This window comes from Beta vulgaris, chromosome 4, assembly GCF_026745355.1.
Source record: "Beta vulgaris subsp. vulgaris cultivar EL10 chromosome 4, EL10.2, whole genome shotgun sequence".
NCBI lineage: Eukaryota > Viridiplantae > Streptophyta > Magnoliopsida > Caryophyllales > Amaranthaceae > Beta > Beta vulgaris.
Genome location: NC_079205.1, coordinates 64,745,757 through 64,796,922, shown reverse-complemented (window position 1 = coordinate 64,796,922; position 51,166 = coordinate 64,745,757). Strand labels below are relative to the sequence as shown.

At 34.5% G+C, this 51,166-nt stretch overlaps 1 protein-coding gene and 1 long non-coding RNA gene across 8 annotated transcripts; one reads left to right on the top strand and one right to left on the bottom strand.

The window, feature by feature from the left end:
• Window positions 1-8,392: 8,392 nt before the first annotated feature.
• On the bottom strand, window positions 8,393-12,807 carry LOC104889947 (hypothetical protein). The gene is made up of 6 exons (XM_010675290.4): window positions 11,917-12,807; window positions 10,635-10,847; window positions 10,274-10,417; window positions 9,836-9,955; window positions 9,670-9,756; window positions 8,393-9,050 (listed from the first exon to the last, which is right to left on the bottom strand). Exons 1-6 carry the CDS (start codon window positions 12,292-12,294, stop codon window positions 8,598-8,600), a joined length of 1,395 nt encoding a protein of 464 aa, XP_010673592.2. The 5' UTR covers window positions 12,295-12,807; the 3' UTR covers window positions 8,393-8,597.
• Window positions 12,808-14,456: 1,649 nt separating this feature from the next.
• On the top strand, window positions 14,457-49,954 carry LOC104889948 (uncharacterized). 7 transcript variants are annotated; one of them, XR_007273760.2, is made up of 10 exons: window positions 14,457-14,503; window positions 14,607-14,725; window positions 16,496-16,554; window positions 16,800-16,885; window positions 17,767-17,820; window positions 23,509-26,622; window positions 26,751-26,821; window positions 28,287-28,337; window positions 31,691-31,764; window positions 41,431-41,780. It is a non-coding gene; the product is annotated as an uncharacterized LOC104889948 (long non-coding RNA). The 7 variants fall into 7 exon arrangements; XR_007273762.2 differs by adding an exon at window positions 49,702-49,954 and having other exon boundaries at window positions 14,490-14,725; window positions 41,431-41,497; XR_008969212.1 differs by adding an exon at window positions 48,041-48,323 and having other exon boundaries at window positions 14,490-14,725; window positions 41,431-41,497.
• The last annotated feature ends 1,212 nt before the right edge of the window (window positions 49,955-51,166 follow it).

The window sequence follows — 51,166 nt, the reverse complement described above, 5'->3', positions numbered from 1 at the left end:
ACATTGAGACGAATCTAACAAGATCCCAAATAAATATGTTATACAAATGAGAATATTCGATCAAAGATTTTAAAGTTTGATCCACCAAAAATGTAGGCACTATATTATGAGACGGAGGGTGTACTATATCGATCCATTTTATCCCTCATAAAGTCTGGTATTTTGGGATAGAAGAGTAAAAATTCTATGTTTTGTTAGTTGATTTTCTTAATGATGTTTTATTGAGATTAGCCGTTAGGATTGAAGTGTTCATCCCCTCAAAAAAAAAAAAAAAAAAAAAAAAAGGATTGAAGTGTTCATCGTTAATAAATCTTAAAATTGTTAATTTAGTATGATATAATATTGAGGAATGACTTTGGACTATATAATTCAAGATATAAGGTAATTTCAAGTGACTTTCTCTATTGGAGATGATACTAAGAAATTGAATCTCTACCTACATTTGTACGAATGATATTAAATTAATAGTCCTTTATGAAATAGATGGTGGGCTTTGATGTTCCCCCCTTTAAGCATTGAATACAAGATGTAGTGACTGTATTGACTTCAATTTAAGAGAAAAAGACATTAATTTTGTTGTCTTTAATTTTTTTAAATAATTAAGGAGAAGATATAAGGACTTCAAAGTTAAAGCTCCGTTTATTTTGGAGGAAAACGTTTTTCAGAACGATTTTTGTTTGCTTGATGGATAAGCGACAATGGAACAGAGTCATGCATCTCTTTGCAAACATTTTTCTCCAAATCTTGAAGGAAAACTTTTCCTCTAATTTGTCATTCCCAACATCTATATTTTTCCTTATTAATTTAATAGTTTTCCATCAAACCAAATAGCAACAAATTACTACTTCATCCGTATCAAATTAAATGCGACAATTTCTTTTTTTTTTTTTGTAAAGATTTTAAGTGTGAAATTACATATATACCCTTACTAAAACTAATTAAGTGCCCCTTAACCCAACCTAACCAACATTAATCTACCAAAACTTCATCCCATTTTCTTTCCAATACCACCTTGACTGACATTGACCACCCTCATTCCACCAAACCACCTGTAATATCCCGAAAATTTAAACCTCCTTAAATTATATAATAATAATTAGTGGCTAAAATTTTTCTCTAATAATAAGTTATAATCGAAATTTCGTTATTTTTATGTCAAGTAATGGATAATAAGTTTGTTAGAAGATATATATTTATTATGTACGGCAAGAGTTGCAATGATAACAAGTTATTTATGATTAAGGTAAGAAAAAAAATAATAAACAAATTAGATATTAGAACTACTTCTAATCCAATAATAGAACAAATTAGTGGTATTAGGGATAGAAAGGAAAAGAAAAAGAGAAAATAAAAGAAAAGAGAAAAGAAAAGGAGAAAGAAATAAAGATTTTATGAAAATAAAATAAAATAAAAATAAAAAGGAAAAAGGAAACTAAGCAATAAGCATCAGTGAGTTTCTCCATCTCAGTTTTCTTCAAAACCCACCACGTGAACTACTAATCAAAATGGATTTCTTGCACATAATCAAACTTATTTTCAAACTAAATTCATTACTCACCCCAAACCACCCAATAACCCATTTATTTCCATTCAAATTTCATCAATTCAATTGGGTAAGATTTGGAACTCAACAACAGAATACTTTCATCAATGTTTCAACCCAATTTCATATTTTCTTCACAAACCAACCCAAATACCCAACAATGGAGTTTTAACTCCACTTACGGATTCTTATACACAAACAAATTCTTACAATTAAAAACTTCAATTCAATTCAAACCACCTAAAAATCTAATATTTTATCAAATCAAACCCACCCAAATTTCAGTTTATCAAATCCACCCATCAAATTCAGAAAATTCAACCCCAATAGTGGCTATAAATACCCATGGTTGCTTCACCATTATCACTCACTCACAACTCCAATTAAATCCTCGCCGGAAAACAACCACATTCGCCGGAAAAAGCCACCAAAAAAGCCCCAAAGTTTCTGTTTTTCCGCAACTCTCTCTTTCCTCTGTTTTCTTTTTTCGGCCACCACAACCTGCACCACCGAAGCGCCACCCTCCGGCGTCAGTTGCGGCAACCACGCGCCTCCTTGCGCCACCAACCGCACCGTCGTTTTCTCTTTCCTCTCGCCTGCACCTCCGCACCGCCATCTCTCTCTCTCTCGCGACTCTTTTCTTCTCTCTCTCTCGTGTTCCCTCACTCCCCTCCCTGTTCCGACGAAGCTAAGCCCACCGCTGGATTCCGCGCCGACGAGCCACTACCAACGCTACCCTGCTGCCGGAGCTCCACCGTGTCACTAGCCTCCTTTTCCTTCCTCCTCTGTTTTCGTGGTCTGCTCAATTGAGCAGAGGTATGAAATACCTCTCCTCCAACTTTGTTTTATTTGTTTAAATGAGTCAAGCCCAAATGAATTAAGCCATGTTATTCAACTTGTTGGCCCAAAATAAAATCTGATTTTTAATTAAATCCACTAATAAGATTCATGTACTTAATTTGTTATATTTAATGGGCTAATTAATTAAATTACTTCTTTCATTAGTTATTCTAATCAAGCAACAAGAACTAAACTAATTTAGTTTATTATCACTAATGATTCACCTTATTATTGTAATATGAAATTGTTGGACTTACTTAAGTTAGTAGATTAAATTATAAATTTACGACAACTATTTATGATGATAAACGTATAATATTACGAATTGACAAGAAAACTTAGCAATAACATCACCTAGTAATTATCATGGAAATAATAAAGGAATATTAGTAATTTACGATTAATTGGGTTATGAAAATTGAAATTGTTTTATTAACTTGTTGAAGATAATTTACGTATTAAATTGAACCAGGTACTTAATAGGATAACATATGATAAGCTAAATTATAATTCTATTAATTATAGTAACGTAAGTAAAGTTAATTATAAAAGTTGAAATAATGAATCTTTGTAACATCACCAACGACCACTTAATTTATAAAGTGACGAATATGTTTAAAGGGACCCTATGACTAGTGGAACGAAGTTTCGAACTAAAGGTTAAAAAGAGTATAACATGATCTTAATGTTCAACTTATAAAGTACGAAATGGTTATAACAAGACGTGCATGCTCACAAATAATGAATTACGACTTAGACGCTTATAAGTTGTTAAGTGAAAAAGGGAGCATGCGACTTTATATCAACCATCAAAGAAGTTAATATATAAAAACTCCTACACACCTCCTAAATTGGACACATGATGGAAACGAATCAAGGAACTTAAATTTAGAATAAAATATTAACAAGTCTTTTTATTAACCCCTTAATTGATTAGATTAAACGAAAAGGATGTTACAGCCTCCCCCGGCTTTCAAGGATATTAAGCAGGAATCCAGGTAACATCTATTGCTAACACCCACGATTCCCTTCGAAATGTGTTTATGAAATGATGTTTATAATTATGTTAATGATTTTGCAATGTGATTCTTATATGGATTGTGGGATTAAATTGCCTTTGAATGATTTTCGTAAATGATGATCTTATGAGTTATTGATGCTCAAGTATGATTGATGAAAGATCTATGGCTTATGCCGATGAATGCTAAAGGAACGAAACATGATAAATAAAAGTGAAAGAGGTTCTGGCAGTATAATGTTACGCTTATCTACTTTATGGTCGTGCACGTACCTTCGCACCCGCCGTACATCCGAAAAGGGAGCTGGGCTCCTTGAGGGGTACCGCATGCTATTTTGGTGCGAGCGGTGTATCCAAAAAGGGAGCGGGGCTCCTTGGGGATCATCGCATGGTGGTGTATCCAAAAAGGGAGCTGGGCTCCTTGAGGATCATCACATGGTGGTGTACCCAAAAAGGGAGCTGGGCTCCTTGAGGGTCATCACATGTCTATACTCGCCAGTTACCAAGTTAAAAGATGAAAAGATAATGGGAACTTATGAAGTATCAAGATGCTATTTATAAATGTTTACTTTGCTATTATTTCATTACGAATTTGAAATATGTTTTACTATATTCTCTTCTCCCTGTTTGCAAATAAAATGAATTGAAATGAATTTACGTTGTTAGGGTAGAACGTTACTGAGCTTCGGCTCATGATGTTTTGTTTTCTGTTTTAGGTATGAGCATAGCCATTGCAAGTGCGCTGTTAATAAGGAACATGTTCAAGGGAAAGTGTGCGGTATCTGGTGTTAAAGAAATTATTATTTAAGTCGAGTATTTGTGTATATTTATCAAGGACTATTTAAGGTTTCATTGTATTAGTGGGCCATATCCCACAGGCTTAAGTTCCATTTCCGCTGCTAAGTATGAGAAATTGTGTTTAATTAAGGTTATGAATTTTCGGGGCGTTACACCACCACCTACTCTCACCAGCACCACCCTACCACCACCTCGTTTCACCAGCACCACCTCACACAACCACCAGACAACCACCACCAATCCATCGCAACAACCACAAAACCATAAACCCATTCCACCATGACCACCAAACCACCACACACGAACATTAGCCAACCACGAAACCACAAACAACGAACCACCCATCCACCACAAAACCACCATCAAGCCACGAACTCAAACCCTAACCATCATATAATCAGCTACACACAAAAAAATCCTAATCCCACCGACTTTGGATGGTGCTGGACACAGCAGGAAAGGGAGCGAGGGTGTGGTTAGAGCTCCGAAATCGAGGGGCGGGGCCTGCTGGGCTGCGGGGGTGGGTGTTGGGCTGGCAAGGGTGGGGGAGGGGGGGGCTGTCACGTCTGCTGGGTGGTTGCTGGTAGTACCTCAGTGGTGGCGGCAGTGCCTCGATGGTGGTGGCAATCTGGCATCTTATTCCACTCCTTTTTTTATTGTTGGTCCCACTTTATCTCTCCTTATCAACATACCCACATATTATTATTTTTTGTTAGAGAAGGTATTGGGTCAGACGCGTCCGACCATAATATTTGATCGGACGACTTTCAGTTGGTTTCAATTTTTTTTCCAGTTGATTTCAATTTTTTTCAGTTGGTTTCAATTTTTGTTCAGAAGACCAAATGAAAGAAAAACAACACAAGCTGAAAGAATTTACACACCAACTAAAAGAACACAGAAGACCAAATGAAAGAAAAACAACACAAGTTGAAAGAATTTACACACCAACTGAAAGAACACAAAAGACCATATGAAAGAAAAACAATAACACAAGCTGAAAGAATTTACACACCAACTGAAAGAATACAATAATCAACTGAAAACATAAAAAAAATAAAAAAAAAAACAAAATCAAAAATACCAAATGAAAGGTAGAAATTTCTAAATGAAAGAAAAACAACATCAAATGAAAGGAAAACAAAAATTAACCCAAATTATACAACATAAGAACATAAATTTCAGCAAAAAGATTAGGCTTTAAGCACAAAATCGCACTTTAAATGAAAAACGAGATATGATAATTTCTCCAAACTATCTGATAATCACAAACCCTAGATCTAGGTTACAAGTAACGGCGGTGATGTTGGTTGGTGTTCAATGAAGACGGCGGCGATGTTTGCATCATTGGGGTTCGGGAAATAAAACCTTCGTATGTTCGAGAAATCAACGGCCTTCGCGTCATTAGCTTCAATTCAGATCCCAAACAACGACGAGCAAATTCATGTCGGTGTTTCGAAATCAATGGCGAGAGCACTCGCGAAAACAATGGCAAACCGTTAAATGATTTTTTTTTTAAAAACAAATATTAAAAAAAAAAAGTCCGCGCGCGTTAAGTTGGGCTCAGCCCGTCCGACGGAAACTATTGAATCAGACGGTCTGACCCAATAATTTCACTTTTTGTTAATCTCACGCTAAGAAATTTTGCCTAAGAATTTGTGTCATCTCAATTGTTACATTTTTTTTTTTTTGGTGAAATAATTGTTACATTGACACGGAGAAAGTATTTCATTTGCATTTTCCACCAAAAATATATTCTCTGAAAAACCATTTTCCATTAAATCAAGCGGACTCTTGGAGACAAGAAAATTCAAACAACGAGTAAACAACTCTTGAGTGGAAGAAGAGACAACAAAGCCCTGGTCACATGAAATAGACATTGGAATTGGTATTAGTCCACCACTTTAGTGAAAGCCAAATGAAGCGAATATTGTTGAACCTAAGATTTAGAGATGGCAATTTAGACCTCCTGTTTGAATATCTCAGAAGAACTGTATTAGCTTCAATCATATTATTCTTTAATTCAGAATGAAATGAATAGGCTCGCTTTGACCATTATGAATAGCTAAGTGGGTGACCCCTTCCTTGTCTTTTTTTCTATCTCGTCGTATCACATTCTCATTCTGTTCTGCCTTATTTTCAAGTCTCCATCAATACCTCGGTGATAGGGATGGAAGTTATTCGAGTAAAATCCAAAATCCAATTCAATCCAATCCGAATTTGTAATTCAGATCGGATTGAAACTATGTTCGAATAATTAGATTCGGATTGAAATCTTAATCTAAACCGTATACCAAACTTTCACCTCTAATTATATAATATGGAATCAAGGACTTTCAGCTTTCTCATCCAGTCATCATCCACAATCCTTGGAAATTGCTCGATTAGTATCATTATGCATTAGACTAATAAAGTATTGGAATATATGTTTGAAAGTCAATATTATAGGCTAGTTAGCCGCCTTATTTTTGATATAGTTGTATTCACAATGTTCTAAAACTTGCTCCACTTTTGTACCTATGTCAATTCTCATTTTCTCATGTACAAACTGTTTTGGTGAGACCTGGACCAATTTCTAGAAGTTGACGAGCGAACGTGTTTCATCTAGTTAAGGTACAAGTTCGAGTACAGGATACGCAAATTAGGAGATAGTAAAGTAAGTTTAAAACTTTAATAAAATAAATTTCTTCCGTTTAGAAATAGTTGCACGATGTTTAACTTTCACATATGTTCATGTATGATTTCAAGTTTTTAACCATAAATATCTTTAATTATTAACAAGTTTACATTGACACAAGTCTAATAAGATCCCACATAATTATGTTTTCCCTAATATATAAACCACCAAAGACAATCTAAGGATTTGTTCTCTTCGACATAAAATAGCTAAACTGAACTGAATCGAACTGAACTGAACTGAAATGAATAGTGATATGGGAGAGTAAAAGTATTGTCCAGAGTTGAACATAACTGAACTAAATTGAACTGAAAATAAGCTGGGGAGAACAGGCCCTAAGTGTAAGATGTGAATAGTGCACAAAATAAAAATGGTGTAATTTTTTTTTTGGGGGGGGTCCCGAGTGAGAACCCATTGGTAAGAAGAAAGACCTTACTGAACTAGCATCTCGCTCAGGTCAACCAATCCAACTACACAAGTCAATGTTTGAGCGTAGGAGATATAAGGGAATCCCTACTCCCAAGCACAAGTAGATAGTAGGGTTCAACCAAGTCACAAGGTGAGTTCCCTACCACCTCCACCAAGCAAGCTTGGTTATGTGCACATGCTATATACTCCTTGCAGGGAGAATCTCGAATTTCTTCCCCTCCTTACAAAAGAATTCTTCTTATTTCCTTGTTTTAAACAATGAAAATAGTCTCAAACTACTTGCAAAAACTTAAGGGAGTGGATTTTCAAACAATGGGTGTATCAAGGCTAGTTCTATGTTATCCTTAGACTAGAATAGTTGATACTCCTAGATTCCCAACACTACTACAACCAAAAAAATTAATGGATCTTAAAAATCATTAAACTATTGAATGATACTATAATTTCTTCCCATGGTACTATAAAACCTGTAGAATATTAACATTGATACTATAAATATGTGCATCAGTGGAGTTTTAATACCAATATGGCTCATAGATTCAATGACATCCTTCTGGTAGAAACCTATAGCTATAACTTCTCACCGTTGAGCTCTCATAAGATACCCAACTTAAGACATTGAAACCTTAGATTAGTTGTCCTTAAAAAACAAATTGTTCATAATTTATTTATTTTTCAGTCCAAGAGGACCAACATTGATGCTCTCCAAGTTGCTCTCCCAGGAGAGAGAAGATGGAGAGCCAACTTTACCCCAACATTGGTGCTCTCAAGGTGCTCTCCGTTTGCTCTTCAGGGAGAGTACTTGGAGAAATGCTCTCCCCAAGAGCATTGAGAGAGCATGCTCTTGGCATAATACAATGACACGTCAGTGATAAATAGGTATTTTCCTTTTTTTAATTATTGGATAGCTCATCGGAGAGTAACATTGTTAGTAGTTTTCGAATGGGTGCTCTTGGGAGTATTTTGAGGAGAGAAAAAGTGAGAAATGGATTGGAGAGTAATGTCGGAGAGCTATACCAATGTTGGTGCTCTAAGTACGACGTTGGATTATAAAAAAAAAAGAAGAGAGATTTTGTACCACTAAGATCACTGGTTCACATGGTCTATCATAGGGGATTGCTTAGCTGAAGAGCAAGTATATTACCACTAAGATTGTCTTAGAATAACATAGTTCTACCATAACTTACCATGTTGATAACGCTAATAAAGACACATTCTTCTGTGTTATAGCAAATTATCATTCCAACATATGTGCCATGGGCTATGAAACCCAACTTTGTACTTTCAATACCTTACTACATCCATCTCTTCAGTGAGGCTGCATCTTTGGATCCAGTCTGAGTTCGTCTCCTGCTATTCCGCGAACCTATACTTGTCGAAACCTGGTTTAGCATTGGAGAAGCTGTTATTTCATGTCTTTCATTCAATGACTTCTCCTTAAGGGGGGTAACAGGTCTGGATTTTGGGATCTGAAGAGGCAGCTTTGTAGAGTATGATGTAATTTTCGCTAGTGCCACTTTCTGGTTTATCTTTGTTACATTCTCACATGAATGGCTGTTTTGCACTGGGGTGTTCATTGGAGCGTCTACTACTACTTCAGAGGTATTCTGCTTCTTGGAAGAGCAGTCTGAATCAGACGACGGGCTATCCATATCATAGAGCAGATTGTCTGACATTGTAGGTAGCTCTTTCTTTTCTATGCTTGGCCCAGAAAATGAACGCCTTCTACTTCTTGTTAGGCTTACTACCTGTAACAAGGTAAGCTTTAGTTTTGTGGATCCTTCCTCTGTCTCAATTGTAAGTTAACATTGTTTTAGGAGAAAAAAGTGATGAGTCTAAAATCTAAATTTCAGGAAAGACAAAAAGAAAGAATTCACCAACAGAAAACTGGTAACTTACAACCGCGACAGACTATATTTGGTATACGTTAATTTACAACTAAGACATTGAAGATGCAGGGGCGGAACCAAAAAATATTTATTTTTTCATAGCGGAACCAAGTTAAAGAGCATAACTTGTTACTACTAAACTTCAATGATAATCCCCTAAATGGAGTATAATTCAGTGTGTAACATGTAATTATATGAAGCATGTAACAGCAAGAAACTCCTAATGTTTTGAGGTGTTTACTAAATTCACCTTATCTTCTTTTCAATCCTAGTGATCTTGTGTACTCATATGAAAACCATGAAGTTCTTCAATTATTTTAATCTCACAAGAACAGGACTATTGAGGCATAATGTCACTTCACAAGTTGCTTCTGGCTAGCGAATCCAAGTTCTTAAGCTCCTTATTGCAGGCAAACATCAGGGATCAAGCTTTGGAAAGAGTCTACGAGAAGAAAACTTAATGCAATAAAAGTTGTACCTTCTGTTCCAAAACAGCCAAATCCTTCTTCAACTTCGTAATAATTGTATTTTTTCGACGGATAACTTCTTCAAGTTCTTCAATTCTCTGTCAAAGAATGAACTTTGCTGAGCCATCTTGATGCAATAATAAAGAAAAAGCAAGGATGAATCGTGAGGCATCTTACTTTAGATGTGGCAGCATCTTTTGAGCAAATAAAAGCAGAAAGCTCTTTTAAAGCAGCATCCTTTTCTTCACATTCCCTCTTAAGATTGTGAGTATCTTGCTCCATAGCTAAGTTGTTTAGCTAAGAACCAAACCAATATTAACAATCAATATAACGACAGAAACTTCATGACCGGAAGAAAATAATAAGCATACATCGCTCAAAATCAGATGCATATACATTAAAAAGAAAGAAACTAGAAAAACACCATGATTATTGAATTACTTGTAGAGTTGGGCATTTCACCTCACTATTATGTGGAGAACAAAACAAAAGGGTTCATTAACTTTAGTACCCTTACTAACAAACACACGATACAGGTATACAACTAGTAAAGGTAGTAGCGTTAATATACACTTTGTTCTCCAATTAGCAAATTGCTGTTTAGTGATATCTTACTTGTATATCTGCAGCAGAGGTGATGCTTGAAGCCCAGTCAGATAGATCTGACATGCGGCGTTCTTCTTGTAATGCTTCATTAGAAACGGAGAGAGTATTTTTTAACATCTCGTCACCAGTAGCAGCCTTCACAAATGAATTTCCCTGGTACATCACAGGCAAACAAGTGAACTTAAATTCAACTTCTAACAAGTCTGACAGATACAAACTTGTGTTCCCTTGAACCTCTCTATTGTTCATCTCCTCTCTTTTTTTCTTGAAACTGGAATTAGTTTTAAGTCTTTGCTCGATTAATCATCGCTGAGCAACGAACTAAAACTATGAACAGAAGAAATGAATTAGGCAAATGCCAGAGTCTCACCGATAAATCATCCAACTCAACTCGACGTTGGTCACAGAACCAACAGTCAGTGCAAATAGAGTCAGATTTACCAGGGAAAGATAATCTCCTTGATGAGAAATCTAGATTCTTGGATGCTGACAATTCAGTTACTTCTTGAGATTGATCTTTCATACAATTCATTTGCTCACACAAGTCATCAAGCTTTTGCTGCATGCTCATCAAAATCTCATCCTGCAAAGGTAGTAAAAAAAAACAAGTTGAACATCTCACAACTTTCAGCATTATAGTACTAATAACTCAAAAGAGTGCACTTCCTATTTACTTATTCACATTCACATTTTACAGCTCGTTTGCTAGCCGATAATAAATGATGATAGATTCATTGTCATTGCCACCATTTATTACCGACTATCAAACATGTCGCAAAAGAATTTGGCTTCTTATGTTTCAGGCTCTGTAGAAAATCGTGCTTGATCGAGTAAAACACTCGTAACAGGTGCTAAATGGCCAAAATTTTAGCTTATCTTAACACTCCTGTTTTTCACAAAAGTTACCACACACACAATGCAAATTTCTCAAGTGACAAAGGAAGGCAACAAAAAAGGACCTTCAAACAGTCCTAAACTCCTAACCATTGAAAAGCTACCCACTTTTAAGATCATCACCATCATCATCCATGTCATCACTTTTCAAATTTCACTCTCAGTTCATATAATAATTTTCCAAGTAAAATTAACAATAATAAACTAAACCCTACATAATTTTAACTAACAATACTTTTATCCAGGAGTCCCACCAACAATTTTGACCAAATCTATGTTACCCAGCCACGATAAAGTGTCTACTCCGATACTAGTATTCAAGTGTTCCACATGGCTATTTTGTAGAAAAAGAAATCAAGTATCCAAGTAAAATGTCATGTCGAATTTGTGGTAAATCAAGTTGTCAGAGTAAGTAACATAGGACCAAATATCAACTAAAATTTACAACAAACTTCAAAGAATCATATAAAAAACCAACAAACAACAAAGAATACCCCACAAGGCCACAATTGACCTCACTTTTCCTATAAAAATAAATTCAAATCAAACCCCACTAATAAAAATCAAAAATTGTTGCAAACCCATATAAAATGAGAGGAAGATATTAGAGTTACCGTAAGTATATTATATACTTACCTAATATCATAAGAAAATTATACTCGTGTACCTATTAGTCTAGGACTCTAATATAATATACCTATCATAATTCGAGTATAAGACGAACAAAAAAACGGATAAAATGTGAGAATTCTACAAACCCTTAATTTGACACAATTTCTAAGCTGAACAATCTGGCGATTTTTCTCGCATTTAGCGGCAGCAACAGCAACGACAGCAACAATAAGAACACGGTGAATAGGGCTAAAAAGCTCCCAACACACGGCTTCTTCTCGGCTTAAGCCGCCGATAGTTGTAGCCGAGGTAGCTTCTTCGGCGCCAACAAGTCGGCCTTGAAGAGAAATCCAAGCCAATGGTGGAGCCGTAAGTTTCTTCTTTGAGCCGGCTCGAATTGGGCTGCTCGGCTTGGTGAATCGGCTTGAGAGCCGACGAGAGTTGAGTGAAGGAGAAGGTATAGGAGAGAGAGTTACTAGATGAGCCGGCTTGAAAGCCGCCGCTTCTGCATCGGCGGCTTCCATGGGAATTTCAAGTGTTTAATTTTGAATGTTGTTGTAATAATTGGAGAAGAGAGAGAATTTATGTTTTTGTTTGAGTTTGATTTAATGAAGAGGAATCGAAAATGGGGAGTTTTCTTTTGTTATTTGAAATGTTGTTCATGTTTTGGATTTTATTGTTTTGGAGGGAATGTTTGAATATGTGAGAAGTGAACGTTGGGAGTGATTGGGATGGGGCGATGGGCATGGGTGTCTCGTTTTGAAGGTGCACTTAGAACTATACAAGTGGTTGTTCTAGCTAAGGGTCCGTTTGTTATCGTGTTTTGTTTTCAGTTTTCAGTTTTTTTGAAACTAAAAACTAAAAATAGGAAACCATGAAAAGTGATTTTTACTTTTTAGTTGTCAGTTTTCAAAATTATCATGTTCCCAATATATTTGATTGATTTTTGAATCATGTTAAAAACGATGGAAGATGGCACTACGTTGAGTCCAATTGATTTAAGATAAGGCAATGAAATGAGATAGATAAGAAGTCGTGCGTATTGTATGTTTGTGTGGTGTTATTGTTTAGGTTGCATTAGAATGATATGAAAGCATGATATGACGTGAGGCGTAAATGTTGGTATACAAAAGTATGAGAAAAAGTAACTAATTTTGATGTGTAGGCATACGACCTCAATATAGGTTGGCATGAAAGGTTTAGGGTAAACTTGACCATTTTTTTGAGTTTGGCCAACGCTAAGCCTTTAATACGACTGAATGACGAACGTCATATTTAGGTTATATAAAAATCTACTTTCCTTTTGGTGCAATAACAACGAGATATGTTCCATTAACATATGTACTTGTTTTGCGTTGAAAAATAATCCAAAACTATTTGCTTAAGTAATCCAATTTCTTGTTGAAGACCATGAAGCGATTCACAAAATTCTACGCGCACTAGTTGTTGGGCTCGGGTCATGTCTTGGGTAATCGAATAAGAGAAAAATGATGTATATATTGGAATTGACACTTTATCACAAGCCTAAGTCATAAAGTAGTGTTAAGAGCATAACATTGAGATTTACCACGTCAATGTATAAGAAGGAGGGACACATAGCGACGTGCATTGTTTCCCCACGCGCTTTAATAATATTTATAGATACAAATTACCGCCTTTTACGTATCGAAAGAATAACTTAATCCCTTCATTTATTTTCATTTGCTACATGTTTGAGACAAGATTTTTTCTGACGTATGATCCCCACATAACTCCAACCTATTTGTTCATTTTCGTTTGTCATCTACATATATCATTCATATATATTCTAACCTTCGTATTGTCAATTATGTATAAAGGAACGAAATATGTCATCCTTATATATAGAGGTGTCAGCTCCGACTTTTAACACACGGTTTGGTTGTGACCGGTCCCTATTGGGGCTAAGTGTATGGGTCGAAACAAGCCAATTTGACCTGGTATTACTGTTAATTAGGATTAGGGTTACAAGTCAATATTTGACATGCCATTTCATATCGAAATTTGAATGGATATGATCGTGTTCAAATCGATAGCTTTTAATCAGGTTGTGCACATGTTATTTTCATGTTGGGGTTGCGTCCCAGTTGGTTCGTGATTGATTTTGATATATTGACGAGTTTTTTCATGTTAACTTAGGATCATTATTATAATTGGTTCATGGCTATCTTAGATTGAATTAACCATTATTTTGATCAATTTTACTAGTTTCGGGTTAGAAACCGACGACTCTACTTAAGTACATGATACATTTATGAAATATTTATGCTAAAGAGAAATATATCTTTTATCTTTATTTTATATGGACACTTTTGAGGACATTTTTCTTATATTTAATCAATATACCCTTAACTAAAAAAAAAATACAACACTTACCATTCCACTGTTTTAAAATTTAAAATAAAAAGGGAAAAACTGATCTAATAAACCACAAATCAGTTACCAGCAATTTACTACTCATTCTTTGATTTAACACGCATTACGCACAATGTTTGTATAACACTAGTACTTCATATGAGAACTTTAATATCCACCCTTTTTGACCAATATACCATTAACTAGAAAAGAAAACTATAATACCTACTCTGAGTATTAATTTAAAAAGAAGAATAAAGTTACCGCTCATCTTTCAACTCCGATAGTAGGGGTATATATTTTACACTTTCATTGAGCAGTTCAGTCTCACTCTTTTCTTCCAATTCCCGCCATTGTGAGGTACGAACATATTACCTTCTCCTCCCTCTCTATCGTCTTCACATATCTCCTTCAAGAACTTTTGATTAATCTTAATTTCGAACTATCTGTTACCTCGAATTAGGGTTTCGGAACGAGGTATACGATTATCAATTCCAAAATTGAAATCGAAGAAACACATATACCTAGGGTTTATGATCGCCAACATTCTTGACAATTTTGCTTTTAGGAGCTGCATTATCGGTAAAATCTCTGATCACTCAACTTGAATTACGTGTATGAAACTTAATTAGTTTGAATTTCAAAATTAATCGTTGTAATTGCGTCTATCTTCTTTGTCTACGAGTGAGTTTATTATGTGTTTGTGTGAATTCAGTTCTCGATTAATGTAGCTAAGTAGAGGTCATTTCCTCATAGTATGCTCATGTGGATTTTCTCAGACATTGTCAGTTGGCTAGAAGTCTTAATTAGTGGCAAGATTTTGCTTTGCTAGATTCTACTGGATGCACTTTTAGGCAGTAGTAATGTCGAAGATGGAAAAAACAGTGTGATTTTTCTTCATAAATGACAAATTTACTGCAATGTTTGGTAAAATCTCTAATCACTCTACTTGAATTACTTGAATGAAACTTAATTAGTTTGAATTTCAAAATTAATCGTTGAAATTGCATCTAGTTTCTTTGTCTACGAGTGAGTTTATTATGTGTTTGTGTGAATTCAGTTCTCGATTAACGCAGCTAAGTAGAGGTCATTTCCTCATAGTATGTTCATGTGGATTTTTCTCAGACATTGTCAGTTGGTTAGAAGTCTTAATTAATTGCAAGATATTGCTGTGCTAGATTCTACTGGATGCACTTTTAGGCAGTAGTAATGTAGAAGATGGAAAAAACAGTGTGATTTTTCTTCATAAATGACAAATTTACTGCAATGTTTGGTAAAATCTCTAATCACTCTACTTGAATTACTTGAATGAAACTTAATTAGTTTGAATTTCAAAATTAATCGTTGAAATTGCATCTAGTTTCTTTGTCTACGAGTGAGTTTATTATGTGTGTGTGTGAATTCAGTTCTCGATTAACGCAGCTAAGTAGAGGTCATTTCCTCATAGTATGTTCATGTGGATTTTTCTCAGACATTGTCAGTTGGTTAGAAGTCTTAATTAATTGCAAGATATTGCTGTGCTAGATTCTACTGGATGCACTTTTAGGCAGTAGTAATGTAGAAGATGGAAAAAACAGTGTGATTTTTCTTCATAAATGACAAATTTACTGCAATGTTTGGTAAAATCTCTAATCACTCTACTTGAATTACTTGAATGAAACTTAATTAGTTTGAATTTCAAAATTAATCGTTGAAATTGCGTCTAGTTTCTTTGTCTACGAGTGAGTTTATTATGTGTTTGTGTGAATTCAGTTCTCGATTAACGCAGCTAAGTAGAGGTCATTTCCTCATAGTATGTTCATGTGGATTTTTCTCAGACATTGTCAGTTGGTTAGAAGTCTTAATTAATTGCAAGATTTTGCTGTACTAGATTATATCGGATGCACTTTCGGCAGTAGTAATGTCGAAGACGGAAAAAACAGTGTGATTTCTTTCTTCGTAAAGACAAATTTACTGCAATGTTCAAAAGGCGCAATGTATTATGTATAACTGGATTTGGAAGTTTGTCATGGATGGAAATTTGAGAGACAAGGAAGAAGTGACTTAGTGCTACTACTTTATTAGAAACCATATGTTAATAGTGGCGATTAATCTTCAATCAGGTTATTCAGAATCCAATCAACTTGAAAATTTTATATTTCTTATATTGTGTTATCGTTTAAAGGATGTCTCAAACATCCGGGTTTTAATTTATGGCTTTTTATAATTGGTTTTCATTTGCTTCAAATAGAGATAGTTCCGTGCATCTATCTATTGATTGAACTTACTATTGTTTTATCTGGAAGTTTTTGCTCATGATAGCGCCTGCCATGTCTCTAATCAGGAATAAGGCATTTTGTTTGGTCATTTCAGGGTTTGAATAAGGCCGGTGAGTAGAGAAAGGAGGTTCAGAAAGAGATGAATTTATTGTGGTAAGTCTATGCTAGCTTGTTTCCCTGTACCCCTTTTTCAACATGTATTGCAGTTTGCTGCTCTTTTTCTTATCATATCTGAAATTTCCACTTCCACTTATGACTAGGCATTTTTACAGATCATGACTGAGTAACTGACCACCCCAGGTCCTTGTTGGATTTATTTTTACTTTGTATATCCACTGTCTTAAGATATTGTTAGCGTCATGCAAAGTGATGACTAACATCTTTTAATGTATAAACAGTTTTCATTCTCTGGGTGCTGTTTGTTGTTTACCGCAGTCAAGTACAGAACTAAGAACATAATGGTTATCGACTTATGGTAAACGAGGTAGGTTATCAATCATTAAGCAAAGATGCTGTTGTTTCATCTTTTGGGTTGGTGGAGTATTGAGATTCTTCCTGTTGTGTACATTAGAATCATGATGTTCACCTAATTTGCACCTAGTGTTCCCTAGTGTTTTCAGTTTTTTCGTTTTCTATTTATAGCACTATCAAAGATTGTAAGAATACAAGAAATCTCTTCACCGATATCTTTCTCTTTATTCACAGAATCTGCTAATCACTGCATACTCATTTCTTTCGAAATTAAACAGAGTGAGGATGCTTATATAAGTAGTATCACTGCCAAAAAATTAGTATGATTCCTAAAATCTAATGCAAGCAGCTTCCATTTGATTTTTTTAGCACTAATAGACAGCCTTACATTATGCAGTTTTGTTAGCATTTTTGTGGCCTCATTCCAGAAAATGTGCTTATTCCGCTGTTGGTCATGGTATGTGGTTGAACCACAATTGAGCTAAAGGCTTCAGTCTTCACTAAGGAATGCCTAGAGAGCTTGCTCCATGCGGATAACTGACATTTAAGCTAATCAGAGACTATCTTGCATATATGTTTATCTCGTGCTAACTGTTGACAACCCTTTCGAAATTACCGTTGGTTGGAAATCGGAACTGTAAAAAATATATGTTGCCTGCCAATCCTTGAGAGGAATTATGACAGGAATTATGGCATGTAAGTATGTGTTTTATAGATGGTTATATTCTTTTGGCCGACTGTATTTAATCAGTGTACAGTCCTTTTCAATCACCTGCTTTAGAAAGGACGAAAATGGTTTTACAGAAGTTGGTTAAAAGTGTGATAATTGTCATGTATGCTTCGCTTTTTGGCTGATTGCTTTCTATTATTCAATATACTCTACTCCTTGTTCAGGTGCAACAATGCCAAAATCTAGAAGCACCCAACATGTTTTGAGGAGTGAAGCAGGTATATTCTCACCTGGCTGTAGTAGTGTAGTGAGGAGTTCTAAATTTCTAATTAATCTTGTTTGCCAGAAAATGGATCTTTATTGCTGAATTGGGTTCACTGCACGAGCAATGTCTCAAATAATTATTTATTGAATATGATTGAGTTCCTGATCCGAATGTTTGGTTTACAAGTATTATTTCTTGCTCATTGACCTTTTTTTTTCTTTCTTTGGGTAAATTTTGCCTTGCCACCTTATCGACATAAATCTACAGATGGCCAACCGTGTAGACCAATCTAGCCCATTTAGCCTAACTTGCCTCTTGGGCCGTGTGCGCCGAGCCCGCGAAAAGCCTGTTCCATCCCGACTTGAACCGTGAAAATGGTGGGTGGCCGTGAGCCAGATTTTTTAAGCTCAACCTACGAAAGCCCGCTACTAAAACTGTCCGGTGCAGTCCATGAACCGGACCAACCCAACCCAATCCAAATAACTACTAAACCAAATTTAATATTTATTATAATCAAATTGTATATATTTTAGTCAAGTTCAAAAATAATGAAATTATTCATTAATATTAATAATTTTATATATTTTTAATTAATTTTAAAGGTTTTATGTAACAATAATAAATGATTCCAATGATTAAATATTTTTGGGAAAAAGTCATGCCGGCCCGCCAGCTAGGCCCGCGAACCTTTAGAGCTGCACCCGAACCGTGAAAACGGTAACAAACTGGTGTGAGCCGAGATTTTCAATTCGTGTACCATCCCGCCCAAACCGTGAATTTCACAGTCCGATCCTGGGCCGTGAAATCTCAGCCCAGCCTTCTAGGTCTGGCGGACCAGCCCGCTGGTCCCGCACCAGTGGCCATTTCTACATCAATCTATGATGCCCACCACTCTACATATTCATGTCAGTATACTAGAACTCTCTTCATCAAGTCAAGTCTGGGGTTTAAAAGTAGCACGATCATCGGGAGTTGTGTACGTATATTGGCACTCCACATTGATGCTATTGTACATTTTTACTTGCTGAAAAGAGTTGATAATATTTGTATCAAGTAGTTTGTTGTGGGTCGCAATGTGGGAGCTGGTCTTAACTTCAAATAAACTTTGGACAACTTGAGATCTTGTTTCTGTTGGAGGATAATGCATGCCTTATTAGCCATATGGTGCATATGCGATATGCCACAAGAATAACACACAAGTTGTAAGTATGCCTTTGATTTATAGGGGCTGTGTTCTGTGTTCTGTATAGGACTATAATATAGGGGAGAACATTGCAAAGAAGTTTTTACTTGGAGCTTGGTGTTCAGTTTTCTTGATAGATTTGACTACTTATGTGATCTCATGTCACATTGTTGGTTTTTCCTTTTAAGGAAGGGGAAGGACAAGGCATTTGGCATAAGGGATAGAGATAACGGTGATAAGAGAATGGGATAAGGATTGGGAACTAATGGGCGGAATAAAGTGAAAACAAGATTTTTTCCTTTATTGGTGTATGTTGGAAATAAAATTAGGATAAATTACAATGTAATTGAAATACCCTTATTATCTCTCACTTGCTTCGCTCCTTTCTTCGTTCTCATTAAGGGTGAACTTGTCTTTTCTAGTTTTCTTCACTTTAGTTATCCTTTCCTCTTATATTAATTGGTGGGACAAGAGGTTTTTTTAATCCCTATTCTTATCCTCCCTTTTATGCCAACCCCTTAAACAAACACTACCTTTCTTCAATCCCTCCTGTCTTATCCATCTCCCTCTTTCCTTATCTCTCTAAACATGAACAAACAACAAGAGGGGAGACCCTGTTTAGTAAGGGGATACAACTGGTGAGGTTGGGTGCTGCCCAGATTATAGAATTGTTATCTACCATACCAAGAGGCTTTACTCCATTGCATTAGAGTATTTTAAACATAATTTTAACAGTAAGGATCTATGGTAAGAGTGTGAGATATGGGAAGGGTAACCGTAGGTTCCATACTTCTATTCTTGTTATTGGTTGTGGCAGGTGGGGGGAGGGCTTAGCGACATAGTTTCTAGGGTTTTCGGCTGTAATCATGCACCCTGAGTGAAACTCTTTCCTGTTTTGAATTTTCTTTTCTCTAGATATGTGTCTTCATCATGTTTTTCAAAAGTGACATTGTGTTAGCATCTACTTAAGGAAGCTACATATAAATTAAAGTATACTATTATCATATTCATATACATAAATTGGGAATTTCAAATAATATGGAAAGTACTTCAAAACATTGACTATAAACAATTTAATGATTCATAAACTTTCTCTTATAAAGTTATATTTAGAGACTTATTATTTAGGAAACTTTGAACAACTATCTATTACTCACACCGTTTCTTTTTAATCCACACACTTTGTACTATGACAGTTAAAAAGAAATGGAGGAAGTATTTCACTTTAACCATCGTCTGTGATTTATACTTAAAAGTATATATATATATATATATATATATATATATATATATATATATATATATATATATATATATATATATATATATATATATATATATATATATATATATATATTTCAAATATCAACTTTTTATAATTTTTATTTTCTTGTAATTATAGATATTAATGGTCAAAGTTTTGCATTGGCAAGTGTGAAAGTCAAATTATGTAGATTAAGAAGAAACAGTGGTAGTATATGTCAAAATTTTGTGAACAACTACCTATTAACATATATGTGTGCTCACAGGCACATGTAATGCTATAGGTATACATACAATCTACTTTCGGCCGCTTCGCTTTCAAATTAAAAGAAAAACCAAGACCAAATATATCCAATCAAGGGCATGGTGAACGTAAATCCCAAAGGAAAAGTTATTGATTTTAAAATATTTGCATTAGTCAAGTAGGAAAGATTCATTTTATAGTAATTTTAAGAATTTAATAGATATAAAATATAGCTATTGTTATTTATGCCGATGGGCACACATTAGAAAATCCCTAATACTAGTATACTACTAGATTGAAAATGTTGGAAGTTCTGTCAATGAGGCCATGTAGTCCCATTTTTTCCATTTGCCTAACTATTTTCCTTTCCAACTTTGAAAATGTTAATACTTTTTTTGAACAATTACCCCAATTTGAAAACCTATTTCGAAAATAAATGAGAAAGTATTAGGGGCTAATTACATAAACTTACCATTAAATAGCAAAGCTGAAAAGTCCTAACATCTTTAATTTGTTGCTCGTATGGTTGAAGAGAGAGAAATCATTTTTTTCTGAGGGAAAAATAAATCTTTCTTATCACTTATGTTGTGAAATTAAGGGAGTAGCAAAATTTTATTTTCTATTTTTTGTTTTGTGGGTGTACATGTACTTGCATCAGAATAGTTGCATATCACCGACGGTGAGCACTACTCTATGCCACAGCCAAATTTGGCATGTTCTGCTTAGCCATTTAAAGTCAGAACTCAGAACTGCTCTCCTAATAAATGTCCCAAATCATTTCTAGCTTCAATTCAGATTTATTGGGTAGCATAATGTCCAGGTTATTCATTGTTGTACTGACTCGGAGAGTGTGAATTTGCCTTCTATGGTTCTAAATGCAGGCTCTTGGATATGCCCATAGGATCGTATGTATTACTAAAATTTGGACATTCAATGCTGGCTACCTTCTACTTTTCTTTGCTAAATAGTACGTTCAGGTACTTAAATCTGTAGTCCCCACGCTTGAAAGCCTTATTTTCCTATACAAGAAAACGTTTTGTTTCTGTCATAATACTGTAGTCTACAAATGGTGTTACCCTACTAAAGAAATTATTTTGATGTATCATTCTCCGCCATGGTCGGGGACTTGCTAAGGAATAGAGAAGGGATGGTCCCCTTTTGAGATAACCTATAAACATTTTCCTTTCCGGGGTTGGAAGGGTAGGAGACTTTAGAGTGCTCGAGTTGAAAGAGATTAAATATACTAGACTTTATGTAACAATCATTTGCATATTTGGTGAATTGGGGCTGTATATTAGACTTGGCAACCCAGTTTATATTTGAAAAAGTTGCTGAAAAGTTGCAATGTGAATCAGTCCGTCTCTTGGAGTCTTAGTGATGACAAAAGCCTATTTTCTGCTCCCATTAATTTGACTTGGCTACATCCCTAAACAGTAGACCCCCACCTCAAACACAGTCTACCATTGATATTGGGTATTAACAGATTTTATAACGGCTTGAATGAAATATTAGCTGTTACATTGAGTAATTATGTGAAGCATGAACTTCTTTTCGTTTGTTGAAGGGTCCTTCATCAGTTTTATGAGAACTTATCCTAAAATGTTTTGACATGGTTTTTGGGGAGTTGGGAAACAACTTGTTCTACTAGTCTGGCTGCTTAGGTGTAAGGTTGCATATATTGGACCTCTCTGCACTTTGGATCTGTATTGTGTTATACTAATTGTGTATAGAGTAGTTAAACATCTTAATGAATATGATGAGATGCTTTACTCGTGATCAAAGTATTAGTTGTAACTTTTGTGGTAACTTCACTTGAAATATATGGTAGTGTCTGAGATTATTTTTCTGCTGAGGTTCAGTAAATTCTCTTATTCCACTATACCAGAAGAAACTGTGAATTATTTTTGAGCACTTTTATTTAAATTCGTCTCTCTTTGTTTTCTACTTTTTTATTTACTTCTATCATGTCCTAGACATCATATATATGGTGGAGGCCATTCTTGAGTTGTGGCTTGGTGCTCAAGCAAATTTTTCTATTTATTTTTATCATGTCTTACGACATCATATATATGGTGGAGGCCATTCTTGAGTTGTGGCTTGGTGCTCAAAGTATGTGCTGCAAATCTATCTAGTGCTTGGGAGATTCTAGAAAAGGAAACTTGCCAAGTATTGAAAGTTAATGACAACAATATTTTTAGGTTAGACTTTGGAGGCTCTGCAACCTTGTGGCATACTTGATAGCTCTTTCAATAAAAAATTGAAATAGTAGCATTTCTTTTCTTTCAAATGACCCGATCAATTTTTTTTTTCTTAAACTTTGACCAAATAAAAAGGGTAAACTAATATCATAAGTTGGATACATTTCGGCTTAGACTTTGTAAGGTCAAATGTATAATAGATTAATAGAGATGGACTAAATCTTCGTGCTTCAGAAAGTAGAAATGAATTGAGCGGATGGTAAGGTTGTTCAAGAAGGGTTTAAAAAACCTTAACGGGAGGCTGGAGGGGTGGGGGTCTATGATACAAATCTACACTTTGAGTTCAAATGGTAAAACAACAATGAACCAGATCCAAAAGCCCAGCAAAGTGGAATTGGACCAAAGACCAAAGGAATAGCAAAGTCATTTAAGTAGGGTTTAATAATGAACTAAGTTAATAATTTAACTAATCCACTAAATATATCTCTCTCCTTGATACAGAAAACTTCTAAAACTATCTAGTTTTTCTATTGTTTTGTGGGCTGAAATACCTTCTCTAGTTTTTGCTAGTATGACTGTATGAGACTATGAGTGGCTATTTAATAATGTCCTTATCATCAAATTTCATTTTTCCGCACTTTCACATACCATCCTCAATACTTTATGTACAGCCCTTCTTTTCATGTTAGTAGTATCTTTAAGACTTTAACTCTGCAAAGTAACAGCTCACAGATTGTCTATATAATATAAGCTTCGTATAACATTCAATGCTACTACGTTGGATAGCTAACTGATTTCTGTATTTCATGACAGATGGCACTACAAGACAAATTCGGCTAGCCATAGTGAGGAATCTCTCCCCACATTCTCGGAATAGTAAAATAATCCTCTCATTGCCTAATTGGCTAATTCTACACATAATGATATACGTACACGTGGATTGTTGTCTGTACAGTTGCTTTTCTTACTGGCATCAAATAGATCTAGATCTTACCTGGGAGACAATAGTGGTACTTTTTTTTTACTTCCTTCATACCCTGATTATGTAAAGAATACTCTATTGCCTACCTTTCTCTCTTTCATTCTTTAACTCGTGATCATCTTCCATTTCAGTGAAAAAAGGAGAACTGAACTAACCCACCATGGGTTTCTGTTGCCATTCCACCACAGCTTCCGCACTTTTCGAACACCCTTTTTGTAGTTTGTTGGCTGGCATCAACTATTATGAGCAGGTACACTTTGCCCGATTATCATTGAGATTCTGGAGATTAAATCATCATGGAAGGAAAATATATGAGATGGGACTTAATGGATGATAAAAATGGAAATGCATTTTGGTCAACTTTCATTAACTTTAATAGTAGTACAATTGAACTTTTCAAGGGGTATTTAGAAATTGCTTCTTACAGCAAAAGGTGGATCACTGGATCCTGTGAGGCTATTTTTGTGGGAAGAGGACAATGTGGATAAAAAAGTTCACTCATTAAGTGGGGACCAATATTTGTAGCTTTGTTATTTGGCAAGAACAAAGTTTTCTTTTTCCACTCTAATATTTGCTAAATAAAGCAACATTATAATAATTTCTAGATTTCAATTACGAGCCTGAAATTGAATATCACCTCAACTTTCTTCTGAAGGTCTTTGATATACTCAACTGCCAAATCTAGCATGTCTGCTGTGTTTGTTTGCTGCAAAGAAACAAGGGTTGTAAATTTTTTAGCTAATAATGCAATCAAGTAGCACGGTCTCTTAACATGGAGTTTTGCTGATTTCTTTAGCGTGTTACTAACCTTGTCCATGTTGGGAACAAGATCTTGAAGCTTCCTCATCCTTTCACTAATTCTGGTTCTTCTTACCTGTAATTAAGTAGTAAAAAACATCATAAATGTTTCACTAAGCTCTAAGCCTGTAATCAAATTGGCTGATTAACAAATATTTCAAATTTTTTGGAAGTAAAATTGAATTCTTACCCTCTCAGCAATGCTTCTTGGGTGTGTAGCACATCCTCTCTTAGCTCTGATTCTTAGGGGTACTGAGTCTTGGTATTGCAGGAATTTTTCCATATTTGACATTTCTGGTAATGTCTTTGGTAGACTGAGATGATGAGTCAAAGGTGGAGGCCGGTGTTTTCCCTCTCCACTCTGACAAATAACCAGAATCACAATCAAATAGCCATACACATAAGTGTGATTAAGAGGTAAAAGCCACAAAATAGTCTTATTTTATAACCTGATTTTCTGATGTATTTAGCTCAGGAAATATCTTTATGTCCTCATCTTCAACTCCATCTAAGCTTGAGTAATTTTCTGATAAAATTGAGTCATCCCATGAATTCATAGAGAAGCCATAGTTGCTGTCATTGTTGTGGTTGTTGCTAGAGTGGCTGAATCTTTTTTCATCTAGGCTATTCATTCTCAAGCTTTTTGCCGCAACATCTGAGTTCTGGTTTATGAGATCTGAAGTGGAAGCTTGACCTGACGAAACATTTACCTGAACATTACCTCCATTACCACCTCCATAGTTCCCCATCCCTCCTATCATGCCATAACCTGCCATATGCCATCAATCTTAGAATTCCAATAGCCAAAACCTAAAAAGTGTAAAGGCTGAAAATTTGTTGAGATGTTCTCAGATCTGCATAAGATGGTCAACTTCTTAAACAGTGTTAAATAGTTAGATCAAGAAGTTAGAGAAGGGTACCAGTATCCATGTTCAGGTTGGCGAAAAATCCAGCAGGGGAGCTGCTATGCCTAGTGAGACTGACATTATTATTGTTGATGCCCACACCACCACCAGTCCTCATAAGGGGTATCGAATTTATCCCCGATGAACTAGCAGCAACAGCCTTAAATGAGTTTTGCATTGCTGAACTAACAGCTGCAGTGTGCTGGTTTGACAAAGGTGGTTTTGGTGGTATATGATATAGCATCTGAGATTGAGTATTAAAATTACTCTGCTGTAGCTGCTGCTGGTGCTGAGTATCTGTCTCTTCCTTAACCCTGACCGTATACTCAGGTTGAACTGCAGAGGTTTCTTGTATGTTGCATAACTTTTGTGATGAAGAGTTGTTTTCAGCTCCTATGCTTGACATGAAGTTGGCAAAGATGCTCTCTGTTTCGGGGCTTAGTGGTCTAGCATTTGTATATTCCCGTTTCTCTGCTCCTCCGCCTCCACCTCCACCTACAACTCCAACTCCACCACCTCCACCACCTCCACTAGCACCACCAGTAGTAGTGACAGTATCTGCAGCAGCATCAAGAAAACTCGCAAAATACGAGCTTGGGGCTGAGCGAAACCGCGTGAGATTGTTTGTTTGTTGCTTTTGATGGTGAAACTGTCGTGGGAATTCATGGAAATGATGTGGGTATTGTTGCTGCTGAAAATCAGAATCCATCTCCCTCCTCTCTTTGGGACTCCAATTATCTATTCTTTCCTTATTTTAGATTCCCTACTTACCCAAAGAAAAAAAACCCAAAAATAGGCAGAGGAAAACAGGGGAATACAGAACCCTATTCGACCTGATCATAAGTCATACACATAACATATCTGTAAACTACATACTTGTGGCTGAAAACAAAGCACTTTGTGCAAGGAATTTTACATGTGAACCCAAAAGTAAAAAAGCCGCTGAATAACAAGCAGAAACCACCAACTACCTCTTCTTTCCACCTCTCTTCCCTCTTTGAGCGGCAAAATCTGTTTTCTGCGGTATTTACTACTCTCTGTATTTCTCTCAGCTCTTCTGCTACTGCTGAATATGATGATTATATTGATGGAAAGGGGGTAATGCTGGTAAATGATCAAGAGAGAGATTGTATTAGAGACATAAACCTTTTATTTGGTTCTCCCTTTCTTTTTTTGGAGTATTTTTTCAGTACTTTAAGCAATGAGAAGCACTACTGCTTTTAGATTTGGGTATTCTAGCAGGTTTCTAAAATGGTCAACTGACCAAAACACCCTCAATCCACTTCTTAATTACAGAACTCCTCTTTTTATAGTATTATTTTGGGTGCTAACTTAAAGGTCTAACTATAGCATGTATATGACGTGTGCAGCATTTATTGTTGGAAAATTTTGTTGCGTCACTATGATGGAAGCATGTGGAAGAGGATGAATTGCAAGGGATGTAAGTATATGACTACCACCCACTGCGTAGATTATCAACTCCTAATAGATCATTAAAAAATAATTGTTAATATTAAGTTGGATTCACCTTACATTAAATTGTATCAGTAGTGGGTAAGTTAGCCAGTGGGTTAATCAAGTTTTATCTGTGATAGAGTCGTAAAGAAAGTTTTTGGCTTAATTTTGATTAAATTGCCATGTGTCTTTACTTTGTTTTCTTATAATTAATTTTCTTGGATAAGATTTGCAAAGGTATTCATCCTTTAACGGGAAGTAATCCCTTTTAATGAATTAGATGCAGATAGTTTGGGTCTATTTAGTATGTGATTTGACTGTTGTATCCTTTTGTTGGACCACCTGTATTGGTTTAGTTAAAATGATGCTTTTTTAGGTAGCATTTATTTTTTAAATCTATTTTCTGTGCATTAATGGCCCACATTGATTGATGAAAGGTGATTATATATTGAGACATCTGAGGTTGGGGGGTAGAGGCCTAGAGGGTGAGTGTGTGTGTAGGTGACTCATCATAAAAGTGACATCTATACATTGATAGTAGTACTTGTGTGTAAAAGGGGGAAAGAGGAAAAAATTAATAATTGAGAACTAATTTTTACATAATCTTTGTTTGAAGTCCAATTCTCCACTTCTCATAGCTTTTCTGTGCTTCTAAGCTCTGAAACTGTTATTTTGACCTTTATTAAGGAAAAAGTCCTTGTTTCTTCCTTATTTGTTGGAGAAGAATTTTACTTTATTAGTTTTGACATAGCAAGCAATATTGGCATATTTCCCCGTCCTTGCCATTTCTTTATGACTAATTATCTGATGAGTTGAAAACTTGAATCAGATACAAACAAGTGAAAAGTTAGTAGTAACCTTGTCATATTGCAAATCCTTTTTATTCTTAAAAATTATCAAAATAGTATTGTTTTTTTCCCTATATTGGAACATGAAAACTTGTGATTGAACTTGAAGTAGTAGCAATACTAAAGCTACTAAACTAGCTCGATGCGTTATTCCATTGTTTAATTGTTGTCTAATCGTGTGTTGGGAAATCACTAGTTTACCATAATATGTCATGTTACTAGACTGGAGTACTCATGCTAGACAATGGAACATACCCTTGCCTTTTTGTCTCAAATGAAGTGTCAAGTGCCAATATGCTTGTAGGTTTTTCAAGTTTTTGATACGAATACTTGAGTTGAAATAAATAATCCTCTGAATTGTTGTCTAATTCTTACTCTACTGGAATGATACATGGGTAATAAACTCATTATACAATTATGATATTATCCTTAGCTTGTATATTCATGGTGAATTTATAGTTAATTAGTTACCTACGTATTTGAATTAATGCGTTTTAATGTTTGCGTATATGTAAAATTTGGAGTTTGCTATATGGAAAAGAGTATCCTTTGTCTGTACGAATTATATCTGTTAAGTGATTTGTGGAAGTTTTGATTATACAGGCGTGGTCAAGAAGTTGGCAAAAGTTTGCTGGGCAATGGGAGGCACAAAGTGTAAGTATAGACTTGAGAACTTATTTATTTCTCTGAATTCTCATCAAATTCTTACTCAGTATACTGTGGGAGCCTAGAATCTTTGTCTTCGTCGTGTATGTGGCGGCCACTTCTTCTACATAATGACTACAAATAAAACATTTACGCACTAATTAAATGAGTGAAGTATGTCTAATGTAGTATTGTTTGCCACTACTTTGCCTCATCAAAACAGGAAAGAAATAAAAAGGGTTCTAATATTTGCTTGTTCTTATCATGTTCTGCTTGAGCTGGCTGAGAATCTACCAAGAGTTGACCTTCAGATATGGCCCGTCTATATTAAGGAAGCTAACTTGCTAATACTGGATTATTCTTTTGCCTTTTTTTTTAGCATGTGTGGCTGAGGAGCTTCGATAGACATCTCATTGTTAGAGTACAAAGTAGAGACTTCCATAAGGGTACCAAAGTAATTTCGTAGGTTTTGAGTACCAAAGTAAATGTAAGTTAGTAAAAATAAAAAAACAAAAGAAAAATCACTGCAAAGTTCGTACTAAAATCTCTTACTTGGTTTGATACCAAAATTACTCTTTGGTACCAATTTGACTACACTTTGGTACTAACTTACACTTTACTTTTGTACCTTCAGCCTAGGAAATTACTAAAATACCCATGTTACAGTCCATAATAATGAGACGCCAACACTTTTTCGTGGTTGGGAGGTTTGTCTTGGAGTTTTGGTTGTCTAGCTTTTTTATTACTTGAATTTATATAATTAATTAAAACTTATGTGAACTTATTAGGTCATCTTCACCTGAATTTTATCAAATTGATCTTATCAACTTATTAGAATTTATTTTCTCACAACTTAGATATACTTTTTAAAGGTGAAGAGAATGAACCTAATTGGTGTGTAGTACCAAAACACTTAAAGTGTTAGGATAAAACAAAATTTTTTAGGGTAAATGTAAAAGTAGAATTGTAGGAGTATGAATTTATGTAGACTATGATTGCAACTTGTTTGACTTTGTATGTAGAAGTTAACGTTAATCATCCTTTTTCCCCAAGTGTAAATGCAATACTTTTCTTATAGAGGATATAATCACATTTACTTTTTCGGTAACCATACCCGATAGGCAAAGTCATCACATCCTAGAGATTTTCCTTGGAAAAAATTCTAGATTTAATCAGTTTTACTTTAAAACGCTCTATAAGGGGAATAAAGAAATGCCCATGAGATTGGAATTTGGATATTCTTTTCTCCCTTCTTATTGAGGGATGTATGATCTATCATCTGTTGTCGTGCTCAAAGACTTCAATACTGTTAATATATGCCTTTCAATTTTCATGCTTGTTTTAGACATTCTTAAGAAGCAGTGACTTTAATTTTTTTTTTCAAGAATCGTAAATTCATGTTCTTGTTGTACTTGTTGGATTAATATAAACAAAACTTGGCATTCGCCTTATCTAAAGGAAAAAAGAACTGAATTCCAAGGGGGCACCTTGGAAACCAAAGTTGCTATCTTAACAACTACTTTGTTAGTAAAAGTTGTTACTATAGAACTAAGTTAAAAAATAATAAGTGCAGATAACAGCCAGTAAATTTATATAAGTTTTCAGTCTAGAAGAAAGCATTTTTGATATGCTTAAAGTGGTTCCAAGAGTTAAAGAAAGCATGTATGCAGTATGATCATTCCATCATACATCTTTTAGTCAACTCCTTTCAACATTGTGAAGGTAGCCTAGTGATTTAGTGGATGAAGAGTTGATATCTTATTCTTAGTAATATAATTGATTATCCATGTCCTGGATAATGATAAAATTATCATACTCTTTTGGGAACAGTCTTGGTCCTCTTGGATCATTATTCTTATTTTTTACAAATAAACTGCATTGCTTGACGTTTGAAGATATCTTGAGATCAGGAAAAGTTGAATGTAATAGGAGTATATAGCTTCAAACACAATACCTTGCATTTTGTGTACCATATATGCCTACTTTTCCCTAAATTCACCTCGGATGAAGTATATATAATTGTGAAAGTCTTGTGTGAACAATACTTGATCGTTAACATACTTTTCTTTTTTCCCTTTTCAGTTTAATTTTTAAAAGCTATTTTAGAAACTCATGAGCGCGTGTAAGGCACACGCGTGTCAAGAGGCAGGTGACATGATACATGGATGTCACGCGCGTGTTTTGTTCGCTCCGGCTGTGAGCTCCATGTTTTGTGCTCCCAAATGGTCAATACCGCGAAATGATATTCTTTTTGGGCCCTCTTTCGAGAACCCATGGTAACAAGAATTTCTTATGAGCTGCCCTCCTACAAGAGTCACTCACCCAGAGGCCCAACAAGTCCCAAACCCCTTCCCCCCTCCTCACAACATTGAAATTTGCTTTCACCAAAATTTGAACTTTGGTCTCCCACGTGGGAGATAAGAAGTCATACCATTAGACGTAAAGGTCTTTGGTAGTACCGCAAAATGATATACTGTCTTTGAAACAGGCATTATAGACATTCGTGGAATGTGTGTGTATATAGCAAAAAAACTGACCAGAATACCCTCAATGATCTAAATTGCCAACATCTCCCTTGCTCTTGATTAAGCAATCAAATTTCCAAGTCCATTGCCATACTTGTTATGTGCAGTACAGTTAGGTGTGTATTTAGACCTATTTTTTTCAGTGCGTCAGAACGGTGAATTTAAGTATTTTAACTCAATGTGCTGTCATGGTAATAACATAAATGTAGTAAATTTAGTCTCTCCTTTCAAGCTTGCTTTTTGTCTTTTTCACTTTGCTTGAATGGGACTGCGCAGAGAATCGTTCTTAAAAATCTGAAAGTGCTGACTCACGTGCTACCCTCTAAAAACTCCATTAACTTGTTCTTCTGATCGCTAATGCCGGCCTAGGATCAATTAATAAATTGATTAGTTTCTGATGATTCCTTGGTTTATTATGGTTATTATAAAGTTTTATGGTTGATCAGTCAGATTCAGAGTATTATTTTTAACTGATAATTGATGTTAACAGTCTGATAATGGTGTAGGGATGTGACCTTGGTATACTTAATCAAAGTATTAGTTTATTAAGCACGGATTTGACCACAAATAACAGCTAATAGCTGTAATTATCTTAGTATTCTGCTTCTTTTTAGATGTTACAACTTATATATTATACATATGAATAATGAATGATGCATCTGATAATGCAACTTTTACTGATTTGGTCTGATTTTGTTGTTTGAATTTGATGATATACTACTATATAAACATAATCTATAATTTACCCCCCTTTTGTTTATGTTGTTACTTTATTAGCTTATGTAGGTAACTTGGAACATCATAATACCTGAGTTTCTTCATTCTTGTCTTATCTAGGATAATCTTTTTGTTTGATGGGTGCCGATCATTGAATTAATTGTCACTGGACTTTTCACATCACATTTTGCCAGGTAAGATCACTACCAATTCAAAACTTTGGATTTATGCTTAGGTGAGCAATCGTGATCTTACTTGTAGTCGTTGTTTCAACTCAAGTTACTGTGTTGAATTTTTGACATGGGTGCAACTTAATATACCTCTTTGTTTTTCCTAGATGCAATAATTGATTAAATGTTGCATCTAAAAAAAAATATTATTTTAGACCAATTTATGATTTATATGATGTAAGTCGAGTTTGACGCTTTGATACACAAGTATTTGGATTAAGATGTAGGATGGAACTTGGTTGGTTTGGTTGTGGGGGTGTGGTGTGGTGGGGGGAGGAACATTAGTCATTAGTGTTTCCTTCTTAATCTTTAATGTATGAATACAATTGAACTTCAAATCAATTATTTAATGTCTTTGTTTACATTATCAATCACCTAAATAGAAGACTCTTTTTTTTTTTTTCTTTTTCTAAGTTCCACAATAGAATTAAGCTTGATTTAGTTGTGCACATTAATCAATTACATTATGGTTTTTTCTGATACGGGAAAAAGATTAAGAAAAATTACTTACAAGTTTTAGAATGTGTGAAACAAAATATTCAAAGGTTCAAATTTTGTTGATGAACCTCAAACTCCAATTGAAATTAATTTCTTTCTAATACGTCTTATTTTCTAGTATGTTTATCGGTTAACTTATAGTTCTATACCTTATAATTTCATGTACATCTTTTAATATGACTTAAAGCTCTATTCTTTTGGACTTATTTTCTTTTAATTTCAGCTCAATTCCATTAAGTTCAGTTCAATTTAGCTTTATTAAGTTCAGTACGACAGTACCATTTAGCAAATATCACTTCGAAAGAATGTAGCTTTAAAATTTATTGATGAATCAGATACAATGTAACAATCACTTCCCAAAAGCACAATCACTATATGTACAATGGGGGTCTCCAACTAGCTCTCCAACTAGCTCTTCAAGGAGAGAGAAAATGGAGAGCCACCTCTTACCCAACAATGGGCTCTTGGTGTGTCTTGGGTGTCTCTCCATGGAGACACTTTGCAAAAGGGCTCTTGGGGGAGATACCATTTGGGTTGATGGAGAGATGGCTCTCCAATGTGTGGACCCACTTTTTATTATAATTACTTCAATTCTATTTTTCTTATGCAACCATTTAATGATCTTTTCTATAAAAATTAAAAAAAAGATGGTAATATTATTATGCCAACAAGTATAATTTTCCTTTATCTATAAAATGAGCCTAATATCGGATGTTTAAAAATTAGTTTTTCATGTTGTAGGTTAATTCTTCATTCCATGCCAAACGTATGAAAATTAATATTAGCACTCATAATAATTGTTTTTTAAAAATTCTACTTTGCTTAAATTATGAAAAAGATTAATTTGTAATTATATTTAATTTACATGAATAACTTAATTTATAAACTTTGATCATAATATGAAATGAGGTTTGTTTATTGACATAGGACCACAAAATAATGAAAAGTTGAGGAGAGCTCTTTAAAGGGTTTTATTGTTGTTGGGTGTTTTTAGACATGGCTCTTGAGAGTAGCTTGAAGAGAGAGAATAGGAGAGAGAGTGTGGAGAGCTAGTTGGAGAGACACCAACCATTGTACATGCTCTAAAGCATGGATTCTCCCCCCCAAGAATGTGAAGTAGAAGTAATGAAGTATATTATTGTAAGCAAATAAAATCAACAAATTATCTTCTGACAGAGGTATTCACTTTTCCTTAATTTAGTCTGCACTTCTTTTTTTTAGAGCAATTAAAGGAATGAAATGGAACTATTTCTGGTCATCCACCATTGCCCACTAACTATTTCAATGGAACTATTTATGGCTTCCCACACCACCCAAAATTGTACTCACGAGGTACATTATTTTGGTTGAAGTGTTAGGATCGTAGGGGTTATGACTTATGAGGGTATCGATCACTTTTCTTTAGTTGGTAGTGGTATCGCATGAAGAAAAGTACCTTTCAGAATGCATTATATCGTACACTTCTAATAATGCAATTCTTTCCTTTCGTAAAGCAAGAAAATGCTTAGGTTTAAGTTTGACAGTTTGATAGAATAATTTATGATGCCTAAAGTATTGAGGTTAGTACATGCTGAGTCTCCAAATTTTGGTTGAAAATAGACCTCACTCAGCTAATTGTCATCCCCATTTAATGAGATGTAATAATGATAAGGAGAAGAGCAACAATAAGTTTAGTGTTGGAGACTTTGGAGTTAAGTTGAAATGAGCTAAATTGAACCGACATTAAGCTCAAAGGAATTTATTCTTATTTGTGGATCAACATGAAGAGTTTTATTAATGGATCGTAGCTAGACAACTAATAGAGGGTGAAATGGCGATATTTTTCTATTCAAGGCTACTCATTCATTATATGTAGGACATTTATCTTTGTAGTTTAGAGAATAGATTGATTCCAATAAGAAGGGAGCGAGGGAGGGGGGGGGGATGAAAGTTAATCTAGAAAATTCTAGATAGTACATGTAATGTAAGGAAAAATCTTATATGCATGTCTTAAATTGTCTAGAAAAATCTTGTAAAGTATCTATGTAAAAAAATCTAAGTTTAGAATATTTGAGTGTGTGTTAGAAATATCAAGGTCTAGAAAAATCTAGAAATTAAGGGACAACAACTATAAATATGTTGTAGTATGTGATTGATAGGAGGGAGCTCAAATGAGAGGAGTCAAAAAAGTGAGCTCCACAAAGATATTAGGAAAGGTAGAAACAAATGGTTCTACCAAGGTGCATGAGAGACATGAGCTCTCAGAAACACACTTGTACAATTAATTATCAATGAAAATGCAATTTTATAATACTATTCGGGTCCATCAAAACTTCCGCATGCGACCCCAAATTTCTATCATGGTATCAGAGCCGGAACGTGATAACGCCAACATCGGAGTAGCAAGAAGAAGACAGAAGATGCAAATTATCAAGTTAAAGGTTGAAGCAGTGAATAAAAGAAACTATTTCATGAATTAGTCCACCACTCTTCCCTAATTTCTATCATGGTATCAGAGCCGTAAAATTGATTACGAAAAAGATCGAAGGCCCGAGAGATGAAAATCAAGCAAGATAAAAGAAGTTGAGGTAAGTGTCAAGTTTAAAATATGTGGAAGAATTTAAATAAAAGGTGATGAAGATAAAAAATTGTGAAGATGCATTAACGATAAAAGCTTGAGGAGAAATTAAAAATGAAAAGGTATGTGAAAGAAAGATTAAAAAAGAATTAAGAAATAGTTTAGTTAGTGACATGAGCACTAACAAAAAAGAAAAAAAAAATTGATTGTGGAGGTTGATGACATGAACATCAACAAATGAAATTAACATTGGAAGAAAAGGAAAGAATGAAAAAATGGGAGGATATTGGTGACAAGAGCGCCAATCGTTGAAAAAAAAAAACAAAATGAAAAGAAAAAGAAGTTCAAGAGAAAGATTTTGGAATTTGCTAATGACTGGGGCATTAGCAGAGATAATTGGTGACATGAGCATGAATAAAACAATGATATTGGATAAAGATATGTGAAGAAGAAAAATAAAAAAGTTCAGATTAGGGAGTGAGTTGGTAATATGGTACCAACACAAAACAATAAAGATGAAGAAAATGTGATGAAGCTAAGAAATAAAGGTAGGATGGTTGGTAACAAGAGTACCAAAACAGAAAGACAAAAAAAATCAAGACGATTGTTGATGACAAGGGCATCAACGGAAGAATAATTTGAAGTACAAGAATTTTCAAGATTAAGGGAGTGATGAAAGTTAATCTAGAAAATTCTAGATAGTACATGTAATGTAAGGAAAAATCTTATATGCATGTCTTAAATTGTCTAGAAAAATCTTGTAAAGTATCTATGTAAAAAAATCTAAGTTTAGAATATTTGAGTGTGTGTTAGAAATATCAAGGTCTAGAAAAATCTAGAAATTAAGGGACAACAACTATAAATATGTTGTATGTGTATGAATTAGGAGGGAGCTCAAATGAGAGGGAGTCAAAAAAGTGAGCTCCACACAAGATATTAGGAAAGGTAGAAACAAATGGTTCTACCAAGGTGAATGAGAGACATGAGCTCTCAGAAACACACTTGTAGAATTAATTATCAATGAAAATGCAATTTTATAATACTATTCGGGTCCATCAAAACTTCCGCATGCGACCCCAAATTTCTATCATGGTATCAAAGCCGGAACGTGATAACGCCAACATCGGAGTAGCAAGAAGAAGACAGAAGATGCAAATTATCAAGTTAAAGGTTGAAGCAATGAATAAAAGAAACTATTTCATGAATTAGTCCACCACTCTTCCCTAATTTCTATCAGGGGGTTGGCATGGGTGGTTGAAAAAAGAGTAGACACAATTTATATTATTTCATCTATTTTGTTTTAAATGAAACATGAGGCATTGACACGGGGGATTTGAAAGAGGAGTGAGATAGCGATAAAAGAGAGACCCATATGATGATGAGAGAGATAGAGAGAAGTAAATACCAAATAAAATAAAGTTTTATTTATTTTGAAACGACTTAAAATAATTAATATTTTATTTATTTTAGAGCGGAGGAAGTATAATATTTTAACTCATCTTAGTGCACTATGTTCTACTTGGGGTGTAGCCATGCGGTTGTTTCTATTAAAACTTGTATTTGTAAATTGAACTTGAGTAGTTTTATCAGACTTATCGCCTCTAAGGTGAACTTATTTGAATTTATTTTTGATGAATAATGAGTTTTGAGGTGCATATACTACTAATATGTATAGCTTTTACCTTTATGTATGTGTCTGCTATTCCACAGACGAACAACGCACTTTGAGAACTGACGAAAAATTACTGAAAACTAGAATTTGTTGCCAATTGCAGTTCTTTAGAGTGGCCTTTTGTTAATTGTAATTCTTTTTCAAGCTCTTCAATTATAACCTTTTTTTTTGGTGAACAAGGATAATTTCAAGATAAATTAAGTGTTTTGGCCAAAAAGCCTAATACAATCCGAGGCGATAAAGTTTTGACAATAATTAGGTGGGATGGGAAAATGCCTAATTACATTAAGGGTGTTCGACCCATGCCTACTTTTTCTAGCTAATGCATCCGCTGCTTGATTATCTTGTCTTCTAACGAGCTTGAGATCCATGTCCACAAAGTAATGCCGCAGCTCCCTGCAATCATTTGTAATATCACAATATAAATCCTCATAACTATCTCTAGAATTGACAAGTTCAATAGCTTTTCTGCAATCCGAGTGGACAACAATGTGCGTGAAATTGGCGTTGCTGGCTATTTGTAATCCCTGACGAAGGGCAAGACATTCTGCATGGAGAGCATTAGTAGCATATAATAAACAAACTGCACCCGTAATCCAAGTGCCATAGTTATCCCGAATAGTACTTGCAATACTCGAAGGTGTTTCAATATTCACAAATGATGCATCAACATTCACATGGACATAAGTAGCAGAATAAATCCTCCCATTTTTTGAGATTTGCGGAGTTTGGGCGATATTGGAAGTTTGGTTGGCAATGAACTCTTTGGCAAGGCTGATGGCTTTTTTAATGGTGATTTCAGGCAATGTATGTGGCTTTTTTTCAAAAATAAATTTCTTTCTTTCTTTCCACAACTCAAAGCAAATAAAGGGAAAGAAAACATCCCAATCCAAATCACGATATTTGTGTGTGCTACTAGAGTTATGTTTAAGCCACTCACCTATATGGTCATGCTCCCAAAACCCCGGGGGAAGTGCAATAAGATTCCACACTTGATGTGCCTTAGCACAATTACGAATGACATGAATAGTGTTCTTAGGAAGGATAGGGCACGAGGGACAGTTAGGAGATTGAAGAATTTGTCTATAGTGAAGGAGAGAGTTATGGGGGAGCCGATCCCACCACATAAGCCACACAAAAAAATTTAGTTTAGGGAGAGTGTTAAGCTTCCAAATCCACTCACTTCCTGTGCAATGCGGCCTTTTGTTTACAAGGGTGTTGTAGGCTAAGGTCAAGGATAACTTATTCCTCTCAACTAGGGAGGAGAAGGTGGAATCAATATTTTGGAAAGGAATACGTGTGAAATATATGCGTTCAGCAACGAACTCAGGAAGGGTGAAGGAGAGGTGACTAAGATCCCATTGGTTATTTACTATGATGTCCTTTACTCTCATCATCTCTTCACTTTTGTTAAAAGGCCCCTCCACTAATTTACGTATAGCTCCAATTCCAAGCCAATTATCATTCCATATATCAATAAGAGCCCCATTACCAACTCTCCAGTTAAGACTGCTAGCTAAGAGATCTTTTCCTTTGGCCACATTTTTCCACACTTGCGATCCTTTGTTACAAGAAATGATATAGTTTTCTCTGACATACTTTGAAGAAATACATTCCTTAGCAAGATTCTCAGGCCCTAATGTCAATTTCCAGCCTAGCTTAGTCATGTAAGCAATGTTTAGATCATGGTGACTCCTAATTCCTAACCCTCCTTTACTTTTGGGAAGAAAAGTATGTGTTTGCCCAACTAAGTGAATTTTTTGTTTGCCTTCAGTTTCTCCCCAAAGGAAGTTGTTACAAATTCTATCCAGGTCATTCAAGGTCGTTTTAGGGAAGTATGTGACCTGCATGTAGTATGATGCTATGGTGTTCATGGTTGATTGTATGAGTGTAAGTTTCCCGGCTCTTGAAAGGAATCTAGATTTCCACAATGCTAATTTTCCCCGAACCTTATCAACAACAAATTGCACATCACTTCTTTTAGGTCTTTTATGAGTGAGTGGCATTCCAAGGTACAAACCTAGGTTTTCACTTTGCTTGACATTTAATGTTTCTTGGAAAAGAAGTCTATGATTCAGGCTAGTGTTTGGTGAGAAGGTTAGGCGACTCTTACTCTCATTAACTTTTTGACCCGAGATTTGACAAAACTTATTCAGGATCTCCCTAAGTTTGAAAGAAGTGGTTTCATCTACCCTCCCAAAAATCAATAAATCATCAGCAAAGAGGAGATGAGATGTAAGGACTCGGTTTTTTCCAACCCAAAAGGGTGTCCAAGATTTCTCTAAGCAGGCTTGATTGATAAGGCTGGTAAGGTATTCCAAACAAATATTGAAAATGAAAGGAGACATTGGGTCTCCTTGACGCAGGCCTCTAGAATGTTGGAATGGTTCCGTTTTTTTCCCATTAACTAGGACTGAAGAAGTAGCTTTATTAATACAATTCATGATTAGAGAAATGTGAGAATCAAGATTCTGATCAGCAAGACATTGTCTAATGAAATCCCATTCTAATCGATCATAAGCCTTTTCTAAATCCACTTTCAAAGCAAACCACCCCATTTTTCCTCTCTTCTTATGCATAGAATGCAAGACCTCAGATGCCACCACAAGATTGATTTCAGTACCCCTTCCCCGAATAAATCCATTTTGATTTTTAGACACCCAATGAGGAATAAGTGGTTTTATTCTGTTTACTAGAATTTTTGTGACAAGCTTATAAATGGTATTACAGAGGCTAATCGGACGTAACTGCTTAACACTCTCAGGGTTATCTTGTTTAGGGATTAGGCATATTAGGGCATGACCAAGGTCACTAGGGATATCTCCTTTTTGAAACCATGATCTAATGGAGGTGCAAATATCCGAACCTACAATAGCCCATTCTTTTTGGAAGAATATTGGATGAAACCCATCAGGACCGGGGGCTTTAAGGGGTTTCATGGCAAAAAGTGCACTTTTTATTTCATCATTGGACGGACTTGTGCTAATATTGACCTGGTTAGTGATGTTATTAACTTCACTCCTAACTGAGACCCAAACCAAATGCTCTTAACTTGCAGCCCGAAAGGTGTAAAGATAGGCTGGATTTGGGATGTAACTTAAAAGAATTTGGTTTACTTGAAGCTGTAATTGAAGAGATTAAAATGAAAGGGTTGCAATTAACAAGGTGACAACTTAACTTTAAAGGATTGTATTTGAGCAAAAAAAAAAAATCCCTGAAAACTAATCAAACTCGTGAGACACGTTATAAAAGAAAATACAAGACAATCAAACCCGATCCACTAGACTAGCCATTTCAGTCGTAGCGTTTAAGCATTATATGTGCACTTTTTGAAACAATAATATTAAAATTTGAATACTTTAATTCCCATTATTCGGGCAAAGACAATTTCATGTCACCATCTAAATGGTTGTGCACGCAGTTCCATATAAGTCTATTACTAAAATGGGATTACTTTTACTTCTATTTAGTCTGAAAATTAAGCATCGTTAGCAAGGAACAGACATGACAATTACCTCTTTTCTTGTTTTTATAATTGGTTACCTTTTGACTTAATTCAATTTTTTTTTATTAGGAAATTAAGTCAGTAGGAAACACCAACATATTGGCTGGTAAGGCATGTATAGCATGCTAAGGAAATACCCTAGCATAATGCTGGAAGTAAGGATCGAATTCCTGACCTCAAGGGCCATGGGGGAGCACTCTACCCACTTGAGCTAACTTCTATCTTTTTTTGACTTAATTCAATGAAAAGTGTAAAAACAGAAATATAGAGTAAAAGTAAGAAAAAGAGTATTGAAGTGACACAGAGATGCTTTAATCAGGTGTTCTAATCTATCATACTCCATAATTGTGAATATATCATAATCAATCACTATGAAATAAACTTTTTAGGTTAATCAACTGAAAATATGCAGAAATGGGAACAGAAAGCACAACCTTATCAAGCACCAAGACATGTAATTGTTGTCTTGTTGATACTTTAATAAATTAACTTTTGGATCTGATCTTATAACTGAGTTAGACACTAAATGCGCTAAAAAGAGACTAATTACTATGTAAATCTTGATTATCACTTCTCAATCTATCGTCTTTTGAGTAGAAAATAAAGCAACTTGAAAGTAGCTGTATTGCTAAACCCCAAAAGAATAAGCAAAGTCTAATACTTTCTCCATTGCATAATAATTGCATCATCTTTCTTAACTGAAAGTTTTAATTTAGATAGAACATTATATTATTTGGTAGTAAGATCTTTCTCGTTAATAAGTCCATTTCTATATGTTGCAATTAAAATAGGACAAAGGAAGTAGACAATGGTGGATCTTCATTGGGGCAGGCCTGGGCCTGGCCCCCGTAGATTTTTTTTTCAAAAAATTAAGCCTTGTAGTTTAGAACCCAAAACCTAGCATACAAAAACAAGTTACACGACATCATAATATGTTATTGTGGAAAAATCTGGCCCTTTGTAGCAAATCTTTCAAGATCCGCCACTGAAAGTAGAGGTTTGCTAAAGATATGTGCGAGATAGATGTACTTTTTAAAAAGTTATCCGTTGTTTTCCAAGTAATTTTTACCTATCACGTTAAAAGTTTTATCTTTTTAAAAAAATGCTTCTTACAAAACTTGCTAATGTAAATATATGTGTCCTTTCAAGATCAGAAAGAACACTTATTACTTGGTTTTGATTAATTTGTGGTCGTTTAGATTTCCATAATCACTCTTTTATATGTGAATTAACTTATTTTTGTGAGTGATATGTGGTCCCTTAATGAAATTTGGACCCCCTTCTAGCGATGAATCACCACCTTTTTCCCCTCCCTAATACAACTTATTTTCACTTTACATACCTCTTTTATTTAGAGCGGTTGATTTCTGTCTAATGATTCTTTGTTTTATTGATTAGGTCATGCCTCAAAGAAAAAGTATGAACACTTCCCACTTCGCCAACCTTTATCCTCAGAGAGTGGTAGGTAAGTCGATTGTTGTTTCTTTGCTAAGTATGCTCTACCTCTCATAATACTTTGTCTTGTTCTTAGTATTTGAATAATGTATATCTCTCAAAAAAACTGTACGAGGAAATAAGTTGATTGAATATTATCTTTGCAATAAAGAGAACCACACTAGTACAAGAAAGTAAAAATGTGAAGGATTGTGGCTGTCCTTTTCCATGTAAGTATTTTTTGGTTGAATTTCTACAAAAGGATTATGGTAATACGGGAAAATAACATTGGGACATATAGGAATATTTCACTACTGACACTTGTTAATTTTTTTTTCATTGCTCATACTTACTCCGTTTTATAATACTCGTTACACTTTTCATTATGAGAAGTTCCACATTACTTGCTGCATTTCCTTTTTAGGCAATAAACTCTCTCTATCTCTCTCCTCTCAAATGGGTTCTTTTTTTTTTTTACTCTCTACCTCTCTCTTCTCCAAAAATTACCTAAGAGTTCGTGAATTGAGAAGTGTAATGAGTAATTTGAAACGGAGAAAGTATATGCTTAGTCAGGTCTTTTCTAATGACCAATGAGCAAAAATTAAGCTAGATATACGGTATTTCGAGATATACAATATGACTTGCAAAATTAAATGGATTAGAGATTGTTTTGACTTGGTGATGTGTTGTTGGATAAGTTAAGATTTCTTATCTTATGAAACTTGGACATGCCTCATATAAACCAACCAAAAAAATATGTGGACTATGTGGTTCCAGAATAGATTGTAGTGTGCTCACCATATGTCAGATAGCACCGACTTTTGGTATGTGAAGGGCTTGAATTAAGACAAATGGAGTGCTTTCTTTTTGGGCCCATGGATCTGTTTGTCTTATACCCTTCTATGGACTGATGGACCTTGTGGGCTGTTGTTAGATAGCATTGGTTCGTGGGCTGATTACTGATCTAATGTTTTAGCCTCAGCATTAATAGTAATCTGATTAGTGATAGTATTAGCTATCTAAGTACGACTTACGAAGCTGATTTTCATCATACACCCGAGTGTACTATGAGCATGATACACCCAAGGCGTTTTTTTTTTGTTCATTTGGAGGTCCCATATGAGTAAATGAGCAGAAAATAGCCTTAGTTGTACTATGCTTGGATGTACGATAAATGCACTTGTGTATGGAGCGCTAGAAAAAGCAATAATATAGACAATTTAAGTCTTAGATATCAGCATTCCACTCCCGATTAACTTCTCCAATTAAACTAATTGATATACAGAGCCTAAAACTAAAGTATGTCATGGATCAAAGGAGCATACATATATGAACAGAAAGATAAACTCCTTTACAAAATCCCTAATCAAATTTCCATTGTCAGACAAAGCTCGTCTTAGTGCTGAAATTTGCTCTTCATAACCTCAGTTAGCTCTTGCAAATAGAGACCTTCTCATCCCTACTTTTTTTTTTCTCTATTCAATATAAGTTCTTTCAAATGATCCATACTTCCTCCTAAAAATTTGTGACTAAAGCAAATAGATAGTGTATTTTGAGACGATGGAGTAAAAATATCTTTTCAATCTTTCCGTCCCTTATCATTTTTTTATTCACTTTGTTAGACTTGGCATGAAATTATGTTGTCTACGTTAGTTATTTTTTCATTTTCTATCTCTCTTATAAAAAATTATTAGTTCAATTACCCCCTTATTTTTGACATCTAGAAAACTATATGAAATTAAAAGCTATAAAATGTAAAATGGATGGCGAGATCATGAGCTTGTTAACCTCTATCCGAGCAACTTTTGTAACATAGCTCCAATACATTTGGCTAGAGGTTCAATTTATGTTCGTATGTTGAAAAACCCAAAGATTATTAAGAGGGAGAATAGTACCTAAGGTCTGTGGATAGGTACGTGTTATCTGCAATATTTCATGCGCTGCACATGGACAGTTTCTTTGATGCTTTGTCCATTTTGGTGACCCACTATGAACTTCTTTTTCTAATCTTCCAATATCATGTTTGTGTCCTTCATAGAAAGACTAATTACCTCCCAATATTTGGTGCTATTCCATTTGTCACATCAGTTTTTGCACACGAACTTTAAGGCAATATATCATGCATTTTTCTCCAGTATATTTTTTTTCTCATATGTATAATCGGCAAACATTGGCAATATGGTGCACCTTTTCTATCTTTGGTAGTTGTTACGCCAACTTTGTAGATTTTGGACAAGGTTTAACACATTTTGATATTCTGGTAAAAAAAAAAAAGGCACGTTTTAATATCTAATAACCTTGTGAATTAGGGAGTAATGTGGTACGATTGTAAACATTTTCACGTGTATAAATCTTATGAGTCAATATGATATGTTCTGTTGAAATATCAAATAAATGGAAATACCAAGAATGTCTTGGTCTAGTGGTTAAGATTACATGTTCGAATTCTTTTTTCCCTTCTTTGTACTTTGTACTGCCTTCATGACTCATATGGATAAAAAAATAATTAGAAAAATTGTGTCAAGGTTTTTATTCTTGACTTATTTTTCGGTGGATTTGTTTCCTGAACTGGGGAAAGTGCCCCCATGTGCATAGTTCTGTGTAACAATGGGGTACCCATTATAATTGTGCTGAAATATTTGATTCTAATTAGTAGGGGTGTAAGTTATTTGGTTAAAAACCGAAAACCAAACCAAACCAAACCGAATTAGTAATTTGGTTTGGTTTTTTTTGAAATTCGGTTTGGTTTGGATTCAAAAAAAATATTTTTCGGTTTTTCGGTTTGGATTGGTTTTGATTTTGGAAAACCGAAAAAACCGAATTATTGTCTATTATTTTTTTGTTTTCTTTTTTTTAATATTAATTACGAAAATACAAAAATATTGTCACTTAAAATACAAATTATCAAAAAGTTTGGTTTAAATTCGGTTTGGTTTTTATCTTGGTTTGATTTACTTTCATTTCGGTTTGGTTTGGATTTTGGAATATGAAAAAAATTGGTTTGTTTTGGTTTGGATTTTGAAAGATAAAAAATCCGGTTTGGTTTGGTTTTTGGTTTCATATTTTGGTTTGGTTTGTTGTGGTTGGATTGAGTCGAATTTCGGTTTGAATTTGGTTTGGAAATTTCAAAACCGAATTTATTTCGGTTTGGTTTGGTTTTGACCTAAAACCAAACCAAAAACCGAACTTACACCCCTACTAATTAGACTTGAGCGACTGTGTCATTTTTTCTACTAATAGAATTATGTTTTGAAATGCTGGAATTAGGATTTCCACTAAACCTTAAAAGGTAAATTTAACATTTGCGGCCCGTTTGGTAGTTGGTCATAAATGGTGGTAATGGGAATGAATTCATGTGTAAATTTGTGAAAAATATCATTGTCCATTCCCATGGTAATGCTAATTTATCCTAAAATGTCCACTTTCTTTCTTGAATTTTCATTCCCATCCAATACCACCTTGTAAGGTGGTAATGAGTGGTAATGAAAATTGCTTCCATTTGGAGACAAAAACATAAGTTTAGGGGTGAGATTGCTTGCCCATGGAGAAAAAATGCATCCCCATGGAGATTTTAAGGGTGCTTACTGCTTCCCTAATAAAATTACACTTAAAATTCATTCCCATTACCGCAATTTATTAACAACTACCAAACGGGCCGTTGAAGTCATGGCTGCATTGGGAAATAGAGTGATAGTGGGTCTTACATGATGAAAGTAATGTATAAGCTGTTTTGTATTATAGCACTCTTCTAATGTCTTGATTGTATTGGTACAGTATCATTCTTTTCGTTCAGTTTCACTTTGCTCATTTCACCTTAGCTTAGCTCATTTCAGTTTAGTTTTTTTTTTTAAAGAGAAATTTCATTAATTGAAGGCCAAACGGCATCTACAATAGGTATTAAAGTAAAACAAGATACAATTAAACAAGACTAAATCAAATTCGTCTTCGAAGAAACTATAATGAACCAGATCGAACAATACAACACATCCTTCTTGTATTTGCTGAATCAAGCAGCTATTGATGAGGAAGTCTAGCATTCTGATATAGTTTGGGAAGAACATTCTTGATCGAGTCAGGTTGACCGCATCTGAGATTCCAATACCTTCATGTTGAGTCTCGAACTTCAACGAATGAGAATAATTTCTCATACATAAAAACAAAAGAATCATACTCACAACTCTCATAGGGAGAAGGAGATTTCCAAAACAGAAACTAAAAACCCCATAATAGGGTTTGAGAAAATCTCATAAAGAGAGACTAATTTATTGAACAAAACAAGAAAATAAACTAAAAACTGGAAATAAAAGGGAAAAAGAGGCTTACCATGGATGAAAACATCCATGGCAGCCCCTACTTGATGAAGAAAGGGTAGGAGAGGCTAGGGTTTGAGAGAGAGAAAAAGAGAGCGGGGCTAGGGTTAAACAACTCTTCATTCCAGTTTAGTTTAGTTCAGCTCGACTCATTTTAGTTGACTTATAGATAATTGGGATATTAATAATAGAGTTGTGCATTAGTAAATGTGAAGTTCCATATAATGCAATAGGAGAAAAACAGGAGAAAATATATACTTACAAACCCAATCTCCATCATTAGATGTGTTTTATCCGAATTTTGTCTAATAGTGCGTCATCATATTAGGGCCTGTCTCTTTCGAACTATTCAGTGTTGCTTGATAATGTTGGATCTGGCACAAGATCTGAGGAAGACTGTAAGTTTTCAAGCCCAAAGTTCCTCAGTTTATCTTGGCTCTTTCCAACAGTTTGGTATCTTAGGCTCTTAGCCTAGCGCCATAGAGGTGGAGTATTATTTTTAACTTGAACTCGTAGCACGGAAAATCACGATCTTGTAACTTGCAAGGGTGCATGATATGCCATCCTAGACTGGAGCTTTCTACCCTCTGCTCGGCCCGTTGTATATAGTGTTTGTTTCTTTCTTTTGAGTCAAATTTTAAAATCTTTGATCAAATATTTTCATTAATATATATATATAAAAAAAATACTAATGTGAGATATGGTTAGGTTCGCCTCAATTTTTTTTTTCATAATATCAACTTTTTAGATTTTCTATTAATGCGAAATTGAAAATATTGAAGATGAAAAGTATATATTATGGAGATCGTGTTAAAAGAAAACAAGCACTATATTATGAAACGAATGGAGTATGTTCCATTATTACTCCAAGCCGTATCCTACAAAGATTTTACTTTCAACTATGACTATATGAAGGTAAAATTGTATTTTCAACCATTTTGCAAAAAGTCTTTATATTTGCGAACAATTAGTATATGTACAATTTGACATCTTGTATAGTCTCACATGTGCGGATGTGCATACCTACTACTATTTAATGAAGTAAGGTTTGGCCTAGTGATAAGGAAAAAACCTTCTAACCTCAAGGTTGGAGTTCAATCTCCACTAAGGACACTTTAGGAGAGGGTTTTCCCTTACCATCTCCCCCCAATTTCAAAATGTATGTCCGCAAACTCAGGGCCGGATTAACCTGCGAGAGCTGCCGGTTTGACAGGGTCATTCATCTTACCATGGGATCTCCAGTGGAGTTTCCAAAAAAAACCTAACACTATTTTTAATTGTTGACACTTGACATTATAAATCAAATAGAAATCGTGATAATATTCTCGTACAATATATAGATATATTAACACAATGACAATTAGTTTAGTCTTGAACTCAGATAACATATGATTAAAATATATTTAATACCTTAATTTCTGCCATTGTTCTTATGTATCCCAAAAGTTGATGGAATAACTATTTTTGCTAATTGCAGTAGGATTCCCATTCCTACAATTGAAACGATTGAAATTTGAAAAGCAATTCCTTCTTTCGAAACAATTGTGAAACAATTGTAAAGGAATTGCCATTCCTAGTATTAGAATTTAGAAGTATTGAAACAAATTGAAAAGTAATTCCCATGTGAGTTGGCTTTGGCCGGTTGGCCCATGAGGCCATGACTAGTTTCTCTTCCTTGAAAGGTTCAACATCACATTTTCGGTGGATTTTCTCTTCAATCAATGTAGCAATTTGGGATTTTAGACTACACAAACGGATGCCTCTCTTTCTTAATAAACTCTCTGACACATTACATGTTAAAAAAAGGTACTTAAAAGGGAAATCTTATATTTAAGGAGAAAAATCAAATTTACACTTTTTTTTTTTTTGTCATAATACAGCTCAATTACTTTACTCTCATAATTTTAGTTTACTTAAGTTCAATTGAGCTCAACAACCTTACTCTAGAAGTGGTTTAAAAGTAAATTATCGTTTCAGCTACTGATTGAGACAATCTCCCCTTTCTTTTTCTCTCTCTCAAACCCTAGCCTCCCATACCCCTTCTTCATTAATTAGGGGATGCCATGGATGTTTTCATCCATGGTATGCCCCTTTTCCCCTTTTGGCCTTTTATTTTCAATTTTTAGTTCATTTTCTTGTTTTGTTCAATAAATTAGTCTCTTTTTATGAGATTTTCTCAAACCCTGTTATGGGGTTTTTAGTTTCTGTTTTGGAAATCTTCTTCTCCCTTATGGGAGTTGTGAGTATGGTTCTTCTGTTTTTAGGTATGAGAAATTATTCTCATTGGTTGAAGTTCGAGACTCAACATGAAGGTATTAGAATCTCGGATGTGGTCGACCTGACTCGATCAAGAATGTTCTTCTCAAACTATATCAGAATGATAGACTTTCTCATCAATAGCTGCTTGATTCAGCAAATACAAAGGGTTGTGCTGTATTGTTCGATCTGGTTCATTGCAGTTTTTTTGAAGACGAATTTGATTTAATTTTGTTTAATTGTATCTTGTTTTACTTTAATACCTATTGTAGATGCCGTTTGACCTTCAATTAATGAAATTTCTCTTTAAAAAAAAAGTAAATATCGTTTCTATGTTTAGCAATGGAGGATACCCATCTAGCTAGCCCATATAACATTACTCATCATAAGTTCATAACACATTAATACGTTATGGATAAAGAAAAGAGCTAGTAATCTTATGTTGGTAGGATTATCAAATGATGTAAGTGCGCCATAGTTTATTTTACCTTGGTATCGATATGACTATCCTTTTGAGAATAGTTTAAAATTTTCTTGGAGCTTCTTTTTCTTTACTATGTATTTAATTTATTTCAACTAGTTTAGTTGGTAAAAGTTTTGAATTGGTATTAAATATTTTCATGATCAAACTAAGTTCATATCATCATTACCTTTTTATTGTGCATAACTTTTTTTTTTTTTTGCTGAATTTAACTAATCGTTGCTAAACTTGACTTTTTTTCTATTGAGCTTAACTTTTTTTCTATTGAGCTTAACTTTTTTTTTGTTGAATCCATATTTGCTAAACTTAGTTTATTTGTGATGAACTTAAGTTATTTTTTGCTTAGCTTTAACTTATTTTTGCTAAGCTTATGCTTCCTCTATTTCAAATACTTGTTAAATAGAGAAAGTGAGAAGCTTTTAAGAAAGGTATGAGAGAAAAAGTAAAGGACCATCATTTTTTTGAATATCAAAAAACTGTCAAGAAAAAGGTACGAGTATTTTGAGGGGAAAGTGGGGAACCATTAACTTTTAAAGAATATTTTAGAAAATTTAGGAGTTAAAGTAAGTTTATTTATGGTATGTAGCAAATATTTTGACATTTTCATTTAAGTAAAGTATATCAAATATTTTGAAATAGAAGAAATAAATGCTGAATTTATTTTTGGCACATGATGCTAACGGGTACCCCTTGATGATGGATAAGGAACCTATATTTATATATTTTCTCTCAAAGTGATTGTTTAAGTAACTTTTATATTAAAATAAGTTTCTTATCTAGCATCTCGGAGAAGCCGATAATAATTCGATTTATTGTACAAAACTTATTTCTAGTGAGGCTTCTACTTTGATGGAGCTTAATTTAATTAAAATTCTCCCTCTTTTCCCCTAAAAAAAATATATCTAGTGAGACTTATTTTAGTATCCAAGTGACACCAAGATCTGATTCATAATCCAAATAATTCATTTGCCTCATATCCCAATGACATAAAATTATGAGTGCTTGTCCTTATTTGAACGATGGGCTCATATCCAATATCCATAGATCTTTGGGACATCTTTTTATACAGTAAAATAATCAATAATGCACATTTTTGTATTCATTTTCTTTTTCCTTTTTATTTTTTTGGGTTAGCAAATGTGTTTTATTGTTTCTGATGTGAATAACAGGAAAGACTTTCTCTATTAGGTATGAAGGATTCGAAATAAATGCTAAAGGGACTCTTTCCTAACAGTTACCACTCTGGTGAAAGTCTCATAAGAATTAAACATTTCAGTATACTACAGCATGATAACGTGGTCCATGTAAAAATCATGTGAATTCTTTATTGGTCATTATGCTTAGTAAGTTTTTTCCCCCAAATTTTGGATTTCATTTGATTTGGAATTTTTGGTTTGATGCCCTTTTTTCTACTCCTATATTGCTATATGCACCATTAAAGACAGATTAGAATTGTAACTTCTGTTATGTCTAAACGTAATTAAAATATTAAATAGAAACTTTTAGTCATTTTATGAGTTTAGATATACTTCAACATTTTTGAACATTGATATAAAATAGTATTTTAGTTCTAGTATCATTAGAATTGATTATTCCTCTACCTATTGGGATCAAGGCTAAAAATAGAAGTATAATTTTCAAGTAATCATTTAACCCGAATTACCTTCTATGTTGCAAAAATATAACTTATGCTTTCTTTGAGATTCTTAACTATAGCTTTTGAATGTTCTAGGTCATCAACTGTAACTTTTGGCAAAATTCAGGTACTTTTCGATTTCTGTTTACTCTTAACTCGTATGGAAGAAGTCAGTGACTTCATTGCTTTAGAGCAACTACAATGGCAAGTTACAACCATTTGTAGCTTTGTGTGTCACATCAGATTTCCAAACTACAACATTCCCAAGTTACAACCTCTCCCATTGGAAAACTACAACTTGTAGTTTTTGTAGGTCCCAAACTAAAATATGAAAGAGAAAAGTGGAAGTGGAGCTCACAAAAAATTGACAAAGCAAGTAGCTTTGTGGAGCTACTTGGCTTACCAAAGCTAGCTTGCTTTCTCTCCAACAACAAAACTATTAGCTCCAACTATTGGTAAATTGCAAGTTGGGACCTAATAACTATCGTTCGAGTTGCTCTTAAGTACTCATGCCTTTTTATGAAATTTATATCGTCTACAAGACTACAAGTCTACAACCAACCAAACAACTTAACTTTTAACCATTTTCATCAAATATGATGTCGTTGGTCAACCACTTGTCAAAAAATAAACAAAAATTCTTATACGTAACCTAATGATCATTTCAATGTTATACATTCTTTGATGCTTCCACCGTTTTGTTTTAAATAAAACATTAGATGAAACAACACTATTCACTGATCAATTATGACTCTAATTAATCGTCATTATATAAAGAAAAACTCGTCAAGTGAGATCTTGTTAGATTCGTCTCGATGCATACTATCAAATTATAATTATTTTATACTTTTTACGTGTGCATAACTAAAAATATTAAAGAAGCATGTTGGATTGCGTGAAAAACAAACGTTTCATTGAGGAAGAATAATTTTTTATTGATTAAAAAGTATACTTGCACTAGCTACTAGTGTAGGTAACAGTGTAGCATTGAGTGATGTACAGAGTGAAATATGAACT

What these genes read in the sequence shown, in the direction of transcription:
- LOC104889947 (XM_010675290.4), bottom strand. Translation starts at nt 12,294, where the DNA reads ATGGAAGCCGCCGATGCAGAAGCGGCGGCTTTCAAGCCGGCTCATCTA. An exon ending in GAAATTGTGTCAAATTAAGG is followed by an intron (nt 10,848 to 11,916) that starts GTTTGTAGAATT and finishes CTACCTTTGCAG; the next exon opens with GATGAGATTTTGATGAGCAT. An exon ending in AAGATGCTGCCACATCTAAA is followed by an intron (nt 9,757 to 9,835) that starts GTAAGATGCCTC and finishes ATTCTTTGACAG; the next exon opens with AGAATTGAAGAACTTGAAGA.